This window comes from Epinephelus lanceolatus, chromosome 7 (assembly GCF_041903045.1).
Source record: "Epinephelus lanceolatus isolate andai-2023 chromosome 7, ASM4190304v1, whole genome shotgun sequence".
Classification (NCBI taxonomy): Eukaryota; Metazoa; Chordata; class Actinopteri; order Perciformes; family Serranidae; genus Epinephelus; species Epinephelus lanceolatus.
The window spans coordinates 8845070-8905562 of record NC_135740.1 but is presented as its reverse complement, the minus strand read 5'-3'; the positions used below and the strand labels follow the sequence as shown (position 1 = coordinate 8905562).

The window sequence follows — 60493 nt, the reverse complement described above, 5'->3', positions numbered from 1 at the left end:
ATAAGCTATATAAGAGTTGCTATAGAGGAATCTGAATGTCTTCAAACAGGAGGCTTGCATGTTGGTGGTGTTGTTGAATCACCCGTGAGGTTACTTAGGAATGGCGTATTATCTTTAAACAGATGCTTCAGTCTGTGACTCAAATGCAATCCTCAGTGTAAAAATCTCGAATGAAAAAAAAACATGACAGGCAGAAACTGGGGCTGATAGAGGCTTATTATCTCTGGTTGCACAAAGAAGAGAAGCAGTAATCTATTCTTGTGCAAGAGGTAGCTTCGTTGTCATAGCAACTGATATCCATTTTTATCCTCCATCTGACAGGTTGAGTAGGCGGGACTTCCGACTGTCCAGGCACTTCCAAAGATAATAGCATCTCAAGATATCATTCTCCTACGATGCTTTGAAGTGTTGTTTCAAAAGTTTGCTTCTCCTATATTATTATATTATTCCAAATGTAGTCCCTCAGGTCAATGACTCCTAACCGAATAAAAAGACAACTATATTTTGACTACACACAGGCTGTTGCAATGTCTAGCCATATTAGCATTTAAATAAATCACTACAGAGATGACTGACAGCAGTTCAGTTAGCTTAGCAAAGCTCGTTAGCATTACAGTAACATTTTGATACATTACAGAGCGACAGTGTCACAGTTTATGAAGAAGCCATAATGAGGGAGAGCATTGATAAATTACTCGCTTGCTCAGACCGGCATGGAGGAAAAATATAAGCTGCAGTAGAGAGTCATCTTGTTGCTTTTATCATCTCTGGTTCGAAAAATCAACGACATTACCCAGAAGCCTTTGCCGGTGAACTGTCACCCAAAATGTCTGCACCCTTACCATCCATGTACCGGGGTTATTACAGGACTGTTTACTTTAGAGATAACGTTAGGTGTATTTTTCATCGCGTGACAGTCCACTGACTTAATGTGGCAATAGTCTACATGTTATTAATGTGAATGCAGCAGTATTCCACAGCTAGCTAGCTAGTTAGCTAACGCCAGCTAACAGTCATTTATCCTTCATGCTGTAAGGTAAATTACTGGGTAGCTTAAGGGAAACATGTCGCTGTCTCTGGTGAAACGGTGGTGTGAGACACCACTAATAAGACGGGTTTTACAGTACAAAGTGTACAGAAGGAAAATACAAAGCTACAACATGACCTACACACTGTTAAGACACCGCTGGATGAAAAGGCTGCCCGTGTTCTCCAGCTGCTTCAGGATGGTCAGCACACAAACAGACAAGGTAACGACAACATGTAGGACAACAGTCTGTTCAGGTTTAACTGCAATACTGGGAAACATTAGGTCTGTGTGAATAGCTTGTCGTTTATAATTCTCTAACACATTATTGTGATAGATAGATAGATAGATAGATAGATAGATAGTTGACAGTGCAGGTATTTGCAATGTAAAGTGATTAGATATAAGTGTAAGAACAGTGCAAGAACAATGAATACTATACTGTGGATGATACAGAATTAAAAGTGAAGATAAATAAATGAACAGATATCAATGCAAATTAGGGGTGAGGGGGAAAAATATATGTGTATATATAATATATGTTGATTATATGTATGGCCAAGTTTCAGTGTATTTTTATTGTATAAATTACAAATACAAATTACACTTTCAGTAGTCTACTAGAATAATACAATCTTTTTTTTCAGTCCACTAGCTACAGTTTGCTGTAATAAAAATGACTGAAGTGAGATGAGAAGACTGAAAAATGTATCTTATTAGATAAAACAGATCTTGACAAAGTTTTCCTTTGAGGACATAATTAGCAGTTGAAAAAAGGGTGACAAATCACAATATGTGTTATCACAATACTCAGCATATTGCAACACATTTAAAACTGCAATAATATTGTATTGTAACTTAAGATTGGGGTGGTGGGGCTACTGGTGATTCCTACCCCTAATGCAAATACAGATTGTGCATAAGTGAGATGTGACTTACAGTTCAACTAACTTTTTTTGTAAAAGGTGATTTAAAGTATGAATGGTGTGAAATAAGGAATACTGGAAAAGATAAAATGCAAACAGAAGGTAAGGTTATATAAATAAATGTATTTTATGCAGCTTTATATTCCCACACAGCTACATCTCACAGGCAAATATTGTGCATTTTATTCCACTACATTTGTCTGACAGCCTAAGTTACAATTTGTCGTACCCTTCTTGTCCAGTGTAAACCATGTATCTTCAAAGTCAGTGATTTTAAATGCAAAAAACGGAAGCATAAAGTGTTTGTGGATTAAGAACATTCTACCACTTAAGCTAAAGAAAACTACTTACCATTTTTCTGCCAAATGAATACTTTTACTTTTGACCTTTATAGTAAATTTTGCTGATAACATGACAAGTAAGGTTTTGAATGCAGGACTGTTAGTGGAGTATTCTCACAGTGTGGTATTTATCACACTACTTTTAGTTTAGTAAAGGACCTGAATACTCACACTGCTGAGCTTTGGCAGAAGAAGAACAAAGTACATTTACAATTACTCAAATATGAGGTACTTTTACATTACTTGAGTATTTTAACCTTATGCCCTTTCCTACTCCACCATACAGGGAAATATTTTACTTTTTACTCCATTGAAATTATTTAATAACTTATAACTAATTATTTTAATTTCTAGTTACTTTACAAATTTAGATTTTTGCATACAAATTGTAGGAAAATATGCAAGTGCAGCTGAAAGGATAAATTATTGAGTAGAAAATTAATTGGCAACTATTTTGATAAGCCTTTAAGTCATTTTTCATTCAAAAACATTTCGTGGTTGGACTTGCTGCTTTTCCTAATTATTGTGAATTGATTAAACTGATTACATTTTCTCTGCATTGAGTACTTTTACTTTTAAAACTGAAATCCATTTTCCTGATTGTACTTAAATACTTTTACTTAAGTAACATTTTTAATGCAGGACTTTTAGTAGTAACAGAGCATGTTTACAGTGTGGTACCAGCACTTGTACCTAAGTTAAGAATGTGAATACTTCCTCCACTACTGCTGCTGAGAGTACACCTAAACCGGGTTTTTTGCCTGATGAAGGTCTAGTACCGAAACATCGTAAATAAATTATTTAATGTGAGTTAGACAGTGTGCGGGAGTCCTTTTGCAACTTTTTGGTCTTCTCTCTCCAACGCACCTGTCCTTTTTTAATAGATGTGCCAAGTGTTACCTTTGCCCTAGTACACCTAAACTTAACATTTAAGAAGTGCTGAGAAACCCAAATTCATAAATTTTCTCCACTTGTGGTTCTGCACAGATATGAACATAATTACTGATCCATCCAAATACTGCTATTTCTTAAAGCTGGGTTACTGTAACAATCAGCAGTTGTTGGGTGACTGTCATAGTAATTTGCAGGCTTCTCTCCTTTTGCTTTTAAGGACACTATTGACCTGTCAAAGTTCCCTGTGGAGAGAATCAGAAATTTTTGCATCATTGCTCATATTGACCATGGGAAAAGCACTCTGGCGGACAGGCTGTTGGAGATGACAGGTATGTTTCCTCATCACACTGCACATCAGCTTTATTCCCCCCTTATGCTAGTCCTACACCAAACGACTGTTCAAGTGATTTCACCATCGCAGATAAATTTCCAATATTGAAATAAAGTCATAAAAGTTTTACCCCAATACTGCATTTCAATGACACTGCAGCACCAAACAGGAAACCAGGTAGACAGTAAACATGGAGGGGAGCCGAGGGAGGCGTAAGAATGTTAACAAAACTCAGGTCACTTGCACTGTGGAAAAGGAGGAGAAATTGGTAGAGTTGTGGAGTAAACAAGAGTGTTTAATTCAGTATGTATCTGATCCACCAACCAGTACTTATCTTAGTGAGAAATCTTAATTTTAGACACTGTTCGCAGCTCAGTCCCCTCCCACTAAAATAGCGCGGCGAAACAACAGAGGCTGGTAGCAATCTGAGGCGACATAATCCAAAATGAAATGTTTGAACACCAATACAGTTTATCTTTATGGAGTTATGAGTTTTTATAGACACGTGAGGAATTGTTAATGTTTCATATATGTTTAAGGGAGTCTGCCATAACATTTTCCACCAGGAGCAGGATGGGAAATAATCTGAAAAGGATCTAGTTGTAGTCTTGCAAATAGTGACCCTGCAACACCCCCAGTCTTTGCAAAATCTTACAGTGTGTGACTAATAATCTACATTGTCTTTAGATGTGAGAGGGTGCAGATTTTTAGTCTTTTAAAAGTGTATGGTAGGTGTAATCAACATTTTTCATGAAGATTTATGATAATCTCAAACAGGTTTAAGCAAGAGAATACATTTGGGTTTAGGTCTGAACACATACTGATGGTATGGTATGGTAATGTGAAAATCTAATGTATCAGGATCAGTAATTGGATTGTAGGCTCCCTGCATTAATTAGTGGCACTGTGATCTGTGTGGCTATTTATATGGTTGTTAATGACATGATTATAAGAGCTTGCATCTCTCTCCTCTCTCACTCACTCACACTCACAGTGTCAATGATTGGGTCACCATTTAGGTTCAGACAGAGCACACTGAGTTACTCATATATTAACAGCTGATATATGAGTTACTCATATATCAGCTGTTAATGAAATTATTACAATGAACCCACTGTGTTACTAATGGGTGTCACTGACAAACAGGTGCCATAGCAAAGACAGAGAAGAACAAGCAGGTGCTGGACAAGCTTCAGGTGGAGCGAGAGAGAGGGATAACGGTGAAGGCCCAGACAGCTTCACTGTTTTACAGCCACCAGGGACAGCAGTACCTCCTGAACCTCATCGACACCCCGGTAAGTGCTCTGCTGGGTGTGATCATGTCAGGAAGACGCTCATGTTTGCTTTGTCTTCTCATCACTGTGGCAGATTTTATGTGTTTCCCCATCATAACTGAAATCACAGTCAACTAGAATTATTGCTGTGCAGTTGTATGGCTCTGCCAGTCAGTCAAGTTACACTTTACATGTCTGTCCAGACTCCTATGAAGCTATGACAGTAGACAGTGTTTCATGTCTATCATCCAAAATATTAATTCCACTCTCGCACTAAAGCCAAAAAACCCATCCGTTCAGTGTGAAAATAGGTCTACAATTCAACTGTCAGTGTCCTGTCTAACAGTTTTTTAAATCTTTCCCTCTCTGCAGGGTCACGTCGACTTCAGTTATGAAGTGTCTCGATCGATTTCTGCATGCCAAGGTGTCCTGTTGATCGTTGATGCCAATCAGGTACAAAAACAGATTCGTTGCCCCCAGTTTTCACAGTGAGTTGTTGTGGAAGTACATGGTGAGTGTGATGCAGTTGTTAATATTTCGCATTTCCTGTAAAGGGGATTCAAGCGCAGACAGTGGCCAACTTCTACCTGGCTTTTGAAGCTCAGCTGGCAATCATCCCTGTCATCAACAAGGTACACTGAGACCGACATGTCTTAAGTTTAATCACATTATTTTTCTACCTGACTGCCATTCAGCATGCCTTTCTAATTTGACATTTCTCCCTCAGATTGATTTAAAAAATGCGGATCCAGAGAGAGTGGAGTCACAGATTGAAAAGGTGTTCGATATTCCACGTGAAGAATGCATTAGGGTGAGTTGGAGCTTATGTCAGCTGCCTTTTAGTTTTCAGTATCGCTTATCTGATAAACTTTCTCTTAATTTGTGATTTCATTTTTTTCAGATTTCAGCTAAAATTGGAACAAATGTAGAAAAGGTTCTCCAAGCAGTTGTGAACAGAATCCCACCGTAAGGAGGTTCATTTGGTTTCATTTCTCACATTAAATCATGTTTGATGCATAAAAGTGAAGGTTTTTTTTTTTTTGTACTTGTATTCTCAGGCCGGCTGCGAGTACTAATGACCCCTTTAGAGCCCTAGTGTTTGACTCCAATTTCGACCACTACAGAGGAGTGGTGGCCAACATCGCTGTGTTTGGAGGTCGGGTCCGGAAAGGGGACAAGATCGTGTCGGCACATCTCGGCAAAACCTACGATGTCAATGAGCTGGGGCTTCTCCGGCCAGATGAGCACCCAACACAGAAACTGTACGTGCCGTACTTTCTCCTCTCGTGTCATTTCTCTTACTTGTTTTCTCATCCAGCACTGCTGATACTGGGGTCAGAGCTGAAACATGGTGTTTTATGCACCAGTTGATTCTCTGGTCCTCTGATTGGATCATCTATGTAGCGTCTATGTAGATAAAAGGAACTGTCTCATATATCTGTTGAAGGTTGTTGAGAGCTGAAGACACAGTATGAAAGAAAGTGTTGTTCTGCTATGCTGTGATGATTTTAAAGTATATTAATGATTAAAAAAAGGATGCCGTTTTTGCTGTGCTAGATTCATAGTGAAATTTAGCATAGGTTCATTAAGATTCTGTATTATTCAAAATTTGTCTTGCACTGCAATGGACCTAAAAGTTCAGAACCATCCAAATCTGCTCTTAGACATGTGTGCCAAACAATGAATCGCACTTGATCATAAGCAACCTATTAGCATAGGTAACACCCCCTAAACATAATACTAAGGCAGGTGTTGTGCCGTGTTCAAATACTCTGGCACCAGATGCTACCAAAAAAGGCTATATCAAGAAAAAGAATGTGAAAGAAGTGAAATCAACGTACTGTTAAATAAACTTAAGAGGCGTGATTTTTTTAAGTGCTGGTGTTACAGTAAATTCAAAAACCCCGGGATGGCCAAACATTTGTGATGCTGTAAATGCCACATCAGCAGCACTGTTGGAGGAAGTATTCAGATTCTTTACTTAAGTAAAAGTACTAATACCACACTGTAAAATACTCTGTTTAGTAATAAGAGTCCTGCATTGAAAATGTTACTTAAGATAAAGTATGTAAGTAAAATCAGGAAAAATGTATTTAATTTTTAAAAGTAAAAGTACTCGATGCAGAAAATATTAAATTAGTTTTATCAGTTCAAAATACTTAGGAGAAGCAGCAAGTCTTTATATTTGAGAAGCTGAAACCATGAAATGTTTTTGAATGAAAAATGACTTAAGCAATTATCAAAATAGTTGCCAATTAATTTTCTGATCTATCGATTAATTGTTTTGGCTGCATGTTTTTATACAGTTTGTATGCAAGAATCTTAATTTGTGAAGTAACTAGTAACTACAGTTATCAAATAAATGTGGTGGAGTAAAAATTACAATGTTTATCCGAAGTGTAGTGGAGTAGAAGTAGAAAGTGGCATGAGATAGTATTACTCATGGAAAGTTCAGGTACCTCAGATTTGTACTTAAGTACAGTACTTCACAGAGGGATGCAGAGTAACAAAAATTATAGTAACTGTAAGAGGTAAGTGGACCAATAACATTTCTTTACACACAAATTTTCATAATCAGATCAATATAATTACTCCACAACATACATACAAACACATACAAAATAGTAATCTAAATGTGATTATGATTATTATTATTATGATTATTATTATGTCATATGATAGTCATGAATTTTTTTATGTTCCTCAAATTTAAAACTCATTTTTCCTTGCATTGACCAAAAGTTTTTGGACTGTAAAAGCGAGTTGTTTTTCTCTTAACTGGGTAAGAGTGCTCTTTACATCTTATAAAATGTTCTGAAATAAGAAAACATTAAATCCCAGAATCAATGTGTACTAACAAAATATGAACAAATGATGGTTACAAACAAAAAAAAGAGGACATTTGTTTGTATGTCTCTTCCTGCAAGAGGCCCAGTGTTTGAAATCTGATTTTTTTTTTCCTACTGCAGCTGTCTTTGAATAGTAAGCCAGCCCGCTGTGCTGTATGTGTACAGTTTAATTAGTAATAAGCACTGGTCCACACACTGTTGGTAAACACTGGAATTTGTTGAGCATTCATCCAACTGTCCACTGAGATGCTTGTTTACGTTGCATTAGTGTAACTCTCCTCGACTGCTGTGTAGGTTTGCAGGCCAAGTGGGCTACATAATAGCAGGGATGAAGGATGTGAGGGAGGCCCAGATTGGCGACACACTCTACCTCCAGGAGCAGCCGGTGGAAGCTCTGCCAGGCTTTAAACCTGCCAAAGCCATGGTCTTTGCTGGTAAGAGGTTTTCTCCTCTATAGCTGCTTCTTGCTGTCAAATAAATATCTCTGAAAATTTGTAATAACAACTGGAACTTAGGACACTATTGAAAAAAAAATGTATTGACATAATTGATCAGTACATGAGGCTGTCTTTAAATATCCCTGTATCATTGGGCATGTAGTCAAACATAAAACCCCTTCAGTGCATGTTGTGTCCCTTCAGCTGGTACAGTAAGTGCACTCAGCACTTTCCACAATAAATGAAAAGAGTCCTTTTTGCTGATGATGTGCACTCTGTCTCTTGTTTTCTGTCCCTCAGGCATGTATCCAATGGACCAGTCAGAATACCCAGGCCTTCGAAGCGCCATTGAGAGGCTGACCCTAAATGACTCAAGTGTCACAGTGCAGAGAGACAGCAGTTTGGCCCTGGGAGCAGGCTGGAGGTGAGGACGACTCTTCTGAATGAGAATGAAGAATGGCTTTTCATAACACAACAGAGGAGTGGGTCACTACATATAATGTGACAACGAATGAAAACAAAATTGTGGACGCCAAGCAGTGCGACCATGAAAGTTTTGACCCCGTCAGGAGTTGAAAAAGTTTGGACATTTTTCAAGTAATTTGCTGTCGCAGAAAAGTTAAGCGCTTTCGCTTAAAAAGACACTATAATCAAAGGAAGTAGCAAGATTTACCTTATTTCATGAGTCCCTACACACATTTGGACATCATATGGTACAATAAATAAGGGAATACACAACTTAATTTGGGACATACTGTACATTGCCAAACTAGTCAGCCAAGTGAGTTTATTTAATGTTGCAGGTCATATCAGTCCAGACGAAGAATTTGAATTTAATGGCATTAGTGGTTTTGATTTAAATCATTCTGAGGTATGAAGCTGCGCTGGAATAGCAGTAAGCCTTGCTCACTGTTGAACTCTTTCCAAATAGGCTCTTTGAAATTAAAAGCATGGATATCAATTCTATAACTTGAATGAACCTGTGCACCTTTCTGTGCCCCTGCAGACTTGGTTTCCTGGGTCTTCTCCACATGGAGGTGTTCAATCAGAGGCTGGAGCAGGAATACAATGCCTCCGTTATAGTAACAGCACCCACTGTTCCCTACAAGGCTATCCTCACCTCACCCAAACTCATCAAGGTAAGAGCCACTTCCTGCTTGTATATTTTCTGCTCTTACAGTAGAGGTGGGCTCCACAAGATTGGCCTCACACACACACTCCTCCATCCAGACAGACAACTGTCTGCTGAGTGATAATGTGTGAGCAGGCGAAGCGTGTTTCTCATCTGCAGGGCTTCAGACAACTACTGTTCAGTCGCATTTTGCGACCATGGAGCACCAGTGTGACTTGCAAATATTAATAATATATGATCTGGAAAGCTGTTCATCTCCAGCTTAAGTGAATAAATCATTAAGTTTAACTGCGCCACGGTAGTTTAACTTAATGAGCGTAATGATAGTGTGAGCAGACAAAACGTGTGATTTTGTATTAATAGGGTTCTAGACTGCAACAATTTTTTGCTACCATGAAGTACCAGTACGACTTGCAATTACTTTTAGTGTATGGACTTGAGGGCTGTTAGTGTGTTTCCACCTTATAGTGAATAAATGGTCACGTTTAAAGGCACTTCCTGCCAAGGCAACCCGGCTGCTTCAAATAAAAACAACAATGATTCCGCTTGAACTTATTTAGTCATAACAATATTTTGTTTAACTAATTATAACAGCAACTACTTTATTTAACTTTAATATAAATTTAGTTTATTTAACAATGTTGTGTTTTAGTGGTCTACAGTAGTTGAGAGGAGAATTCAAAATTGTCAAGATATGTTTTGTGTTTCACCTTATAGCCCAAAAATATCGTGATATTATTTTTAAGCCATATTGTCCAGCCCTATACAAGGGCAGTTAGTACACAATTATTTAGGGACCAGTCACGTTTCCTTTCTCATGGTTCAAGATACAGGGACCAATCACAAGTACAGTTACATCTGATTTAGACCCACAATATGGAGCTTTACAGAACACCGTCTGAGGCCAGCATTGATTCACTATTACAGCCATACACTAGATGGCAAACAGGAGACATCTGAATAAACTCCATTCATTTTCAGCTCAATTCAATTTTAATCAGTCTCTTTTATTTGTGAATCACTATTATTATATTCAGTAGAAAATCCAAGCCAGGCCTGTTTTTCTCCTGAATATAGTCACTGTGCTTCACAAATAAAAGAGACATTCAAGAGACACTGGCATGTGCCTCGAGCGGAACAAGCTTTTAACGACGTCTGTAAATCCCCACCTCTTTGATTGTTCAGGAGAGCACCCAGAATTAAAAACACTGTCATGACTCAAAACAAGACCACATGGCTGACAACAGCTGGCATGTATAGATGTGGTAACTGTGCCTGCTGCAACAATATGACAAATACAAATCATTTAATCATCCCCACGCTGGGAGGAATATTCCCATTTAGGAATTTATCAGCTGCATGTCGACCTAATTTGATTTACCTGTTACTGTGTCCTTGTGGTGTAGCATAAGTTGGACAAACCAATTGACACCTTCCGCAACAGATATCAGAGCACAGAACTACAGTCCGTACAGGAAATATAGATGATGTAATTCCAAAACATTATTCTGAAGCAAATCACGGTTCACCCTCTTCATTATAGTGCTGTGGGATTGAGAAAGTCATAATGCCTATTAGAGGAGGATATGAAAGTGGCCCAGAGAGAAATGTTTTGGATATTCTGTACACTCTCAACACCATGACACCAAATGGACCTAATGATGACTTCTGATTAAAATGCTCACAAAGTCACGACTGTCAGTTTTGGAAACCCGCTAACTTAGAATGTGACCACTAAATGATGCAGGTTCATCCTTTAAGATCATCCTATACTGGAAAATGAATGGTCTATTTAAATGTCACTTTATTGCCATCTAGTGTACAGTTTGAATAGTGAATCAGTGATAGCCACAAACAGTGCTCTGTGAAGCTTCATGTTGTATGTAATGGTATCTAGAACCACAGAAAAATAAATGTGATTGGTCCCTAAATTATTGGGTCTAACTCCCAGCTGTGTATTGACCCTGCCTTTGTACATACTGTATTACTGAACTGAATCTGTCTACCTAAAGCGCTCTCATGACGGCTCTGTGCTAAAATGTGTATGCATATACCTGTTGTGATGTGAGCCAATTTAACAGGTGAAATGTTTCCTCCTTTACTTTGAAATTTGGGATGTGCTCCCTTTTCACATTTTTTGAATATTCTCAAAGTTTTAACTTTCTTGGAAGTTAATAATAAATAGAGGCTCTGCTGGTATTGATGGCACATTGCAGTAAAGTTACTTACGGGAGATACGCACTGTAAGGGGAAATGTTTGAGAGGATAAATAACATCTTCAGCTGCAAAGGCAAAATCACAGCTGGTTTGAAATCATGATGTATGTAAGTTAAGTTTCCTTGGAAACAACACTTTCTCATCCCATTGGCAGCAACTTGGAGTATGCAAAGACTGTAAATGATAACTTAAGACAGTTTACACTTATGGAACGATTATAAAGGTATAAGGTCTAAAGGTAACTTTTTACAGCCTTATTTCAAGCCCGTAGGTGTGAGTGATTTTTATTGTAGATGGATGTTTACTTTAGAACCATTAAAGCTTCTGGAAAGACCTTAACCAGTTTTATTTGGAGGTTAAAATCTCGTTGGCTGTCCTTGCAGGAACACGGCAGTGAGGAAATAACCATTGTGAACCCCGCTGAGTTCCCAGACAGATCAGTTGTGTCAGAGTATTTGGAGCCAATGGTGCTGGGGACCATCCTCGCTCCAGACACTTACACCGGCAAGATCATGACACTCTGCCTGGTAAGAGGAAATTCTGAAGTGCAAATGAAATGATTGAAAGACAGTGGTCTGTGCTATTTAACCTGAATGTGTTCTTTATGATCTAAATAGGGTTCATTTTATTTACCTCTAACACATAAATCTGTCTTTTAAACATCCTATGTCAAGTGTAGACTTTTTTCTTTTTGAATACTCACATGGGGAGTCAGCATTCTGATTCTCAAACCTCTTGGAAAATGCAGTTTGGCAGGAGATATTGGAGTACATCCTCAGTTTTTACTCTTTCCAAATTGGTCAGGAGCCAAAGACAAAACAATACTTGAATAAAGGGAGCCAAGAAATGTTAGAAAATGTGTTTATATTACTGATGACACTTCATGTTAAGGGATTTTCCACATTGTGATATGTGTGTCCACATCAGTCTTTGGATTTTTGAGATTGTAAAATGATGCAAAAAATGATCTCATGTTGTTTTGTTCTTTAAGAATCGCAGAGGGGTCCAGAAGAACATGGTGTACATAGACGACCAGCGTGTGATGATGAAGTATCTCTTCCCTTTAAATGAGATCGTTGTGGATTTCTATGACCTTCTCAAATCAATGTCCTCTGGATATGCCAGGTAAAACACAGCAAGTACTACACATATAAACACATTTAGTACACCGTCAGTGAAAAACACTTAAAGGTCCAGTGTGTAGGATTTAGGGGGATATATTGGCAGAAATGGACTTTAATGTAATGTATGTTTTCTTTATTTTGAAATCACCTGAAAGTAAGAATCGTTGTGTTTTCGTTATTTTAGAATGAGCTGTTTATATCTACACATGGAGCGGGTCCTCTTCCATGGAGTCCGCCTTGTGGCACCACCATGTTTCTACAGTAGCCCAGATTGGACAAAACAAACACTGGCTTTAGCGAGGACTGATTGCGTTTTTGCAGTTCTGCTTTGGCCACCATAGTCAGCAGCCCGTCGTCAACAAGCAGCATCGAAAACATGTGAAACTGCTTTACTCAGTATTTTTACGGGCATAAATCACCTGGTCTGTTTGTTTTGGAGAGGAAGAGACCACTGCTGATAATTTCTCTCCTGGTAGAAACCTCCTGAACAGTGAACACAGGAGGAATTATAACTGGGGAAAACTTTTAGGTGGTTGCTATGTGCAGTCCACACTGTTTGATGCCACTAAATCCCCTTAAATCTTACACACTGCTCCTTTGAAAACAACAACTCTTCAGCATATTTGCTTTATTCACATAGTAGTACATGAGATGGACAATCTCTGAAAATAATCATGTCCCTCCTCTTGTTGTAGTACATCTAATGGCATTTGCAAGAATACAGTGTGCCTGAACAAAAACAACCAATCAGCTACAGCTGAACTTACAGTACACTAGTTTAATAGTTTGAACGATTGACATGATTGACAGCTGCATCAGAGACTCCTTGGCTTTGATTGGTTGTTTTGTTCAGGGGCGTAGGATTCTTGCAAAGACCATTAGGACTACTACAAGGAGGCAGAGGAATATGATTTATGTGTCTTTAGAGTTTATGTGTTTCATGTAATACTGTGTGGATATAGTGAGAGTTTCAGCAAATATGACAAAAAGTTATTTTCATAAAAGTTACCAACTGTAGCTTAGATATGCATTGTGGAGCTTGTGTTTACTTAGGTGGTGGAAAGGTATCTATTTGCAGTCTTGAAATGCTAGTGTATGCAATTCCCAGAGATTATATTTTCATAGCTTTATAGTCAATTTGAAACTGTAGATGTCAGATGAATTCAGATCAAAGGATAAATTACATTCTTGGGGAAAAAAAATGTCAATGAACCCAGTAAATAAAAACACTCACAAACCAAGAACTCTTTTGCCTTCAGTTATTTCCCTCTCCTGTGCATCTGTCTTTGAGTCTTACATCTAACAAGGTTGGATAAAGGTCTTTGCTGAAATACTGTATCAGTGTTGTCTGACTCTAAAAGCCTTCTGTGATTTTATCTCCTGCAGCTTTGACTATGAGAACGCAGGCTACGAGGCTGCTGATTTGATAAAGATGAATTTTCTGCTTAATGGGCAACCTGTGGAAGAACTCACCACTATTGTACACAGGTACTGCATGTTTCACATACAGACTCATTTCAGATGCTCTTAAGTTGTTCAATTTTCCCCAAAATATTTTGGGTAAGCAGTCCCTGTCTTGTCACAGGAGGTGCAACTCTGACGCTGCTTGAAAGAATCTTATAATTTTCTCTGTCACAGCAGCCTCCCGTGGCTTCATTATTATTGCTGGCAGATTTTTATGAGTTTACATAATTTCAAGGTTATAGAGTCCTTCATTACTATAGTAATTCTTCTGATCCTGTGGAGCATGAAATGAATTCAACACACAGGATAACATTAAAATAATGGCCTCTTGGCAGCCATCATCTGTAACAATGACTTTACACACTGGAGAGGGACTTCATTCCATTTGTGACGAGGACAATAGAGTAACGTCACAGGTGAAAAGTGATGACGCACAGCAGATCTATATTTAATGTGATTACTACCAAAGCCAGTTCAGACTTTGGTAATTAAAGGGCGCTAGGCTTTTCCAATGATGGACACACTCTGACCATTTATACTGTAAGCCTCGGAGCCAGGCCAGGCACAGCTTTATTGCCTCAGTCTTTAAGTGCAATGCACCAATCACAGAGCAGAATATCATTATGTTACAGAGCAGCTGAAGCAGAGAAGCCATTTACATGTGTTTGAGCCTGTTTATATATGGTGTTAACATGCAGCTTGGGTGATCTGATCATGAGTGGACGGCGCTAAATGCAGGTGTAAACAACCACCAAGATGCAGTGTGATCTGATCACTCAAACCACCTGCAGAGATAGTCTGGGACGCAGTTGATGACATTTTCTGTAGTGTCAACGCCAACTAGTTAGCCCGTTGATCAGCATAGTAAATGGCATTATACTCACTATAGAGAGTCACACAACTCCATATGGTTGCTGATTAGTATTTATAAAATGGGGTGACCTTCATCATAAATAGATACCGTTAATATATCACCCTTTAGTCTGCATTTGCCATTGATCCTACCTTATCTACCTGGCATCAGAACAGAATTAAATCCCTCCTCTTGCTTGATTTGATTGGCTGTCTGAGCCAAGCGTGATAGTGAGGAGTAGAGTGATTCAAAAACCTTGCACTGCAAAGTTAAGAATATTTTAACTTTTATGCACATCTAAAAACCACTAGATAAAACATGGCTGGTAATGGTTTCGCAGGTGACGTGTTTGTAGTGACACCTCTCAGTGTGATCAGGACCTAATTGAAACCTTTTATTTTGTTTATTTATTTCCAACACAAACAGGAATGTAAAAAGGAAAAGTTGTGGTTTTCTGTGTTCAGCAAGATGGCTATTTTTATTTTTGAACTTTGGACAGAGCCAGGCTAGCTGATGAGCCACCTGCATTTGTTGGGGATGACACATTGACACAATGCTGTAGAGCAGAGCAGTTGTGTTTCACAGTTGCTTGGTTCTGATTGGTGGGTTTTCATTCCAGAGACCGTGCGTACAGCACAGGTAAGGCCATGTGTGAGCGACTCCAAGACTCCATACCAAGGCAGATGTTTGAGATCGCTGTACAGGCATCTATTGGAACTAAGGTCATTGCACGGGAAACGTAAGTACAACATCAGCAGTGAGCTAAATGCTTTTTCAAACTGGTATGTGAAGCAGAACAAAGCGTACATATAAAGCACTTTGAATTTTATTTGTGTAGGAGATGTGTTGAATAGATGTAACTTGGCTTAAAAATGTGACGTGACAATGTTTGCTTCTTTCAGAATTAAGGCGTACAGAAAGAATGTTCTTGCTAAATGTGTAAGTAAAGGTTCTTGTTAACTTTTAAAAGTTTCCGAGTCTACAAATGAACCACAAACATTATGAATTCTACACATTTTTTGTCTTGGTAGTATGGAGGGGACATAACACGGAAGATGAAGCTACTGAAGAAACAGGCAGAGGGTAAAAAGAAGATGCGGCGTATCGGCAGTGTGGAAGTTCCCAAAGACGCCTTCATTAGTGTTCTGAAGAGGAAAGAGAAATAGACTGCAATAATATTAGTATATTAATGTAATTATCATATGCAACAGGTCTTTATTATTGAAAAGTCCTGCTTTATTTTTCTCTGAATAAAATGGCCATTAATGCTGCAAACTGTTGTACCTGTGATCTGTGACTTTCAAAATATTGCTCTCATTTATCCCCAAAACTCCAAATGCTTTATTCACACTTCTTTTTGTGACGGTGATATCCAATCATATGATGACACAATTGGCTTTTTAAGATACTGAACAGAAGTATGCTGAGCTTCATTTTATATTCAGAGAGTATAATACATCATTCTTGATTGAGTGTGTCACTGTTTTAGTGTGGAAACTCCTTTGATATCAGTTCATCAGTCAGTACACAAATTAACTGATAAATACCATTTAGGTCATTTCTTCTCTGACTGTCAGACAAAATAAGCAAGTTTGAACATTTTATAGACAGGATGATTAAGTAGCCAAACGTAACTGATAAATTAAAAAGCATTGATCAGCCCTGTATTCAGTAAAACTTTGTATCTTTGGAAACATTTCACATTTACAACTCTAAATATGCTGATGTGATAATGGAGGTTCCGGACATTGCAGACTGATTAAAAGGAGAGGGGCAGGGACAAAGATATGGGGCTGGAGTTCCTGAGTCTTCAGATCGGTCTTTGAAATAGTCTTTGAGAGTCATCAGTTTGTGTCAGTGTTCCAGAATATTGAAACTTTGAGTGAATTGTTTGACAATATTCCTACGCACGCTTGCAGCTGCACGGGCGCAGGAAACCAGACTGTGGTCATAAACATAACACTTGATCCCAACCAGCTCTTCACTGGTTGATGATTTGTGATGGAAAATGGAATTGTTATCACACTAGAAAATGCATTCCCTGTAGAAAATGCAGTGTGAATGCCGACAGCTGAAATGTATTTCAGAGCATTGCTGGAAATGCAGATTTTGAAATGCACTGCACTGCAGTAGTCTGGAGTTGAACCTTTAACCTTTAACCAAGTTGTATGGTTACTGAACTGCACAGTGTAACAAGCTGAAACCTCCTGTCTGCTGTGCAGTAACAACTGCTGCTGCAGCTGTGTAACTTCTGTCTTCCTTGGTGAATTGTCAGGACCTGGTAGAAAACTTCGCTCCACAGATCAGGGAATTGAACCCAGGTTATTGTGCAACAGGTGGAGATGCTATCTGCTCTGCCTCTTAACGTGGCAGAGCTGTGATCCAATGCACCATTGAAATAGTAAAGACTATAGTAAATCGGATTTCACCCTAAAACGTGATGGGTAATGCTGTTGTGAGTTGCACTGGACCACAATTAGCTATGGCACTTCAGGAGCCTCGTAATACCCAGAGCTGCTAGTTGTGGTGTCTGTGGCCCCCAAGCCAAAATTGTTAAACTCAAACCAAGTTAGTGTGAAGAAATATCTATGGGTAATGCAGTGCATTACTATAAAACCAGTTAAAGAAATTGTGAAACTGTTGTTCAAGATCTTGGATATTAGATAGGAGCGATTCATCTTACTGTTCACTGTATAATCACATCACAAACAAATTTCTTTAAGTTTCAACCAGTCACTTTTAGACTGTTCAAAATCTGCCTGAATCCTCCGAGCGTGTCGCAACTCCACACTCTGTGTTTATAAGTTTATAATTTCTCAGAGCACAGACAAAGATTCAGATTAATTCAGGTGAGTCATCACGCCTCAGGCTGAGACAAGGACACACCCGACCCAGATGGTGCCTTTTCTTCTTTAGTTTGATTCCTGGCTGCGTGTTGTGCTCACTAAAGTTAAAGTCCTTAAAATCATCTATGTTGTCACTGTTATATCTGAATGTCTGAAGTGAACTTTACAGAAATAAATAGGGGAAAAAAGCGGGAAGAAAGAGTAGTTACTAAATAACATGAACTACATTAGTCATCATTTATGTCTCAGGTCATTATTTTCACGAAGGTGATGCTATTAACACACTTACAAACTTGAGGTTATCTTTATAAATCTTCAGAAACAGTCAAACAACACTTGCACAACAGGGCATAAAACTGTACATGTTGCATGAAGACTCACAGATTTTCATTAACTCCGCAGTGTATTCACTCACACTCCAGCAGACTAAAGGTGCTGCTGCAGGCTGTAACATTAAGAAACTACAGACAGTCTTGCAATGCAATGACTCCAGTGATACAGTGATCTGCGACTTAAAGCGAATGTTGGCCAGGGGAGTAAAGTGGGTGGGGGGCAATGGACCCGTACCCACTTCCTGCTCTCTGACTTGCGGCGCTGGTTATGATTCTAAAATATACAGAATGATAGAGGGCTTAAACTGCTTGCGTGAGAAAGCAGGAGTACAATCAGAACAGGTTGTGCAGGTCTATGAACTTCAGTGCTAGTTGAGGCAATGGAAGTGGATGCCTGCCAGCACACCACAGGCCACAAATGTATCCTGATTTCAAATGTGTCTCACTGTAAGTGACACTTTGAATGCACTCTTTGTAAATGTAAATTAATAAATTAAAATTAAAATTAACCTTAATTTCTTTTCTAATCCACAAAGACATATTTAATCCCGAAGACCAGAAGAGACTGAGAACAGCTCATTTGAGTATTAAAAAGCAACAACACTCTGTGGATCCACAAAATCAGTTTCCCATTCATTGTCTTTGGAGCAGCTCCAGACTTTATATTTGATGACATGGAAAGTTTGAGACTTACTTATTTGGTGTCTGGCTTTGAGAGAGAGAAGCTCATGTTCACAGATATTGTGTGTGCTTCAGTGAGCTGTCTCTCCACCTATTTTCCACATGGCTCTGTACGTGAGTCAGCTGAAATTCAGTTAATTCCTACAACAACCTCCATGATCTCTATTATGTTTTCGCAACACACCCTCTGTTTTTTTTCAGTCGAGAATCGCTTCAAGTACACTGAAAAAAATTGGACTTCTGCAGCAGATTCTGAACACAGGAAGTTATCAAATGAATTTGCTACCAGACTGATCAATGCACAGCTCTATTTATACATTTTTTTCTACATGAAAAAGTTTGACGGCATGTTTTGCCAACTAACATTGGTAACATGCTAGCTGTGTAACATAAATGGTGAAATATACGTCCTTGTCAATGTTTACCTTGATATAAGGTTAAAAACATGTCTAAGGTGATGTTAAAATTAAAACATCCTTACGGGTTATGAATAGAGGATTTGATGTTCCCTTATCATGCAGACTGCAAGATTATATTGACCACCATTACTTACTACATGACATGCAATCCTCTGTTTGCATGCTTATATGCAAATATGACTTGTAGCTTTTCCACATTAGTATCACTGCTAGAATGAAAGGGGGCTTACATCAAGGGAAAAGCAAGAAAGAGTTAACTTTAGCATTATCATTTTGGCATTTTAAAGGAAGAACAGAAAGAAGGGTGGAGACTTGGAAAGAGGGCGTGTCAGCCTCTATTTAAAATGATTTGTTTCTGTGCTCTCTGCTCACATTCCTCCAACAATCTCGATCTCTCAACCTACACTTTATCATACTATTCTGGTGAGTGGAAATATATTTTCATAATCTCTTTTGCATTAACCATATAGTTTATTTCACTGATACTGGCATGAGATGCATGAGTGAGTATTTGGGTGAGGTTTGTTTGTGTGCTGATGGAACATGTTGCTGCCAACTGTCAGTGGCTCCAGTGGGGTGAGTCTTTTTAAACTGTGAGACTGATTAACTACGAATGGTGTACCTAATGGTATGCCCTGTGCAGCGCCATGCACAGACATTTCGGGGGACAGGTGCTGAAGCAAAAAAAGGGCACCACTCACTGAAGCTCACATACAGCTCTATTACTTACTTACATATTTATTTATTTACTTCAGTATTCTTACACTCATTTATAATTTATTCATTATTCGTAAATGCCTATCGTATTCAGATCGGAATTGCTGGAGCTGATCCCAGCTGATTTTGGGCGGATACATACCAGACTGTCACAGGGCTGAGACAGGAAGCCGGAGCACCTGGAGAAAACCCACACTAACACGGGAAAACAAAAGGTTCGTACCTAAGACCAGGAAACCTCTTGCTATGAGGCAACAGTGTTAACCACTGCACTACTGTGCCACTCATACACGTATGCAGATACAGTTTAACACTGCAAAATAATCAATTCACACAGAGATGATGGTCTTTAGCATTCACTATCTATCATAAGAATAGGCAACAACAAAGGAAACTATGCCATATTGTGCATGATTTAGCCGTCTATAAAACAATTAAAGATTAAAAATCAACAAATCTTTACACAAAATGAGAAAAGGCCGGTTCTCTGAAGAAATAAAATAATAAACCAACCAATCTGCCCAACAAACCACATAGTAGGCCTATGTTCACTCGCAACAATTGGGCTAAATGCGTCCTGCTCTCCTCTCTACACATTACACCAGGAGTGTCCCAGGGACACCTCCCCAGGCTGTTATTCTCAGATCCACCCACAGCTGCTCTGCAATGGTAAAATGTAACTACATACAGTTACTTAGGTACTGTACTTATGTACAAAATAGGTACATGTACTTTGTGTATTTCCATTTTATGCTACTTTATATTTCTACTTCACTAAATCTTAGTGGTGAATATTGAACTTTTTACTCCACTACATTTAACAGAGAACTTTGGTGTTTTCTTTATAGATTCAATTTAATAAAATAAAGAATATTTGACAAATATAGCCCAACATTTACAGGGGGCAAAACACTACATGTAAACAAATGGTGTAAATACATATTTAGATTAACTTAATTTACTTTGCACTATGTTATGTTAACTTGCACCAACAGTGTGCTGGGGTTTTTTTTTTCAGTCCATTAATCTATGAAATTTTAAACAGTTTGCAAATTTCAGATTGATTTATGGTTATCTAAATTATCATATTTTACATCTAAAACCAGGGGTGGGGGTGCCCTTTTTTCAGGTTAGAGCAACAGCCCCTCAAATTGTCTGTGCACATCCCTGCTGTGTGGGCTTCATCTAAATAGGACATGTCAATCTGTGAGCTTTAACAATAATGGGTGGCATGGTGGAGCAGTGGTTAGCACTGTAACCTCACAGAAAGAGGGTTCTGGGTTTGAACTGAGGTTTGTCCAACTGGACCTTAAATTGCCTGCAGGTGTGAATGTGAAGTGTAAATGGCTGTCTGCCTCTGATTGCCAGCTGTGATAGTTGCTCACACAATGTAAGCTTCCATGTCAGCATCCAGTGTTGGAAGCCACACACACACACACACACACACACACACACACACACACACAAGGCATTACCACACTGGAACACTGGATTACACAGTCACCAATATTTCTCCTTCCAGCCACCATGTCTAGGCTTGGAAACGCAGTGAATCAACTTCAGGATACCTTCAACCAGTGCGCTACACAAAAGGATGACATGAAAGTTTTGACCAAGAAAGAACTTGCTGAACTGCTCCACAAAGAGTTTGACACTGGAGTAAGTAGAAAAGATGTTGCACTATTCCAACAGAGAGCTGCGAATGCCTCTGATATTTTTATTTGTTTGTTTTACAATCTGCTCACAGCCCCTTTCTTTCTTTAGGACACAAAGCAAGCTGAGATGGACGAGTTCTACAAGAAGCTAGATAAAGACGGGGATGGTGTTGTTACTTTCAAGGAGTATGTCATGTATGTAATAGCCGTCAAAGAGATTGTTGATGTTATGAAAAAATAAATAATTTGGCCATATTGCCTCAAACTTTCTTGCCTTGTTTAATTTCTACTGAATGGAAAAAACTGAGAGAACCAACTTGCAACAGTTTTACAGTCACATGTGCAGAATGTACCTGTCATCATCACATGTTCTGAGAGGGAAACTTGGTTAAAAACACAGATTAATGACAGATGGGTTATTATGAATGCCTTTAAATGTGCTGACTTTGAGTGTTTCACTGATTCTGAAACATGTCAGTATTGTAAAATGAACTAGTAACTACAGCTGTTAGATAAATGTAGTGGTGTATGAAGCTATATTCTGTCATGCTGCAACATTCAGCTTCATAACTATTGCAAACTGAAGATGTATTTTTTAAAAATGTTTTTACATTAAGTAAGAATAGAGACATGTTTAAGTGTCAGGAAAACGTATTGACCAATTTGGCCAAGGGGCAAATTGTATAATCAGCATGTACTGCTGCTCACATTTTAACATTCAGCTTTGTGTTTACATGAACTAACATGGCACTGCCACACATTCCACTTAAATCTAACTTGTTACACATTCAATGGATTAAAGCACCACACAACATACAGCTGTCGCAGAACAACTGAAGTGATATGTTATGACATGTTTGTGCTGTCTCTGACAGAAGCCTTTTTCATGAAACTGAGAGACAGGTTCTTTTTTATCTTAATGAACCCTGAGCCTGTTTTTGTTTTCATCTATAATATGTGACACTGAGCTAAACAGTAGTTTGCTTTTTTAAACAGTAGTGATGGCCAAATGAAGCTCCATGAACCATTTTCAGCCCACAAGATGGCAGTCTTTGTACAACAAAGCATTGACAGCACCTTGACTCAGTAAATACAGTCATTGAGCCTTTTTGTTTTAACCAAGAGCACCATCTAGTGGAGTTAATACATACAACTAATGGTTTATGAAGCTTCATTTCGGAGATCACTAGTGAACTGCAACATCCCTGGTGTGAGTCCTCCAGCCGAAGGCTAGGTCTGAGCCCATACAGCCTTTCACTGTCCACAGTACTGCATGGTGCTGAGAGGTATCTGTGACATCAGGGCAAGAGTATAAGCGCACTTTGTTAACCACCCAGTACTGCAGTAGTTTGTCTTCCCAAGAAGCTGTGCAGTCCAGCACAAACATCACCAATCCAGCATCATCATCTGCTTGGCCTCTGTAGTTGTGCTGATGTTTAAGAACAAAAAAAAAAAAAAAAAAAAAAAAAAAAAAACAATGTAAAAGTTAAAGCTACAGTTTGTAACTTATATAAAAAATATATTGTTTTTCATATTTGCTACAAGCACATACGGGACAGATAATCACTGAAAAAAAATCATACTCTTCTGCCTTGCCTGTAGCATTTCTAATAGCCTTACTGCATGAAGGTTGTCATGTTGGATGACCAAATTCAATGTCAGAACAACTTCTAATGCAAAAATCAATTGATGTAGAATACTAATAACAGATGAAGTTGATTTGTTTTGTTTTTTGGGGCATCCACCCATAACTTTTGCAGTAGGACAAATACACTTTTCCATCTTTACCCAGATTACATAGAAAATAAAATACTTGATTGTACGGTAGAGACAGTGCCTTCACTGCTTTGTGTTACAAAAAGCGCTATAGTCTATAAATGCAATGCATTATTGTTATGATTCATTATTATTAATTACCCTTTAAGGAGAGGGAATTCAATCAGAACCATTTACAATACACAATTTGCAATGTAAATGTGGATTGCATAAACAAAATATCACTTAAAATGCAGCATTCTAGTTTAATGTGGGGAAAGTGAAGGGTGATTGGGAATTTCCTCCTTCTGTAAGCCTTCTTGCCATAAATGTAAAAAATGGCACGACAAATGACACATTTCTGCAATTCTGAATATGTTATCAGTCCATTTGAGAAGGAAAGACAGTTGTATCATATTTCAAGGAGATGTGACATACTTTTTTAAGTAAACTGACCCCAAACCTCTTTTTTTTAAAGATTATTTTTTTGTGGGATTTTGCCTTTAATGGATAGGACAGTGTGTGAAATGGGGAGACAGAGTGAGAGAGAGAGAGAGAGAGAGAGAGAGAGAGAGAGAGAGAGCGGGGACTGACACGCAGCAAAGGGTTGCAGGCCAGACTTGAACCTGTGACCGCTGTGGCAAGGCAGTGCCTCTGTACATGGAGCGCCGCCAGTATCCACTATGCTACCAACGCCCCCCAAACCTCTTTTTTTTGTAACATTTGGGTGATTGGGACAGAACATCACTGATTTAGGCTAGTGTAAGCATATTTATTGCACAAATTATTTCATAATTTGATATATTTTAACATGCACATTTTTCTTTTCCTGTTCATCATTATGAATAAAAACTCAATGTACATTTCTGTTAAACTTTATTTCTTAAGTCTGTCCACAATTCATACAATATAAAGCAGTCTTTCCTCACTGTCACGACCCCTGCCCTTCTACATCCTCCCTTAATTCTCTCCCACCAAATTTCATTGAACACATTTAACTGAGGGGTAAAAAATTGAAGTCCAAGATTCATTTAATTGGATTGAACAAAAATGTTTGACTTAAAAAAATTGAACACATTTAGTTGAGGTTAAAAAAAATGCTAGTCAGGATTAGTTATGGTTGGGTTAAGAGATCAAGTTAAGTTTGGCTTGGTAGTGTAAGATTTTTGCTAGCTGGTTAGTCCAGCTGGCAAAAATGGCCTGCAAGAAAAACATCTAGCAAAATCCAGCTAATCCATCAATATTTTTATGCTTGATTAGGGTTTTGCACACATGAAGAGGTTGGGAAGCATTAACCTAGAGCACACAGAGCAAACACAATGGCTCTCTATTGCAAGGTTTGTCATTTTCGTTATTAGCAAAGCTTTTTAGCTCTGTCCCAGGACAAGACACAGGATATGAACACATTTTTACTGGTTTTGGAGCAGTTGTACATTATAATCATGTTTCTATGAAAGGTTTGTGCAGTATATCAGCTATGATGGTTTTATGACTTCATGATTAAATCTAGCTAAAGCTTGTGTCATTTTCCTCTCCTCATGCATTGCAAGGTCAACTTCTGTTTAAAGTCCTGCCCCACCCATCTACGTGATGTCACACCTATGAGGGCATGCAATTTTGATTATGTGACTCAGCAAAAAAGCTTTTTCTCATCAGGTGAGACAATAAAGCCTGTATAGTTATACGGTCCCATTTGACCTTATGTCCCAGTCACCATTCATTCAGCCATATTTGGAGTCCAGTAGATGTAATTGAGATGAGCAATGTCTTGGGAGTGGGAGTAAGTCTTATCCATAGTCAGAAATCAGGGATGGGCAGTATTTCTATTACTTGTATTTAAAATACGTATTTCAATTACATTCGAGTATTTTGTAATTTGTATTTGATAAGGCCGATAAAAAGCAAATGTAATTTGTAACAAAATACTTTTGAGTGGAGGAATTTTGTATTTAAAATACTCAAAATACTTTCTCCATGAATCAAAAAACAAAAATAATAGGCTACAAATTCTTATAATATTGGATGTAACAATATTTTTTACTTTTTTTTAAAAATATTTTTATCTATATGTTTTTTTAAACTTGAACCATTCAGTGTGCCATTCAATGACCTGGTGGTCTGTTTTACTGGACTGTGCATAACATAGGAAATTGTATGTTGTTGTGGTTGATGCTTGGGATGAGTATGCTACAAATGAATTGCCTCACGTGGGATCAATAAAGTTGTTTGAATCTAAATCTGAATCAATAAATAATATTTTAGGGTAGCCTACAGCCCAAACCTGAATACTTTGCTATACCAAATTGTGAGAAATTAAGTTCAAATTTGCAATAGCTGCGACCACATTTGGTACTATCACGCCATTAATGGATGAATCATGGTTGTTCTTTCTGGCATAGTTACTTGTGGTCTCTAATTGCAGGATGTAAATTTTCAGCATTTTTGGTCAAGGACTTTTTGAGTTATTCCCAAAAAGATTTGAATCAGTTAGTATAGCGCCACCTATGGATGAATCGTGGGCATTCTTTGTGGTATAGTTACTCATGGTCACTAGTTGCAGTATGCACATTTTGAGCATTTTTGGTCAAGGACTTTTTGAGTTATTCACGAAAAGCTTTGTGGACCAACCGACCAACCGACCAACCAGCCGACAGAGTGACCTATAGAGCTGCGGGTCGCTGCTAAAAAGAAAAAGAAAAAAAGTATTTTTTGTATTTGAAAATACAAAATACATGTATTTTATTTTGATACATTTTCTGGCACCAGTATTTTGTATTTTATTTTGATAAATTTATTTGAGGGGTATTTTGTATTTTGTATCAATATACATTTTGATGTATTTTTGCCCATCTCTGTCAGAAATGCACTATGTTGCAACAATGTTTCTATTGCCTTAGGAGCTTGAATCTTAATAAGGTCATCTTTTTTGTAAAGGAAATGTCTATCTTATAAATATCTGTAAAAATCTGTTTGCGAAGATTAAATTCTTTTCTTTTTGTTCATAGTTTGACCTAACTGATCAAAAAGGTGATGTACATAAAGTAACCCAAATCTTGACCAGTCCTTGACGCCTGTGTCCATGTGAGAGGGGATTAAGTCCCTCATGGACCCAATGGGAGTAAGGGCTGAAATATGGCGAGGTAAATCATAAGTCTTTTGCACTTCTTTCCAAATTTGCAATGTGAATTTAGTCCATTAATTAATGTTGCAATCTCTCTGAGAAAACCCAAGGCATTTCTGCTAATTCATGCTGACAAGCTGATTTCTCTGTGTTCAACCATCGACTGTCTACGTCATTATTCATCCATATGGTCAGTGGTTTCAATTGGGCAGCTGAAATAGTTATTGTCTTTAAATTACCCTTGTTGCATTATTTATTATTCCAAATCAGGTATCATGTCTAGTTTAATATTCTTTATGCTTTTCTTCAGTTGTCAGACAAACCAGCTCGTACTGCTTTAAGACAAGACTGAAATGGCACCTACTGCATGTGCTCATCTGCCCTGACACAATGGCACAAGGCAAAGTATGGCTGAGGCTGTTGAGAATGACATTAGTTTATACCTGCCAAATTTTACAGAACATTAAAATACATGTACCTTTTTAGTTTAATGTGAACATGAGGACTGAAAAACTACTGCATGCACTATCAACTGTCAGGAAACCAGTCACATTCCAGATTTTTATTAGAAAAGACAGCAAGTTATCTTGACCCTCAATTTAACTCCAGTAATAGAATCACACCTCCCCCCCATGTTCAATTCACCACAGCCTCATTGCTCCCTTCATTCATAGAGCAGCCTGGATCACTATCAGGCAGGCATGTAGCAACAATCACATTACACAGAGCAGTTTATGGCAGAAACAAATCATCCTTCTGGAGGGGAATGACACGGCTGGGCTCATACTGAATTTCCACAGTCCTGTGCTAGTGTGTTGTGTCTCAACTCTTCCTGCTGTTGTCTGTCTGAAAGGAGACAGAAACTAAGGCCTCATCCTCTATTGTGCAATTTCAACATCCAAATTCACCTAATTCTAGTTGAAGAGTCAGCAACAATTCAACATGTATTTTAAGGTCAGCTGTTTACAATGGATGCTACAAAAGAGGATGCAACGAACTAAAAGATGGGTATTCTCACAGATCAAGGCCTTACATTATTTTACATCATCTAATTAACTAAAGCTTGACCTTGTCCTCACACACAAACAGACATTAGATTTATTCATATTCTGTCTTCCCCCCCCCCCCCCCCGATAATCAGTATTACTCTAGCTTGGTGTCCCCTGGCCTCAACAAGTCTGTCTAAAGAGTCAAAGGACACAAGAAGAAATAGGATCATAACTCCTCTCAGAATGCTGCAGATACATTTTTACACATTTCAAGAATAAAAGTGATGAAAATGAAAACCACCTCATGACAACAATTCCGCAGAAGTTTTGACCTCTTTAGAGTGAACTCAGGACAACTGAGAGGTGGCAAGTTTGACATAAAAACTCTAATATATTTCAAGATTTTTGTACAGTAACTTCCCACCTCCACATTGTTATGAACACACTATTAAAACAAGATAGCTATAATTGATGTAGAGCACTGTACAATATTACATTATGAAGATGGAGTTGGGCCGTCCTCTGTACCAAAGCTCAAACTGTGTACAAGCTGTTGAACTGGGCTCAACTGGTACAAACAAAGACTGATCAGAGCCATTAACAAGCTGAACTGCTGCTGTTGATGAAACCAAAGAACATGAAACCTACATGATGTCTTAGACAAAAAAAAGAACCTTTACTTGCTCAGAATGTAAATCAACAGTGTTGTAAAAATAAACATACAAGACATTGTTTTGACATAATTAAATTACAGACAGACATCATAGGACATGGAGGAGCATACATGGACATTTATCTTTTCACTAGAGAATTTTACTGCCAAAACACAGTAGAATAATATATTATGGTGAGAATGACTAAGATTCAGCTCGTCACTCAAGACTGCCACCTTCCCCACCCAGTCCACCGCCGAGCTAGACAGTCCTCCGTTGTCACGGAAACCCAGTGACACACAAGTGCAAAGGTTTACTGCTGGCCTTCTTTCTTCTCTCCCTCTGATGAGCCCGAGCTGCTGCTGCTGCTGCTGCTGCTACTACTGTCCCGCTCTGCCGCCATCTGCAGGAAGGAAGGAATATGTTACAGGCAGTTCACATGCATGTCAGATAAGGCGACTAGGAAATACTAGTCGATTAAACTTATAAAGATAGCCATATGAAAACAGGTGATACAGGTAATAAATGTTATTTATTTACTTTCATTTTGTGGGTCATTTTAATGTTTTGTAGGATAATGTGCAAACTGCCACACATTTCACCGGAATTTAAAATCCCATTTGGTTACTGAAAAATGGGATTAACGATTTCAAATGGCTCTCATAATATGCAAAGTATTTTTGCAAACAATGTTTAAACGTAGAAATTAAAATGAGCTACATTTTGACCATTTCCTGACATTCAGTTGACAAGTCAGTATGTGATTTCTGTTTAAACATCACAGAAGTTAGGAAGGAACATCTCTAGTAGGTGCTGAAAAAAGTGTTCAATTCCAATTAATACCTAACAATATATGCTAGTGTGACCCATAGTCCATTTATAGCAGGTCTAGTAAACATCCATTAATACTAAATGTCATAGCATGATAAATAATAGAGCTGAAACAATTAGTCCATTAATCAATAAGTCAACTGAAAAAAAAAGAACCATTTTCAAAAATCAATCATTTAGGTGAAGCCATACATTCTGTGGTTACAGTCAATTGTAAGGATTAGCTATTTTTCTTTTTCTTTGCCTCGTGTGATAATCAACTGAGTCTTGGCCAAACTAAAACAATTTGATGTCATCACTTAGGGTTTTAGGAAACTGAGTTTTCTATTGACCAAAATATTAATGGTTAAAAAGAAAAAAAAAATGCTGCTTAATCAATTAATTGTTAGTTGCAACCACCAAGAAGCAAATAGTTCTAAGAAATCCCCATAATTTAGAACCAAAATATACATAGTTCTTTCCAGGACATTCCTTAGAAATAGTTAAAATATTAAAGACCTGTAAAAAATAAAAACATTACTCTGAAGCTAAAATATTTTTTGGCATTGCAATGTCACATTTACACAGTATGAATGAGTGTTCCTACCTTCTTGTAGGCCATTTCGAAGAGTTTAAGTGATGCCTGCTGCAGGCTGGTGGCTGCCTGTTTGATGTTGTCCCCTGTTTCTGATTCCTTGTTGGTCAGAAGATCCCGGACCTTTGAGATCTCCTCCTTCAGCTTGGTGCACTGTGAGTGGACGGATGGGAAACATCAATGAATAAAGCTGGGTCATGGGTGAACCACATGAGCAATACTAACAGGACGATCGCCCATAATCACCTTTGTGGTACAAAGACAGTACATCAGATTGTTACACGTCTATGGCCATGTTGGCGGGATTCAAACCCTTACTGTCACTATGTGGTTACTTCCTATATCCCCGTCCTTCTTTCAGACAGCGACATAACAGTTACCACACATTATCTCAACAATCAATTACTCCATAAAGCAAGGTTTGACTAGAAATGTCAGTTAACTGCAAATATTACATCCTGTGGTTCCATACAGCAAATTAACAGCACAAACTATCAGAGCACACACAAATGAAGTTTTACCTCATCAGCAGGAAGCTGGTCCTTGAATTCCTCCATCTTGGATTCTGTGTCATGGACGATGCCCTCAGCCATGTTGACGGCCTCCACACGGTCCTGTGCACAGTAAATTGAGGGTTAGAGGGAGACAACAACATGCATCTGAAGTACACAGACTAAACAGATCACAAGAAGGACACAGAAATGCAGTTTCATACTTAAGACTGAAACTACATAAAATGCTTGGACTCATTATCATAATGTTAATCCACTGTCTCGAGTTTTCACCTTTCTCCTCCTGTCCTCCTCTGCATACTTCTCAGCGTTCTTGACCATGTTCTCGATGTCGTCTTTACTGAGACCTCCTGATGACTGGATCACAACTGAGGAGAGCAGAGAGACAACAGGATGGTTAGACACTCGACACACAGCAGCTTGATATTTATATCTGCCAATGATAACGCAGTCAAAAGAAGGCAATGAAAACAGTCATTTGAGACACATGGAGCTGACCTCGCAAATGTTGTTCTAAAACCAATGTCAATGCTGAACCTAAAAGCCAGATATTCTGTGTTTACTGGGACAACATGATGCCAAGCTTCTTGACTATTTTTAAGTCATAACAGACACCATTTGGTCCTCAATGGTTACAGCAACATGCGTTAACATTGGCATTAAGAATTCAAGTATTGTCACTGAACACTATTGGCGTGTTTGGACCATGGGAGCCGTTTCATAGTTCTAACAGCATTGTTTTAAGAAACTCCCTTTTTAATTGTGTCCTCACTGCAAGAACTAGGAACAATTGTAGTTCTTAGAATGCCATTTTGAGGGAATATAAGCACCTACTCTCTCCCAGCACAAAAGGAACTACAAGTTGCGTTAGTGTACAGTGATTGGTCCATATGAAAGTGTTGAATGAAAAACCCATTATCTGTGTCAACAACAGACAACACAAACAGCTCATCAAAAAAAAGGAAGGGGGGAAAATACGATAACTGTAGGGACAGTACAGTCCAAGCTTTACTGAGCATTTATGTGACAGGGGAAATACCTTGAAGGTATGTAGCTCTCAGGGGAGCACCCCAGTGGGCAGTTCCTCTCAGTCTCCCCAGAACTTATGTTCAGCAGTCATGTGAACAACATGCTTGTGAATGCGTCAGTAATAGCCATTTATCTAGTTGTTTGGCTTTGTGTAAAGTAAATTACATCCCAGGGGAAGCATACTGTGCATTCCAGTACCCATACTACCATACTTTATAGTACGCCAGAGAAAGATTTAGTATGTCAAATACAGTACGCCAGAAATACCATGGAATGCAAAACTGTAGGGGTGCATTTGGAATGCACCCCTACAGTTTTTTGACCATGGCAATGGCATCTGCAGGTAGCATGGCAGCACCGTAATATGTTGTTTGGCTACTAAACCAGTGGTCTATCTTGATGCAAGAAGAGTTGCAAATATTTTCAACAATAAATGAAGTGACAATAAGAAAAAGGTAAACACTTGTGAATGTTTTGGTTTGGGTGTTACAGCTGATGCCTACAGCATGCGTTCATTAGGTTTGCCAACATTACAGCACCAAAGACCTGGAACGGAAAGCCACTATGGTAGCTTCAGCTAAATGACAGGCACTTACTCTGCTGTTCTCGGCCTGTTCCCTTGTCCTTGGCGGAGACGTGGACGATGCCGTTGGCATCAATGTCAAAGGTGACCTCAATCTGAGGGACACCGCGGGGGGCAGGGGGGATTCCGACCAGAGTGAACTGACCCAGCACTTTGTTGTCTGCTGCCATCTCTCTTTCTCCTTGACACACCTTGATCTCTACCTGAGTCTGACCGTCAGCTGCTGTGGAGAACACCTAGAGGGGAGTAGAGAGGTACTTCAGTTTACACTTAACACCTATCAGCAGCGTTTTAAAAATATAGTTGACATATAAAGGCAAATAGCTCAATAAAAAGCAGTCATTCTGGTCAAAATCAGTCCTCACTCTACCCTTTAGGTTTCAGTACCTGGCTCTTCTTGGTGGGAATTGTGGTGTTCCTGTTGATGAGTTTGGTGAAGACTCCACCCAGGGTCTCAATACCCAGAGAGAGTGGTGTCACATCCAGCAGCAGCACATCTGTGACATCACCAGCCAAAACACCACCCTGGATGGCTGCTCCGATGGCAACAGCCTCATCGGGGTTGACAGACTTGCTGGGAGCACGGCCAAACAGGTCCTGAACTGATTGTTGAACCTGCAGAGACAAACACTGACTGTTTAACTTGTGTACTCATTATACTTGAACAGCAATAATAATTATAATTTGTACAGAAATTTTAAGTTTACAAAATTCCAAACATTTAGTATAAAGTTTACATAACAAAAGGATAAACAGCATTTCAAAAATGCACATGACTGAAATCAAGAATGTGTTTCTTTCTCTACAATAACTCTTCTAATGCAAATTAACAGGATTTTCAAGACAAAACTGTGTTGTGACTAAACTGCTGCCAGAAAACCCTGTGACCATGTTTTCATTTTAGCTTCTAGTTTGATTTGTTTGATGTGTAATGTCACCTGCATTTTTACATCAAGCACTAGAGTGGAAATTATGTCTTGGATTGGGGTCATCATTGAAATGTTTGTAGCTGTGTGTCATTCAAAGTCTACCTTCTTGTACTACCAAACAAACCAGATTAAACACTCTTTATTAGGGCCTGTAGGCTCAGGGGTCATACTGTGTTGTGTACCTTGGGCATACGGCTCATGCCTCCGACCAGCAGCACCTCTCCTATGTCTCCCTTGGACACCTCGGCGTCCTGCATGGCCTTCTGGCAGGGAGCCACTGTGCGGCGGATCAGGTCAGCCACAATGCCTTCAAATTGAGCACGGGTCAGCTTTATGTTGAGATGTTTGGGACCAGAGGCATCCATGGTCAGGTAGGGAAGGTTGATGTCAGTCTGGAGGAGAGAATAAACATGTGATCACATTCAGTTTCACCACTTTAAAATGGACAGGAACAAAATACCCGAGACAGTCACCCATGACAGAGTTCAATTTTGTTTCCTGTTGACTGCATGAATACAAAAATAAACCCATTAAAACCCAGTATGAGGATCAATGTCCTGTGGTCAGAGTGTTGTTAAAGAAATTTGAATAATCTAACAATAAACAAATCAATCCCTCCTTTGTTCTATGAATATTGGCACAAAAGAGCACAACTCAACATCTTCAAAGACATTTTGTTTTGGTCTACAAATAGTCATAAATAAACAATAAGGTCATGCTATGAAAAAGATCAGAAGTCTGTATGGCCCTGTACTAGGCCTGCCCTGCGGTCAGTATCAGGACAGTCCACTCTCACTGGGCCACATCCTGCAGCAGCTCAGCAGCAGCAGACTCTAAAACAGAACCTGCCGCAGTGACACATAACACAGGACCTTCTCTACCAGCACTGTAACACTGAGCCAGACACACACACTGTCTGGACAGCTGACTGAGAGCTGGACCGTGGGATCAAGGCTGAGATAATCTTTGATAAGTGACAGTGAGGCATTCACTCACTGACTGCCAAAAGGTTTAAATGACTTCTGATGGAGCTGAGTTTTGGGTGGAATTCCTATTTTCTTTCTGAACTAAATTTGTATCTAAAATGGTCAAGTGGTCATATGTATTTTAACTTGATGCATGTTGTATCAGTGATGATGACGGTGGTCTGTGTACCTGCAGTGAAGAGGACAGCTCACACTTGGCCTTCTCAGCAGCCTCTCGGACTCTCTGAAGAGCCATGTTGTCTTTCAGCAGATCCACACCAGACTGAAAAACACAACACACATGAAATTCTGAAAATGCTGACTGAACTACAGTTGAAAGGCTCGTCTAGAGATTGAAAATTTTAACAATATTTACCTCTCTCTTGAACTCTTTGACAATGTGTTTGAGGAGGTGCTGGTCAAAGTCCTCTCCCCCCAAGAAGGTGTCGCCATTTGTGGACTTCACCTCAAAAACGCCCTTCTGGATCTCCAGGATTGAGATATCAAACGTACCTCCACCCAGATCATAGACAGCAATACTGGAAACCAACACAAGTCAGTTTAATAACACAGGAGAACCAAAACCTGAAAAACTACAGTACAGAGCATCAGCATATATTATGCTGCCTGTGTTTCAGTAAGAAGTGATCCTCTTGACTGTAGTGGGAAACACCAGCAGTGGTAGTGCAGGTTCTTCTCTACTCACATTTTATCCTGGGTTTTGTCCAGGCCGTAGGCCAGAGCAGCGGCTGTTGGCTCGTTGATCACACGCAGGACGTTCAAACCAGAAATCTGACCAGCATCTTTGGTAGCCTAAAGAAACCATACATGGGAATGTTGTGAGGTGCTGGCCAGACAGTATTTTGTTCACACTTCTAAAAAGAGTTACAGGAATTTCAGCAGCAAACAGGGATGATCAGATGTGACTGATTATTCTCTTACACTTTTCTAACAAACATCCAATGCAGATTCTCTCCTACATTAAGAGCTCTCCTAACTAGCACCAGGAATACAGAGAGTAAATATTTGACAAATTAAACAAAAAAGTGTATTACTCTAAAATGACTAAGATTCTGAAAATCTAGACTACACAGCCTGGTTTAAGGCTAAATCTATTTCCTTTTAGCTGAGATGACACAGAGTGGTTTACTTATCAGATCATTTAAACAAAGAAAGGGGGAGCTGACATTTGTTGGTACATTTTGATTTACAGTCTTTGGAGTCTGACAGTAAGAGAGAGGAGAAGTGTTTAAATCAAAATACACTCCATGTAAATGTTAATATTTATATATATTGCATATACTGCATGTCACACTTTGTTCAGATTATACAGTTACAGAAAGTTTATCAGAGCTCCTGAATGTCTGACAGATAGATCTCTACTTGTCTTAAGTTTTGTGTGCCTCACGTTAAGACTGGAGCAGAACATGATTGACTTTGAAAAGGAGATGTTGAAAGGTTGCATTTGCATTATTCCACAACAAACGGACTAACTACTCAATGAGAATAACAATGCCTCACGTAAACAGCTTGATCCCAACAATCTGGCTCACTACAAATGAAACTTTATTCCCTCAGAAATGTACGGGTCACACTTTTCATAAGAATAATGACATTGTTAAATTATCCATTCCAGTAACTGTTCTGGATCATCTACCCCCTTTCTGCACATGCTCATCTACTTCTGCTAAAGATGTTTTATAAGCATTTTTCTCAAGGAAACATACCTGCTTCAACACCCTACTAGGGCTGGGCGACTATGTACAATATATGAATATATTTTCAAGCAAGATATAAATGGTATTGTCTAAATCTATATCAATATTGATATATATTGCTAGTTTGTGTGTGAGGTGGATCACAGCGCATCACTATTCTTCTTGGTAGTTGTAGTCTATTGTGCGACAATGAGACAGTGCCAGAGTGCAGGCGACAGATGTGTTTTTAAAAAATGCAGTGACAACACAGACGTTTCATATACAAGACGTATATAACGAGTGCAAAGTGACTTGGCCTCTCTGTTGATGCTATGTGCATAGACAAGATTAACAGCCCAAACAAATAAAAAATATTTAAATCGTTTTCTAGCACTGGTTTCATTTGAAAGGCCATGAAAAATTACTTTTTAACTCAAAGATTGACCTTTTTCAAACTAAAATAGATTTAGGCCTCCTTGATACTTTTATATTCGTTGTAGTTTTGTGTCCTGTGCTGCAAACCTTTAAACTTCTGTAGCTCCAGTGCTATGTGCAAAAAGTTACTGTACAGCCCTGCTATTATTTTTAGCATTTTTCACTTACATGTTATGCAGCTGTATATTTTCAAACAGGGAAAAAAGTCCCTGTCGTTGAATTTTATTTTGATCACGGTCTGTTTTTATAAAAGCGCTCGTGACATCTCAAATTTCGACTTGCAAATGAACATGTAGCCCATTTCATAGAAAATACAGCAATAAAGATTGCGTATTGCCATTCAGCCTTAAAATAAAGAATTTTTGTCCATATTGCCCAGCCCTACACTCTACTACTACATCACACCAACAAACAAATAATGATATAACGTGTTTGACAGAAGCTCATATTTTCAAAATCTTCTCATGGTTGTGGGCTGAGATTAGTGTATTCGATACTTCAGTGTTGTTCTTTCTAAACATGAAAATTTATTTGAGTGTTTTAGTGCTCATGTAAATACTTTCATAGTAATTATTAATCAGATGTATTCCACTCAGAATGGATACACACTGACCCATCAAACTGTACTGCGAGAGGGGCATTAAGTAAGTGTGTGTGTGTGTGTGTGTGTGTCTATACCTGTCTCTGAGCATCATTGAAGTAGGCTGGTACAGTGACAACAGCATTCTTCACTTTGGTTCCCAGGTAGTTCTCTGCAACACAAATAACAGATCATTATTAAAATCAGTGCTCACATATGGATGATGTAAAATGTCAAAGAAACAACAGCAACATTTAATGCAGTTCCAGTCTTACCTGCAGTCTCCTTCATCTTCATCAGGACGAAGGCTCCCACCTGGCTGGGGGAATACATTTTCCCATGAGCTTCCACCCAAGCGTCACCGTTGGATGCACGCACAATCTTGTAGGGGACGTTCTTCCTGTTAACAGAAAGAAACACATTTAACTTTGTCTGATGAGACGCGCTCATTAATTGGTTTATTTATTCAGTTACTTTGTCTCCCAAACATTTACTGAACGTTTTTGCTAGTTATGAGTTTTCAATAGTTTGTATCTGAAAACTAAGAAAATCCTGAGCAAAAGATCCTGAGGATTACAAGTTCACAACAAGTGGTGAAATTATTCAGTTTTTCCAAGAAGTACATACTTCTGAGATGAGTACATGCAACAACGCAAAATGTTTTACATAAGACCAAAGATGCACTTACAGGTCTTTCTGGACCTCAGGGTCGTCATAGCGACGGCCTATCAGTCTCTTGGTGGCGTACAGTGTGTTCTGAGGGTTGGTGACAGCCTGGCGTTTAGCGGGCATGCCCACCAAACGCTCCCCGTCTGCTGTGAACGCGATGACTGAAGGAGTCGTCCTGGCCCCCTCTGCATTCTCCAACACCTGAGAGGCAAAGACAAATCTTTCAGTTGCTACATCAGGCTTCAGATGAGGGGAAAACTGCTTGTCAAACTACTGCCATTGACTGACCATAATGCAAATAACTGTCTCTTGAATTAATGAATAAATCATCTTGTCTTGCAATCAGATCTTTATTTCCATGACAATGAACTGATAACGAGATAAAAATCTAACTAGATAAGAATGTCCTGAGGGAAGGAAAAGATCACATCACAACTTGTTTGACTTGTTTGGACTAACAGTCTCCAAACACCTCAGTTTGCCACAAAACCCAATTATCTTAAGTAAATATGGTGAGTTCTGCAATTCAGTTACACTGAAAAGGATTTTAGACACAGCAAGTAAACAGAACGAAAAGACCCTAACAGAAACAAACAGAAGTGGCCTAACTGTAGGTAGCACAAAAGAAAGGGGGACAACATGTTTCAACCCAGTGATACCCTGTGATTACCCCCAACTGTGTCACTCTATGACTACTGAGTCAGGAGCAGAAAACAAAGGGTCTGGAAAACATGAAGAGAAACTGAACCTGATGGTCAGTCTGAGCTGCTTGTTGTCGCAGCAAACAGCAGTTGGGAAACCTATTCTTTTTTTTTTTTAAGATATTTTTTGGGCATTTTTGCCTTTATAGATAGAACAGCTAAGTGTGAAGGGGGGAGAGAGGAGGGGGGGATGACATGCAGCAAAGGGCCACGGGCTGGAGTCGAACCCGGGCCGCTGCGGCAACAGCCTTGTACATGGGGCGCCTGCTCTATCCACTAAGCCACTGGCGCCCCGGGAAACCTATTTTTTGACTGTTTACCTGCCTACGACAGTCTGATAAAGTTTTTGTGTCTAAAGGTGTTGTATTTTTCTATTATGCAAAGAAAGCACCAAGGCATTAACTTTGGAAAAAAGCTCTTCTCTGCTCATATGCCGTACTCCATGGAGCTGAAAACTGGTTTGTGATATCAACAGTTCTCGTGTTTTATATCGTCAAAGTCACAATACGTTGTTACACCATAAACAAAAACATTTATTAGTAGGCAAGATTCAAAAGAATTCCTCCTTCCTTATTCCATTATTTCCACAAAAAATGTCCAATTTTTTACATGTTAGGTAATATTAATACTGGTTTAAATAAACACTTTGCATTTGCAACCAAATCTCTAAATTCCAGAATCAACTGTAACCCCTCCTGGACCTTATTATTACAAACATAATTAGTCTCTCAAATAAGCTGTCTGAAATAGAGACTACAAGGCAGAAAGCTGTGTGTGTGGGTGTGACCACTTATCAAATATAAAGCTTCATCTCAATGCCAAACATTCTTAACTACACTGGAGTTAAGTTAACAAGATCATCACAAGTATACTTTCATCCAGCTTAGAGATATGCTGTTTCCAAAACTATCTGACCATCAAACAAGCACTTGTGGTTAATAATACTGGCCACTTAATGGTCACATAATTTTCAATTTTGACATACTGAACTGTCGAGGACAAAAAGCAAACATGTCCATGACAGATGTGTGAAGTGTGTGCTAATACCCACCTTGGCCTGTTTCCCTTCCATGACTGCCACACATGAGTTAGTGGTTCCCAGGTCGATGCCAATGACTGCACCCTTGACGGCCTCTGACCTACAACAAAGAGGATAGACACAATTATTATTATTATTATTATTATGGTTGAATTATTTAAGTTTTACTAGAATGTTCTAACAGTCAAGAACAATAATGTGTACTTGATAGGATCTTTTTGTAGTCTGAATCCAAAATTGTTGTTAAATCCCACTCTTTAGCACTATACTGACTGAGCATCTGTATAGACTGTATCTCATCAGTCACAAATGTGAACTGAAACTTGCCACATGTATCATATAGTAATTACACTGATGTTAATCAACTACTTTTTGACTGTACTTCTAGTACCCATTTTGTGACTGCAATTTACAGGACACTTAAAGCGATCTAGGTTTTGAACTTATACTCACGCATAGTCTCTCCTGGACAGAGCTCTGAGAGCATCTGATTGGAAGCCACCACTCCAGCATGACTGTGTAGAGATCACAAAACAGTGACACAGCTATTACCAGATGTTGTCTTTTAACAATGACCTACAGCAACATGACTAAAAATTCATGTCAGTTATTGTTCTGTAGTTTTTATTCAATGCAATTCTGTTACATATAACATGTTGCGAGAAAGACAGATGCAATTTAAGACCTTAATCAGAATGGTCCAGTTAACTATTAAATACAAAACTGGAAAAACAGAAAAACACAGTAACAAACCATGAATATCTTAAATATGCCATCGACCTTTACGTTTATAGGTAGTACAATGATGAAAGACAGCTGGCATACTGTCAGAAGTCGATTAGCTCATGTATGACATCATCATTAATTACTGTTAAGAAGCAGCACAATGATTTATAGAGACGATCAATAAGTTATGAATGTGCTGATTAAATTTAGGAACAACATGTGAGAAGTGTTGCAGCATGTTGGGGGTGGGGACACCTCACTGAAGGTCACTGCTCTCTTCAGTCTGAGAACCTCTGAGCCACTTTCTTACCACAAACGTTATTAATTAAATCCAGATAATGACACCAATACAGTTGTCAATTAAACTCCGTGAAATGTGCGTAGCTTAACTAACGTTAAATACGTAACAGAAGACGTCAAATGTAGACTGTTAGCTTAGCCCCAAACACCTGGTATCACCCCGGCACTGTAATTGTGAGCTCGTGCGTTGTAACCAACAATAAGTAGACAGTAATAATGTTTATAAACGTTACACACCACTTAAATATCGTGCTAATTACACCCGCTGAATTACACAGACGGCTATTGGGTCGCTAACTTAGCTGCATATGACATCTTAGTAGTCACGATTAAGTAAGATGGCCTCACGCTAACACTGTTAGCATGCTAAGCTAGCCGGCTACTTGTCAAACCTTTTAACTGTGATGAATATTAGCGGTGTATAATTACTTATACAAGTGTGTTTGTTGCTCACCTTCTTGATCAAAGAGGAGACATTTCGTGTGCAGTTCCTTGTCTGGAGAGTCCTTGAAACGCTTTTGGCGACACTCAACATCTTGACAACTCGGCTAACAGGCTAACTTTAACTCAATTTAATAAAACGTCCGCAGCGTCAAATGTCAACACAGACTCCCTGAACTGTTGACCAGCAGATAACAGCTAAAAGATGCAGAGTCTCCGGGTGTCTTTAGGCTTTCAGGAGGTGAGTCCAGGGCAGAGCTTGAGCTTCGCTTGACTTTAGGCTGCAAGTGAAATGAACTACGAAGCTTCTTCTAGAATTATCCAACACATGTTGCACCTATGGTTGCACCATGCACCGCTGAAGGACCCCAAATCGGATTGCGCATTTACTGCCTGAATATTTTTTAATAGTTTAGAAAATATTTTAGAGTTGGGTGTTAATTAAAGGTTACATTGTTATTAGTATGATCATATATATATAATATAGAATGCATTAGATGTAAAAACTGAAGTAATTTCTGCTACTTTTGTCTTTTTATGATCATGAACAGAATAGGACAGGCACATATAGTGGGCATGTGAAGGTCATGATGTAACTAGGGGTACACGGTGATGTCACGTGTGTTACATCAGGGATGCTAAATGAACATACCTGTTGTATCATGAAATAGCCTACTATTGCCATTGTTTATGCAAAAGAGTGCATGCACACAACACCAAGGTCATTTATGTTCATATCTATACTGAAAAATCTACATTTTGACAGAGACGGGAGAAACTTTAATTCAAATTGGGAGCAACCCATTTCATTTCCCTCCACTTGAATGCACTAGGTTTAGAAACGATGACCTTTCCGTAGAGTATCATGATACTGGAAATATGCCAATACTGTCAACCCAGCACATAATATGAAAAAGAAAATGGATTCAAACGAGGAGAGGAATAGTCATACAGGTGAATAGTCTGTGGTTCAGAAAGAACACACGTTGCTGTGTTTTCTTGACCTCCTCAATGACATATGCATGATCATGAGTGATGGTGCCCCAAGTATTGGACTGGAGGTCGTCTCTGAAACTTGGACTGCAGCCATTGTTGGGGTAGCTACTTTGTGATACAAGATTAGAACAAAATATAAAAAAATCGCATGCCATCAAAAACTGCCACTCACCTGAGATTATTGTGGAAAGAGGTCACTTGTTCAGAGGGCATAAACAAAAATAAAAAAATAAAATATTCCACTATTCATGGGAAAGTGCAGGATTGTCAGCAAAACTACTCACAAAGTAGACTACATCTTTTTTTTTAACCTTTTTTTTTAACCTTTATGTCCCTTCCTGGGCTCCATACAGAATTGTTGGTAGTTTCAGTGGCTAACTACACAAACAAATGTCTAAAAAGTAATTTAACTAACTACTTATGTCACAATGCAGGTATGAATGTAGATGAACTACCAGCAAGCTGCTGTAAAATGAAGTTAAACTACTATTTTAATTACATGTAGTCCCCAACACTGGCTGCAACCAACACTTATTTTCTTTAGTGGTTTATCTGTAGCTTTTATTTTCTACTTGAATCATCTGGTGGATAAAATGTCACAAAAAAGTGAAAAATTCCTTTCAAAATGTCCTATATCCTGGTCCAAGGTAAAGTCTTTGTCTGTCTTGTATCTGTTGTGTCTGACCTTTACAATTCCCAAAGATAGGTTTACTCCATAAGATGAAGAATAACAGCAAAACATCACAATGGAAAATCTGGGCAGAGAGAATATTTGGAATTTTGGTTTGAATGACACACAATTAGTTGATTATCAAAATAGTTCCTGATTTATTTTTGGTAATCAATATATCATTTAATTGACTAATAATTTCATTTTTATTGTCAACATCTCCTTGGTTTAGAAGCACTCAAAATGACCACCAATAAATTAAAGTAAATACATCCTAATCTTTGTAATATTACAGCACCAACAACCCTGATGTCTGAAAGAATATTCACTGAGAAGTCATAGTTTAGAAAATTCAACAAAAAAAACAAAAAACAAAAACAAAGACATGAGCCCAATATTGACCACTGGGTGGCAGCAATGAATGGTTATAGAAGTCAGTATGCAACATCTGCTTACATCAACCATAATCATGAAAAAAAAACAATGAAAATAATAATGACTTGAGCCAGGCATCCAGCTTCCATAGCAACCTCTACACCTGTATTACAAAACAGACCTATCAGTTAAAAGTGAAGCTCTTTGGCTGTATGGGAATGAGGGATGAAATACAACTTAGTTGATTTTTATGAGCAACCAAAACAGAGAAACCACCAAAAAATAATTTCTCCTTGAAGTGGAAGGATAACATAACTAACAACTTGCTTAACATGAACAATAATCTATTTGTGTATGCTTTATTAATGTTGTCTTTAAGGGGCAACATATGGGATTAATGAAAGAATAAATCATGAAAGCAATATGGACATTACCTGTTAAACATGTATACACTACATTATTATTATTATTATTATTATTATTATTATTATCATTATTATTAATAATTAATATTATTATTTAAATTCAATAACAAATGACACGTTTAATAAATCAAATTGATTAGAGTCCAGTATGTAGGATTTAGGGGCATCTATTAGCATAAATGGTATATAATATTCATGACCATGTTTTCATTAGTTTACAATCACCTAAAAATAAAAACTGTTGTGTTTTTGTTACCTCAGAATGAGCCGTTTATATCAACATATGGAGCAGGTCCTCTTACATGGAGTCTGCTATGTTGTGCTACAGTAGCCCAGAATGGACAAACCAAACACTGGCTCTAGATAAGGCCAGCTACATTTTTGTGCTTGCATCACTGTAGTTCTTCACACTTGGCACACAGGGGACGTTTCATCTCTGCAATCTCACCACTAGATGTCACTAAATCCTACACACTGGATCTTTAAATTAAGTTTTAAAAAATCGCATGTCACATGAACACTATAAAAACTGCTGTGTATGACCTATTTATGGCAATTTAATTTATAAAACATGTTCAGCATATAATAAGTTTAAATGCTTTTTTTCTCAGTTTGTTCTTGCTGTTTTTCTTATTGCCTCTCACAACAGTGGCTGTATGAACAGTGGTTCCCCTCACACTGAATTACTGGAAGTGCCATTTATGAATGTCACTCTTCAGTGATGGGGAGTGATGGGCACCTTTCATTCAGTTGGCTAAGTAAGTAATCCCCTCACTAAAAGTAAACATAAAGTGGTGCTAAGATAAAGTTGACTTTACATATGTGAATTATTTTTTTGTGTTGTAAAGTAGGCCTGTTTACAATATGTGGGACATCAGTGTTCAGGTTTATGTGGATTTAAACAGATTGATGTTCATTGTAGTTATGGAGCACAGGAAGTAGAAGATGATGGATTTGATGTCCTGTCACAGTGGAACTGTCATCAACAGTAAAAGACACAAATAATACAGTCATTGAAAAAACACAACTGAGAATTTATAAAAAAATATATAAATATGATTAATTTTAAATACTACTCATTTTTAATTCAGACATTTAGCACACATATACACATATGCATATGATATTGGAGTATGCAGTTTTAACGTTGATGAATTTTACGTTTTTCAAAACTTGTTTCTTGTTTTGCCAACACAAATGAAGACAGTACACAGATGTTGGTTGCTCAGTTTCAGATTTGATTCCCAGCACAAAGCTTTGAGTTAACAGACCTGATGGCTTTCACCTCAGTATTTCTCAGACCACACTGTGCCATCTCTTCCCGTCAAACAACTGATGTGTACCTCACTCACTCCTCTTTTGCTTCCATCAAACTGTAAGAGAATGAGGACAGTCAGTAATGTCCTGACTGGCTCCTTCTTCATCAAACACCAATCATAATCTTTTGTTCTCAGATCAGACCTTCGACTAACGAAAGTAAGAAAAAGATTTACCTAGAAAGAAGAGACTGCACAATTTTCATGAATATGAATGTTGTCATGAATGTATACACGTTGGTTGTGGGCAGTTAGTGTTAATTGGTATTGTTAATGTTGAACAAAGATATTCCATAAACATTCAGAACGTCATGGGTTTTTTTTTTTTAATTTGATGTGGTATGTGAAAAAAGTTTGTGGGATGAATACTGAAAGGTAGCCATGGCTCAGCCAAGATGAATGAAAGAAATAATGGTGGGATATAGTAGTTGCTGAATCCTTTCATGCATAATTTGTCTAATGAGTTTTTGTTATGGTTTTTAGCTGCAACCAGCAGCTCTATAGTTTACTCTATTAGTTGGTACAGTCACTTGTTCTGTGAGACCACTATCAGATTGGCTTAATCCTGACTTTGTTAACCTACTTGCTGGAAACTTACAGAGAGTAATTTAGCATACCCACATAGATTTGGAGTTGTAATTTACTCCCCTAACCAACAAAAAAGAAAATCTACAGCTCAGCCCATAATGACTTTCCTTTTGTCAGTATGGCATCTTTCTCAGAAAGAATCTAAGAGTACATGTACATGGCATATTAATAGCCAGATCTTGTATAACTATCCTCTTCTCACTGTTATACGTCTAGCAGATTGCAGGTCACAGTAGTTTCAGATTTCAAAATAAAGGATTTGAAAGTAAAACTGCTGAATGTTTACTTAACATTAAAACTTAAAAATGAAATGAAATGATTATAGAAGCTGCACAGTAATGGGTCAGGGCCTGGCATTTTTAGGAGCAAGAAGAAGAAAAAAAGGGCCTATCAGCACAACGCTCCTGACCAGAAATCAAACCGGAAATCTTGACAAAGGTCTTTAAAATAATGTGTCTAACAGTACTGTGGTGGAGTAGGCATAAGTATTTAACCAGGGCATTGTCCAACTTTCGACATGGCAATATTGTGATTAAGCTACCTGAGCAGTGGGGAAAAGACTGAGGTGACTTTACACTAAGACTTGCACAACCAATTGGGTTTTAATATAAATTTTATATATAAAACAACAACTAAGTCTATGCCTGTTTTGCCAAGTCATAAAGCACATAGCAAACATGGCAAAAGACACAGCACTCTTTGTACAAGCACTCATAAGATTAACCTGCTGACATCTGGTAACTGGTCGAATATATAAACAGTTGCCACGTGTCATAATTGACTCTTTGGTTGATGCAACTCCTGAGTCATCATTAACTGACCCTCACTGTGAGTTTTATTTACAGTAATAGGTTACTTGTCTGCAGACTTTGCACTGGTACACTTTTTACAATGCAGGTCCTGACAGGCTAACATTGTGTTCACTGACAGCAACACAGGGCGGTGCTGTTAAAACAGCGTATGTGCACAGAGGGGGACAGGCCAATGAGTGAAGTATGTGTTTGCTTATGTGTCATCAACAAAACTGCACATCTCAAATTTCCACAATTATTAAATCCAGTATTGGAATTCCCAGTTTCCTCACTTCCCAGTGCAAACTCCAACTGTCACTCTGATCCAAAGGTAGCGCTGTACACAGCCTGCCTATAAATCTCAACGCGGGCCCCAGCCCCAATCTCAATCTGCTTCAGGTCTGAAGGGAAGTGTTATCCTGCTGCTGTTCACAATGATTGTGCTACACTCGGCCTGTGTCCTCGTCTCATTGCTGTCCTTCAGCACAGCAGCACTGATGACAGACGACTGCAGTCAGCTGATCCAGCATCTGACACCAAACGAGCTTCATCAGGTACAGATCAACTACCATTTAACCTCAACTGTCTCGCAGTAAATTCACCAAAATGTAAGGTCGATTTAGACATATTTCTGAGTTTTAAAACATATGAATAACATTGCTATGAAACCCAGTGTGAACTGAACCTTTCTTTGCTCTGAACAGATCTTGGGCAGGTGGATTATTATTGAGGGGTTTTCCAATAATGAACTTTTTGACTCCATCTTGAAGAGTATGGAAAGTGTGTGGATAAAACTGAGTACAACAGCAGACAACAAGACTCTGCTTTTAGATCAGGCCAACCGACTGGTGCCCCAGCCGCATCAAACATCACTGTAAGTAACCCCTTTTAGGTTCTGTTATTAGTTATTTTCTTTAGCCTGGCACTTTGAGGGAGGCACAGGAGGCACATCTGGACACACTTTAAGTAGAAAAAAAGCAAGAGCACTTGAGAATATTATTTTTTTTTTTTGGATTTCTAGATATGGTCAATGTATAATTAGAAGGGATGGCTCTGATGTTGGAGCAGATGATTGGATCCAAGCTGAAAACAGATAGCAGTTTAGGTCGGTCAGTCCAACATTGAAATAACCATTATGAAATAATAATTATTGGATGGATTGCCATGAAACTTTGGACAAACATCCATGGTTCTCGGAGGCGGAATCCTACGGATTTTGATGATTGCCTGACTTTTCCTCAAGTGCCACCAGCAGGTGGACATTGTTGGTTGAGAGGGAAATGTTTCACCAACTATTATTTGGGACAATCATGTTCCCCACAGGATGAACAAAATATTGTCATACAAGGGTCTGTATGCTAAATGCACACACAACAGTTCATATCATTCGTGAAGCGCTGATTTGTAGGATATGATGTCACATCCTTAATGTAAATTTGCAGAATTGGTGTGAAGTTACGGAGGATAGGTTTAGGCAAGAAAAGTTACTGTGGTTAGGTGTAGGAAAAGAAACACGCTAATGATGTACCTCAGAATGACTCAAAGTTCATTCAGTTCCGATCACTGGTCTCCTGGGGAAAGTCCTGTGTTTTGTGACCCATCAACTGCCCCAACCTGCTTGCTAACTGAACTGCTTGGTAACGCTTCTTTCGTTACCCACGTCAGCTTATTGGTCACATGATTGCAGCCTTACAGGTTACGTGGGTTATGCACAAATTACTGGCTCATCATTACGAGGGATATTTATGAATTTTGGTGCATTACTTTTTGTAGGAAAACAGTGGATGAAAATATCCTGGAATGAACTGTAATACCTTGGTAATCCCTTGACGTGTTATCTTGCAGCTAGGGTTACAATGGTATGAGATTTTCACAGTAGGTTAACTGTCTCAGAAAATATCACAATTTCACGGTGTCACAGTATTACAGAATTTATCAGTCAGAATGACTGTTCAGAATGGAAAGCTGCAGAAATGTTTGTTTCCCCTCATCCCTGAAACAGCCTAAGTTTCCCTACAAGGCTCACTAAAGTTTCCTCTTATTTGATCTTACTTTAGGACAGACCGATGCATGAGAACAGCTATGAATGTGACCTTGGTCGATGGCGAAGCCTTAGAGTTCTACAGTAAGTACTTTAATTGAGGACACAGTGGCAGATTTGCACCACTAATCACACTAATTACATGTAAAACCTAAGATGATCAACAGTGAGAGGTACTTCTTATATGAGCAAATGTTGTCTAATTTCAATCTGCTATAGGCTGAGTAATATGGTTTGTCATAACACAGCGTTTGAACTTTTTCATCTCCACATAATTTAGTGTGTTAAGAATATTGTTCTCATCGTGCATGTTTGTGTTGTGCTGTCCAGTTGCACCTGCCCGTTCCAACCACAGGTTCCTGCAGACCTGCCCTGACTGTCTGCTCATGTACAACTACAACAAAGAGAACACCTACCAAATGATCTACTTACTTGGTAGGTATGGGGAAGTAAGGGCCTTTTTACACCTAAGAGTTTGAACTAAAGTCCGAAATAATGCTTTATTTGTTTGTTACACTGTATACATTAAATACGGTTAGTTTAGGTTTCACATCACATTGTGCAAGCGCAGTAAACAACTGTTCATGACATATCTATGTCCTCTCGCCATCACCTAGACACCTACGTGAGCTGCGTCTCCCCATAGCTACTTAAAGTTGATTGAATTGAATTGTTCTTCTGTACTTTATAAAGTTGTTGAACCACATGTCAGTTAAACATTTGGTCTCCACTCTCCATGTGTTGCTACTGCAGCTCATTTTGTTTTGTTGTGTCGGTTTTTGTATTTCTGGTTCTGAGTGTCAACTGTTCTCCATCAGCCTCTAGACCATTCTCAGATGCAGGAGTTGTTTTGCCTCCAAGGCCAAAGTTGACACTCACTTCAGGGCTAACCCCCTTCATTTTAACCAGCAGTTGGGAAACTGGACACAAGAACTTCACTTGGGTCTTGAGGAGCTGCAGCATTTATACATAGACAAACTAAAACCTACACTGTTTATTTACTATTACTGCTCATTTCTTCTTTACTCACCAATTCTGTCTGCTCCACCATCAATCTGCCTCTCTCTCTCTCTCTCTCTCTCTCTCTCCCAAACACGCATTAAGCTAGTCCTGAAAGGAGCTACGCTAATCAGATGAGAGCTGGCCAGAACTTCCTGTAATTGGTCTAATAGCCAAAACCTTACAAACAAATGTTTTTGCACTAGGAGCAAACTGAACTATAATTCAGACCACAACTTTTCATCAGACCAAGGTTTGGCTGTTTGGTCTGGGGGAGATTTCACACCTGTAGTTTGGTTTCAAATCAAACTGAAAAGTCATTAATTTCAAAACAAACAATATAGGTGTGAAGGGGCTGCAGGTCACCAAAGAACACACTCAGGTGCATTATTGGTTGTAAACTTTAAAAGTTGGCTGCCACTTGCTGACATTTGCCCCTGCCAGCATACAAAAAGTGTCTTGTCCAGTCAGTCCTTTTTCCAGATGAGGTTTTGACTTGTCATATTAGAAAAAAAATCAGCTGTAACTGATAACATTAATAGCCCCACTTACACATTTTATTAAAGTAAAAGTATAGGTGTCAATGCATACAATGTGTCCTTAATGCGTGTTGAGGTCTGAACATTAGACCAGATTCCTAGGTGGTCTGGGCCACATGTGGCCACAGTCTTTCAGCAGTGTGTTTGCTGATGTGTCCTTGGCCACATTAAAGGAAATGGCCACTTTAGAATGAAAATACAGACAGTACTTACTGACCCTCATGCCGACAAGAAGTCCAGTGTAGTTTTTGAATCCAGAAAACTTGTTCGGGGTATCGGAGGATAACAGCTACACTTGAAGCATGGAGCCCACATTTTGAAAATGTAATAAAACTCTGCTAATGCATTTAAAAAATGTCAGAACGGCTCGTCCGTCGTAATCCAAGTGTCCTGAAGCCACAGCATGCAAAATTGACTTGAAAAGACGTAATTTAGTCCCCTTTTTTTAGCATCATTTCTCACCGTGGTCAGTTAGCCTGCCCCGCAGGAGTGCTGTGTTTACATGGCAACTCGCGCGAGACTAGCTGATGGCTAGTGGTGGTGCTAGTTCTCATCATTAACGACTTATTATAGTTACAATAAAAGCTTCTATGAAAGTTAGTGACAATGACTAATTATGCTTCTTTACTGCTACTGATCTCTGCAGCGAGGAATACAACTCTGCCTGACTCTGACTTGAAGACCTTTTCGAAACAAGCTGAATGCCTTCAGTTTCCCCAGCCTGCACAGTTTCACTACGACAACAACAAAGGTGAGAAGCTCAAGTCCTCCACTTTGACCTGTGATACTTGGCTCATTAGGCTGTTTAAACTATAGACTATAACACTAGCAGTGGGGATAACTTTGGAAGAATGCCTGAACACATTCACTATGGAAAAATGTAGAATCCTGTGTCTTTGGACTTTAACCCATTATGTCAGGATATCTCTGCCTCTTCTGCTTTTATGCTGGCCATTGTTTTTTTTTTGTTTGTTTTTTTACCTTTCTCTTACAAGCTTGTCTATTTCATGGAAGTGTAATAATTAATGGCTGGAATATCCTTTTAAGATACTGTTTACAGTTACTGTATGGTCTCACACTTCTGTAAATCTACTGTAATGTTGATGTTGGCTCTAATTTCCATTTGCTAAGTTTTAGTCAATATTTTATGTGCTGCTACAAGGACCTCATTTGACTGAATTTTCTCATGATTTATCTACAATCCGATTGATCCTGCCAAATACAAAGTGTACCTTCCTGTCTTCACAGATCTGTGTCCTGAGTAGAGATGAAGAAATCTGACTCTTCATGACCAGAGAAGATCCTCTAACAAAGCTTTAAAATCAGAGCTGCAATAATTACTTTCCTTACTGATGAATCTACTGATTTTATTGTTTTATTAATCATCTGCAGTGTAAGTCAATAAAGACAAATGTGTCCAATATGGTGTCTTCATATCACTGATTATGTCCAAAAAACAAAAGTACTCATGTGCTCCGGGTGAGAGGCGGAGGCGAAGTCTTCTCTTGTCAGCAAGAGAAGACTTCACTAGAGTAAATACAGAGGGTTTATCACAAGATGTAAACCATTGGTTAGCCTTGAAAATGGAAGGCCAGATTAGAGTTTGTCAAAAACCATCTAAAAAGCCTGTACAGTTGTGGAACAGCATACTATGGACAGATAAAACAAAGATCAACTACCAGAATGATGGGAAGACAAGAGAAGGAAGAAGGGAAGGAACTGCTCATGATCCAAAGCACACCACCTCATCAGTGAAGCATGGTGGAGGTACTGTTATGTCATGGCCATGTATGGCTGCCAGTGGAACTGGTTCTCTTGTATTTATTGATGATGTGACTGCTGACAAGAGCAGCAGGATGAAAGCTGAAGTGTTTGGGGCTACATTATCTGCTCAGATTCAACCAAATGCTTCAAAACTCATTGGACGATGCTTCACAGTGCAGATGGACATTGACCTAAAGCATACTGCAAAAGCGACCAAAGACATTTTTAAGACAAAGAAAAGGAATGTTCTGTGATGGCCAAGTCATATCATCTGACCTGAATCCAAATGAGCATGCGTTTCTCTTGCTGAAGCCAAAACTGAGGGCAAAACACCCAAAACACAAGCAGGAAGTGCAGACGGCTGCAGTAAAGGGCTGGCAGAGCATCACCAGGGAAGAAACCCAGCATCTGATGATGCCTATGTGTCCAACACTTCAGGCAGTCATTGACTGTAAAGGATTTGCAACCAAGTATTAAAACTGACTGTTAAATTGATGATTATGTTAGTTTGTCCAAATACTTATGAGCCTTTAAAGTCGGGGGACTGTGTGAAGAAATGGTTGTCATTCCTACACGGTTCATACTACATTTTTGAAAAAAGCCTTAAATGAAAGCTGAGAGTCTGCACTTTAAGCAGGTATTCATTGTTTCATTTAAAACCCATTGTGGTGGTGTACAGAGCCAAAATGATGACAACTGTATCATTGTCCAAATAATTATGGACCTGACTGTAACTGAATGTGTTGTAGGATATGGGTATGGTTTATCCCTTAAGTCTTTTTTTGAAGCTGCAATAATAATATTAATAATATAATATAATATAATAATATTTAATAATGTATTAAATCCACAAAGGGAAAAATGACCATATTGTGAAACAGGGTTGAAAAACCCACAAAGATTTATCACCAAACTCTGCAGCTCTTCTGAGCAGTAACTCCTCAAAGCCAACTGAACAATTAGTTGTATTTGTTGACCCCACTAAATGGCGCTCTTGTTCTTTTTTTTGATGGTTTGTCTTTGTCTTTTTTTTTTTTAAAACAGGCTGTGGGCTTTCAACCCTTTGATAAACAGAGAGCGCCATCTAGTGGGCTCAGAAAATAAAGATAATGGTTCATGAAGCTTAATTTGGCCACAACTATCATTTAGCTCCTTAACCACTCTAATAATCTGAATTTCAAATGATATCCCTTTAACTTTTTATCTTATCTTTTTTTCCCCCATTAAACTCAGAGATGTCAGAGCAGGAGAAAGCCAGGGAACAGGCCAAGTGTCTGGGTCTCCTGCAGCCTCCAGAGTTCATCTAAACAAGCAGGTTTGTCTACAACTGTTCATTGTACTGAATACTGAATTACATAGCAACTCAAATAAATGCTAAGCTTTGGTTTATATGTGGATTAATGGATTCATCTGACTGTTTTATTGTTTATTAAATAGTCTCCACTCTACTTTTTCCTGAGCAGAATGATGACAAGCCTAAAGAAGCAGAACAGTAACATATGTCTCTCAGATGCACGGTCATCAAAATGCACAGAAAGATGTAGATACATGTGTGGTTAGCAATACATAGAACTTTCCAGTCGTTAAGCCATGGATAAAAAATGCTAGAAGTAGATGTGGATGTGAAACATTCTAAACCAACAGCAACGGGTAAACGCACCAGAAACAAAGCTCCAAAATGTTCTATAATGAGGTCAGTTTATCTATGATAATGTCTCTAGGAGTTTTGTTAAGGGTGGGAAAATAACCCTAGTGATTCATCAGGTTTGACTTGATTTGGGCTTTTTTAAAGGAAGTTTTTATTATTTTAAATAAATAATAGCGACAAATAAAAATGATTCAAATAAATAATGAAGTGGAACAAATGAGTGATTCAGTGTGTTAATCAGGCTAGGTAAGTGTAGGATCCACGGTTTGTTTTTGGGTGCCTGACCCACATAGGTTCAAAAAAGTCAGGATATCACATGGAGGTGTAATGTTTAATAATGTTAAAGTGTAATGAAAATGTACCTCTTTGATGTACATTCGCAGCTACAACAGGTTTTAAAAAGGGGACATCTGTGAAGATGTGAGGAAAGGACTTTTGGTCTTGTTAAACTACATTTTAAAGCCAAGCTAACATGTATCTTCTTTACCACTGTAATTATGCAAATATTGTTATTGACCTTTACTTAGTTTATGAATGTGGAATTATTTTTTAATAACGCTGACAGCAGAGCTGCCAACTTTTCAAAAAACCTTGGAGTGAGATTTGGCGTGGCCAACCGAAATTTTGCCACATACACTGCAATTTTTTGTATGGCCCATTCAGCGTCATTACCATACAGCAAAAACTTTTTTTTTTTGTTGTTGTTGTTGTTTTTAAATATACCATTTTCCATACATCAGTAGTTCTCAATGTATTAGCCTAACTCAGAGTGTACCAATTGAACCAACTGACCCAACAGTAAGACACAAGACACAGCATGGCTCAAATTTGTGCATGTTTACTTTGGGATTCTGTATAAAAATAAAGTCATCAAATAGTAAACAGATATGCAACATCATGCAAGAAACATATAAATAAAAATGAAAAACCCCAAAAGCTATGTTTTTGTGACATTTTTGAACATCCCCAAACTACATGCAGCTAATACCAATTTAAATAATAAAAAAAACAAAGTTTAACCATTTATACAAACAATTCCCAAAACAGGGAGGCTACTGTCAAAGTCCTTAAGATCTGTGTGCTTTGTTGTACTTGCTTATGGCCTTTTTTGAGGCCTTGATGATTTCTGGGGAGGGCTCCCACGTTAAGCAGGACTCCAGGCCAGCCATCTTTATTGTCATTATTGATGACAGGGTTCCATCCAGAGCCAGGCTGTTCCTGGTTTTAGTCTCTCTCTCTGCATCTGCATTGGAGTGGGGTAACACCAGGACCAGCTTTGCAATGGTGGCAAGCCTCATGAACAGACTTAACCCTGTCACCTATGAAGACTGAACCAAGAACACAGTGGGAAAAAAATCTCACATTCCTTTGAAAGATGAGTAAAGGTTGATAATTTTGTCTAAAACAAAATGTATGCACCTACTGTATATGATGCTTTATACATACATAACAAATTATTCTAATTTGTATATACTACTATATATACAGTAATTAATATATAATTATAAAGCAGCATAGAGGAATGGTTTTGTATAGATAAAACAGACAAAATTAATTAGGCATCAACCGACAGTATACTTTTACAGCTGCATTGAAACCTCAAAATAATATGCACAAAGCTCTCGAAATGCCTTTAAATGATCTCACAACACACAAAAAACAAATATGCAAACGTTACTTAAAGTTTAAGAGCACAAACACTTAACATACATACCTGAAAAGAGTGGGGAAATCGATCTTCTTCTCCTCCTTCTTCTTCTCCTTCTTCTTCTGAGTGCAATCCCGGTGTCAATTGGGCCACAGTGCCACCAACATCCAATGTAGCGGTCGGGAGGTGTATTGCGCATTGAAACAGGGACTTTTTTTGTTTTGGCTCCAGGGGCGTAGGTTTGATTTTCACATTGGTAGGGACATAAAAGTGCTCCATGGCAGCGACCTGTACGTTGATGATTTTTTAATGGAATTTCACGTCATCAGAAACTGATCACTGCTTTATAATGCATATTTAGATATCTACACTAAATACAAGAATGCCTTGGTTAATGTGTTCTCTAATGTTATCAGTTACATGAATATACACTGATAACTTCACCACATCTGTCCATATGTGCTTCCCAGGGTAAACTATAATAATAACAATAACAGCATACTCTGAAGGGGCTTAACTTCAGTACCAGCCTGCGGTCTGCAGTTGGGTTGGTAATAGTGATCCGAATTGATATTGATATTGGGTAAAAACATATATTATGCATAAATCAATATTTTTACTTACCCCTAGTCACAATGCTTAATCTCACTATCAACATATATCCTTCACGATTCAATCTCACCTGTGAGGCTCCTGTCTCTCCTCTATCTCCCCCTGTCTCTCTTCCATTTCCTTCTGTCTCTCTTCCTGCCTCTCCTCCATCTCCTCCAGTCTTTCTCCAACTTGTCATCTGACAAAAAATATATTGATGCAAGACATGTGAACAGTGGGACAATCTGAGGTGCAACAGTCATAGATTTTGATTGTTGTAGCCTGAGGAAAACATACTGTATGTTTTACAATTGTGTAATTCATTAAACAACATCTGAATGTATATAGGCTAAAGAACAGCCATAATGTCAACACAAGTTAGTCAGCTTCATCATGTTAAACATAAATAAAGTAAATCAACAAAAATGTAAATGCTCCAAAACCATTATAATACCACTGTGTGCAAAATGTTGCACTTACACCCAATATCTATTACATGAATATGACTCAGTGTTCTTACTGGGTGTTTTTACTGGGAGCAGTGGATCTCTATTCTCCTAAGTCTCTCCTTCACACACCATGGATGCTGAAGACTGTCACTGAAGGAGCTATTATTTATAGTGTTTACACTTTATTTATTCAGACTGTTTATGTCATGTCATCTTACTACAAACATTAATCTGAACTGCGTCATTACTACATGACATCTATGATTGCTGATGGAACATGTGAGGTGGAATTTCATGTTCTCTGGCATATAATACCTATTGATCTAATAGTTGCCAAACTTAGCTCAGCTAGTATTAGCTCGTTAGCATCTCATTATCTAGCAAAGAGCTGCCAAGGAACGCCATTCAGTTAGCCTAACATCAACAGGTGTTTGTTTAGCTTATTTATTGAACCAACCGACTCACCGTTCACACTCGGCGCTCCAGTGTGGAGTGCTAACGGTGACGTGCACCCACAAAGTTAGTGGAAAGAGCGGCGCTGGGGAGGACCAATCACACATTACCAAAATAACGGTAGAGCCAATCGATGAGCAATAGGAGGTTAGAGGCGGGACGTATGGTAGACACCAACGATTGTTAACCCTTTGTGTACCATATTGAGCGGACGCCGACAGCCAGCTCAGACGGACACTTCAGCGTGAGAAATCGGGGGTGTGGCGTGAGAGCGTGTGAAGCCAATCAAATGCGTGTGTCTCACGGCCAATGCATGAGAGGTGGCAGCCCTGCACTGATAACTTGTTTGATTAATGTAGGCTATTTAAATTCCATTAAAATTCCGGTTTTCACGTGTTAGTTTTTCCAGAGCCAACCAATTAAACCAATTCTCTCGTGTAACCAGCAGATGTCACTGTTGTGGTCTTATTCAGCCTATTCCACCCTCCCAGGGAGTTTTGTTAGCATATAGGGGAGACTGGGATGCAGTGTGCAAATCGGAGCTGTTCTTCACATGGGTGGAGTCAAACGCTGAGTGCCACCCTACATTAGCAATTCTGACTGTGTTGGCTGCTAGTTAGCTAACTATTCCCCTGACCTAGTGCTTGGGGTCACAGCAGGCCGCTGGCCAGCAGCAGCAGCTGGGTCTGACCTGTGTAATGACAGCAACACAACTTTGCAGATCCGGCGGGAAGTTGGGGTTTGCTCTGGCTCATTCTCTGAACCCATCGACTGTATTCGGCGTCTGACTTCCGGCAGACGGCGATACAGCCTCTGGGGGCAGACCCCCGATTTTTTGGCATTCCGGTTTGAGGAGGTGAATTTCCGTTTCCGGCTTCCGTTTATATATAAGTAAATATGCTGAACCATTGCGATGGATTCAGAGTTTGCAGTGACGCCAATTATGTTCTGCCTCGTTAGTTCACCGCATGGACCATTTAACCTGGCAACGACTGCAGCCGGCTCAAACGTGATTGGTCAATATCACGCGGACTACAAACAGCCTACAACTGGAAACCAGGGCTCTTCCACTCTTCTTCCGGAGGCAAGATCTCCGGGGTTTGCCTACAGTCTCTACATTCACTTAAGTCTGTATATAGAGACTAGCTCTGGCTGAAGTCAAGTTGCTACAGCTGCTAAATGAAAGAATGTCTCCAAAGCTGTTGTCTGCTGTCCTCTTAGCAAATTGGTCTGATATGTGGGAGTGAGGTGGATGGACCAAGGGGGGCAGTGTGGTTGATTGATTGATTCTGCCCACGTTAAGCACTGCCTGAACTGCACATTGCAGTGACAGGTACTTGGAGTTGGTTGGCTACAAGGCATTGGTTGGCACACAGCTACTTCCTGGTCCTTTGAAGATCACAGCAACAAAAATGCAACATAAAAATGTTAATTTTCTTCACATGCACTCATATACAGTCAGGTCCATAATTATTTGGACAATGATACAGTTGTTGTCATTTTGGCTCTGTACACCACCACAATGGGTTTTAAATGAAACAATGAATACCTGCTTAAAGTGCAGACTCTCAGCTTTCATTTAAGGCTTTTTTCAAAAATGTAGTATGAACCATGTAGGAATGACAACCATTTCTTTACACAGTCCCCCGACTTTAAGGGCTCATAAGTATTTGGACAAACTAACATAATCATCAATTAAACAGTCAGTTTTAATACTTGGTTGCAAATCCTTTACAGTCAATGACTGCCTGAAGTGTTGGACACATAGGCATCATCAGATGCTGGGTTTCTTCCCTGGTGATGCTCTGCCAGCCCTTTACTGCAGCCGTCTGCACTTCCTGCTTGTGTTTTGGGTGTTTTGCCCTCAGTTTTGGCTTCAGCAAGAGAAACACATGCTCAATTGGATTCAGGTCAGATGATATGACTTGGCCATTGCAGAACATTCCACTTCTTTGCCTTAAAAATGTCTTTGGTTGCTTTTGCAATATGCTTCAGGTCAATGTCCATCTGCACTGTGAAGCATCGTCCAATGAGTTTTGAAGCATTTAGTTGAATCTGAACAGATAATGTAGCCCCAAACACTTCAGCTTTCATCCTGCTGCTCTTGTAAGCAAGACAAGACTTCACTAGAGTAAATACAGAGGGTTTATCACAAGATGCAAACCATTGGTTAGCCTTAAAAATGGAAGGCCAGATTAGAGTTTGTCAAAAACCATCTAAAAAGCCTGTACAGTTGTGGAACAGCATACTATGGACAGATAAAACAAAGATCAACTACCAGAATGATGGGAAGACAAGAGAAGGAAGAAGGGAAGGAACTGCTCATGATCCAAAGCACACCACCTCATCAGTGAAGCATGGTGGAGGTACTGTTATGTCATGGCCATGTATGGCTGCCAGTGGAACTGGTTCTCTTGTATTTATTGATGATGTGACTGCTGAGAAGAGCATCAGGATGAATTCTGAAGTGTTTGGGGCTACATTATCTGTTCAGATTCAACCAAATGCTTCAAAACTCATTGGACGATGCTTCACAGTGCAGTTGGACATTGACCTGAAGCATACTGCAAAAGCAACCAAAGACATTTTTAAGGCAAAGAAGTGGAATGTTCTGCAATGGCCAAGTCATATCATCTGACCTGAATCCAACTGAGCATGCGTTTCTCTTGCTGAAGCCAAAACTGAGGGCAAAACACCCAAAACACAAGCAGGAAGTGCAGACGGCTACAGTAAAGGGCTGGCAGAGCATCACCAGGGAAGAAACCCAGCATCTGATGATGCCTATGTGTCCAACACTTCAGGCAGTCATTGACTGTAAAGGATTTGCAACCAAGTATTAAAACTGACTGTTTAATTGATGATTATGTTAGTTTGTCCAAATACTTATGAGCCCTTAAAGTCGGGGGACTGTGTGAAGAAATGGTTGTCATTCCTACACGGTTCATACTACATTTTTGAAAAAAGCCTTAAATGAAAGCTGAGAGTCTGCACTTTAAGCAGGTATTCATTGTTTCATTTAAAACCCATTGTGGTGGTGTACAGAGCCAAAATGATGACAACTGTATCATTGTCCAAATAATTATGGACCTGACTGTACTATGTTAAAACATCTGAAAGTCACTAACTTTTTTGGCAAGGTAACAATTCAGTTTTAAGGTAAAGAAAGTAAAAAAGTAGTCTGTTCACTAAATGTATTATAAAACTGTGTTAGAGATATTGGAAAAGTATTACTTGTGGTCAATAGAAAGATTTGAAAAGTCTGTGATGAGTGATGGCAGCTGGCTAACATAATATCATAACAAAGTTGGATCAAATGTGAGTGGGGTTGGCCGACACACTGACTTTGGGGTTGGTTGGCGTGCATGTAAACCAACTAAGAGTTTAAATGTAACTATATTTTTAAGATATTAAAACAGTTTTGGAAATTTTTGGAAAATTGAATGGTCAATGGCAAATGGTATTCACACTGATGGAATGTTTAAAAATGTTCAGTTTTAAAAATGGATGGATGTTCTATTAAAGGTTCATCTTCTCTGGTTCTTGCTGAATTAAAATGTTTCTATTGGTTGCTTCATTTTTTGTAACTATAGCATTTTAACATGCCAATCAACCCGTAACATGCACAACATGACTTTAATCACAAATCACCTAATTTTTAGAAAACATTTGTGTACATTAAATTTTTTTTTATTTTTTATAGCTGATACCGTAACCTTCCATTTGCTACTTGTTAGATTATTATAACATAAATTATGCCAGAGAAATAGAGGAAAAATGTACCAACCAGCCTCAGTCTGCTCTACAGAAAGGAACAGAACAGTCAGTTTCAATGATATTGGGTTTAAGAACACATTATTTCCAGTCTCCAGACTGGCAGTATGGCAGGCAGACATGCGGTGGCATTGGCAATCTAAATTATCTTATAGTTACTGTATTTTTTACAGTCTTTGTTGTGCCCTATCAGAGCATGGTGTTAATATAAAGCTTCAGTAAAGTAGGCTATGATTGAAAAACTGAAACGCACTAGTTAGCTGCCAACATCTCTGGCTGCCTAGGCAATTATACTTTATACAATCCATCCATCCATCCATCCATCCATCCAAAAACTTTAGGGACTGTTCATTACTTGTTGGGGTAGGGGATGGTGCAAAATGTACGAGGCATGTCAGATAATTTGCTTAAGCACTGGGGAGGGTTTTGTGTTTTTTTTAAATTATTATTATTATTATTAGGGTTGGGAACGATTAACCAATACGACCGGATATCCAGTTTGACAAGAGAGAGGTACGGCTATGTCGGTAGCAGCCTCCTTAATCGATACGAATCAGCCATGAATCCTTAGATGAATCGACTGTAGAGTCATGGATTCGGGTATCGCGAGACTAGCAATCGGTTGACTGGCTTTAACAGTTTGCATCTCGAAAACAACGCGAGAGCCAGCCCGGCGGCATGCTCTGTAGCAGGCATTACTGATAACGATAATGGATGTAAACATCAGCGTCAGCTTGACCGGTGGAGCTGAGGAACAGAAGCTAATGCTGGTTGGATAAACCAGGGAGCAGCCAAGCCGCAGCAGAAACTAAAGGCGAATCCTGCCAGTTGTGGGTTGAATGGGGGGGTCACAGACACAGACAGAAATACGTATTCCTGTCAAATACGGCGGCGCATGATAACGCCTTATTGGCTGGCGACCAAGAAGCCCGGCTCCAGGTCCAAGAAGTCTTCGTCGGTGTCATGACTGCCCAGAAATACCAGCCAAGCCCTGGCAGCACTCAGGTATGTGACGTGTCTGAGGAGAAACGAGCAGTTCACATTTCCACAAACCTCACCGCACTTTAGGGACTGTTCTTTACTTGTCAGAGGAGGAGGGTGGCTGGTTGATTTTTATTTTATTTATTTATTTTATTTTGATCCCCCCCTTATGTTAATCACTTACTCATGTTATTTTTGAAGTATGAGTAAGTCAATAAGTAATTTATTCCACCGAAATATCATTGATGTATTATAGAAAAGTGATTTATCTTTTTATAAATGACAAACACAGAGTGTAGCAAACACAGAGAAATAGTCTGACATGCTATCAGTGATAAGCTGCTAGTCATTACAGTCCATGATAGCAACTAATAACAGGAGATGTCAGATTCTGCCCCTA

The 60493-nt window shown here is 38.8% G+C and overlaps 3 protein-coding genes, 1 long non-coding RNA gene and 1 other non-coding gene across 5 annotated transcripts; 2 read left to right on the top strand and 3 right to left on the bottom strand.

Annotated features, from left to right (window-relative positions):
- The first annotated feature begins 814 nt into the window (after nucleotides 1-814).
- Nucleotides 815-16144, top strand: guf1 (GTP binding elongation factor GUF1). The gene is made up of 17 exons (XM_033632642.2): nucleotides 815-1250; nucleotides 3406-3517; nucleotides 4666-4814; nucleotides 5166-5246; nucleotides 5348-5425; nucleotides 5521-5604; nucleotides 5695-5759; nucleotides 5852-6055; nucleotides 7937-8076; nucleotides 8380-8503; nucleotides 9086-9218; nucleotides 11812-11955; nucleotides 12420-12553; nucleotides 13939-14040; nucleotides 15489-15608; nucleotides 15772-15808; nucleotides 15901-16144. Exons 1-17 carry the CDS (start codon nucleotides 1065-1067, stop codon nucleotides 16033-16035), a joined length of 2028 nt encoding a protein of 675 aa, XP_033488533.1. The 5' UTR covers nucleotides 815-1064; the 3' UTR covers nucleotides 16036-16144.
- Nucleotides 16145-27832: 11688 nt separating this feature from the next.
- Nucleotides 27833-40286, bottom strand: hspa9 (heat shock protein 9). Its single transcript, XM_033632847.2, has 16 exons — nucleotides 40062-40286; nucleotides 39035-39096; nucleotides 38594-38681; nucleotides 36861-37042; nucleotides 36448-36572; nucleotides 36271-36344; nucleotides 34167-34273; nucleotides 33837-33999; nucleotides 33651-33743; nucleotides 32678-32887; nucleotides 31954-32181; nucleotides 31580-31802; nucleotides 30228-30322; nucleotides 29964-30056; nucleotides 29455-29595; nucleotides 27833-28440 (listed from the first exon to the last, which is right to left on the bottom strand). Exons 1-16 carry the CDS (start codon nucleotides 40140-40142, stop codon nucleotides 28351-28353), a joined length of 2055 nt encoding a protein of 684 aa, XP_033488738.2. The 5' UTR covers nucleotides 40143-40286; the 3' UTR covers nucleotides 27833-28350.
- On the bottom strand, nucleotides 33233-33435 carry LOC117261523 (small nucleolar RNA SNORA74). Its single transcript, XR_004502056.1, has one exon. It is a non-coding gene; the product is annotated as a small nucleolar RNA SNORA74 (small nucleolar RNA).
- Nucleotides 40287-45582: 5296 nt separating the features above from the next.
- On the top strand, nucleotides 45583-50209 carry LOC144463785 (uncharacterized). Its single transcript, XM_078169181.1, has 6 exons — nucleotides 45583-45763; nucleotides 45914-46083; nucleotides 47267-47334; nucleotides 47581-47685; nucleotides 49435-49539; nucleotides 50037-50209. Exons 1-6 carry the CDS (start codon nucleotides 45644-45646, stop codon nucleotides 50051-50053), a joined length of 585 nt encoding a protein of 194 aa, XP_078025307.1. The 5' UTR covers nucleotides 45583-45643; the 3' UTR covers nucleotides 50054-50209.
- A 2961-nt stretch (nucleotides 50210-53170) lies between these two features.
- Nucleotides 53171-55366, bottom strand: LOC144463786 (uncharacterized). The gene is made up of 4 exons (XR_013491786.1): nucleotides 55354-55366; nucleotides 54531-54638; nucleotides 53915-54136; nucleotides 53171-53528 (listed from the first exon to the last, which is right to left on the bottom strand). It is a non-coding gene; the product is annotated as an uncharacterized LOC144463786 (long non-coding RNA).
- Between the last annotated feature and the right edge of the window lie 5127 nt (nucleotides 55367-60493).

Excerpts from the sequence above, each read along its gene's own strand:
- guf1 (XM_033632642.2), top strand. The coding sequence starts at position 1,065 with ATGTCGCTGTCTCTGGTGAAACGGTGGTGTGAGACACCACTAATAAGA. Across the intron at positions 5,247-5,347 it reads TGATCGTTGATGCCAATCAG|GGGATTCAAGCGCAGACAGT; the intron begins GTACAAAAACAG and ends TTTCCTGTAAAG. Across the intron at positions 14,041-15,488 it reads CTCACCACTATTGTACACAG|AGACCGTGCGTACAGCACAG; the intron begins GTACTGCATGTT and ends TTTTCATTCCAG.
- hspa9 (XM_033632847.2), bottom strand. The coding sequence starts at position 40,142 with ATGTTGAGTGTCGCCAAAAGCGTTTCAAGGACTCTCCAGACAAGGAAC. Across the intron at positions 39,097-40,061 it reads TCTCCTCTTTGATCAAGAAG|TCATGCTGGAGTGGTGGCTT; the intron begins GTGAGCAACAAA and ends ATCTCTACACAG. Across the intron at positions 32,182-32,677 it reads GCATGAGCCGTATGCCCAAG|GTTCAACAATCAGTTCAGGA; the intron begins GTACACAACACA and ends TTGTCTCTGCAG.
- LOC144463785 (XM_078169181.1), top strand. The coding sequence starts at position 45,644 with ATGATTGTGCTACACTCGGCCTGTGTCCTCGTCTCATTGCTGTCCTTC. Across the intron at positions 46,084-47,266 it reads CAGCCGCATCAAACATCACT|GACAGACCGATGCATGAGAA; the intron begins GTAAGTAACCCC and ends ATCTTACTTTAG. Across the intron at positions 47,335-47,580 it reads CGAAGCCTTAGAGTTCTACA|TTGCACCTGCCCGTTCCAAC; the intron begins GTAAGTACTTTA and ends TGTGCTGTCCAG.